Source organism: Cricetulus griseus, assembly GCF_003668045.3.
Source record: "Cricetulus griseus strain 17A/GY chromosome 1 unlocalized genomic scaffold, alternate assembly CriGri-PICRH-1.0 chr1_0, whole genome shotgun sequence".
Taxonomy (NCBI): Eukaryota; Metazoa; Chordata; class Mammalia; order Rodentia; family Cricetidae; genus Cricetulus; species Cricetulus griseus.
The window spans coordinates 206,879,042-206,951,130 of NW_023276806.1; the positions used below are offsets into that span (position 1 = coordinate 206,879,042).

Below are 72,089 nucleotides of genomic sequence, written 5' to 3' on the forward strand. Positions count from 1 at the left end.
GTAATAAAACAAATTATCTGTTCTGAAGTAACCATTTTGCACATGTTTAGTATCTATAATCAACTGCATTTCCACAAAATAGATTAGCCTTAATACTGAGGATGATACTGCCTCATCTGATGGTAGGTGTTCTCTGTATACTGTGAATGTATATTTCTCTTATTGGTTGATGAATAAAGCTGTTTTGGCCAATAGACAGGCAATGACCAGGTAGGAAATCCAAACAGGAACAGAGAAATGTAGTGTGCAGACACCATGTAGCTGGTAAGGAAGCAAGAGACCCAGGTATTACTGGCAAGCCAAGACCACATGGCTTTAACAGAAATTAACAGAAATGGATTAATAAATAAGAACATACAGCTGTTAAGAAACCTGAGCAATAGTTTACAATGGCACCCAAACATTTGACAAAAATCTCCACATAAAACCTTATAAAAGCTTGAAAAGGGATTCTGAACACAAAAGACCAGACTCAAGCATGACTTTTGGTAGCAACATTTTTCAGGTGGGCTCTGTAAGCTAGAGGCAAGACGAGGTGGGGTTCTTTTAAGAGAGGCTTAAGACTTAGTGATAGTGGCAAAAACCAAAAGGCTTTTTCCAGAGGCCCTACTACCAAACAATTAAAAAATGTTTATAATAAGCTGGGGAATGTGTTTTGGTGGTGGCCTGGACCTAGAAACTCCACAGATTTACAGCAATAAACATGGCTCCTGCCTGTACATTCTTCATGAAGCTACACTCTCAGAAAGCCAAGAAAGAGGGCAGAGCCAGCTGACACTATCACAATAGCCATGCTTCTTAGCAGATTAAAGAATCATATGGTAAAAAAAAAGATAGAGATATACCATAAAAGTAGATTCAGAGGGGCAAAAAAACCTCTAAGCAGTTGACAATGTGTTTACAAATACATGTAACCTTGGGAGATATAAGAAAAAGGAGGGAGAATTTCTTTAACAAGGGAGTGCTAGGCATGGCAGCACATGGCCTTTAATCCCAGCACCCCAAAGGTGGAGGCAGGCAGATCTGTATGATTTCAAGGTCAGCCTTGTCTACAGGGTGAGTTCTAGTACAGCCAAAGATACATAGAGAATCCCTGTCTCAAAAATCGAAAAAATAAAAATAAAAGAAATAAGCAATTTAAAATGCCACATAAAGATGGAAAATTCACAGAGTCTGGATTCAGTATGCTAACATGTCACCTGTAAATTGTTTGCTCAAAAAGGAGCAACAGCTGCTAAAAGACATTTGGTTATAAATACTGCTGGATTAATCCAACCTATATATTTTAAAAATGCCTTGACTTCAAAATTTAAGTCTAAACACATGTTACTTTGGAAAAGAAGTTCTACTTTTGTTTCCACAGAAGACAAAAAGCTGTGGAGTCCTTCTAGACATATATAAATACATATATAATATATATATATATATATATATATATATATATATCCCCATATGATTCAACATCTATAACAGCTGAGACATTGCAACCCCACATACTACTACAGCCAGAATTTGTGCATGGCTCTGGATTTTCTCAGGATCCCCTTGGGATTGACAGTGCACCCAAACAGCAAGAACCATTTTGGAGAGAATGAAGACCAAATTCCCAAAGATTGTTTATAAATGTTTGTGTGAATTTGAACAGGTTTGGTTATACAGGATTAATGATGACAGTCAGCTTCTTTCTAAGGAAAAAAAGGGTAATATAAAGAAATGAGTACTCTGAATTGATGTATATTTTGGCTTATTAATGCAAATTTAAGGTAAATTTTGTCATGTGTATATTTCTACTCCTTTTTAGGTATTGTATTTATACAGCTCATTTAAAAATGAAATATATAATTAAATACAAATTATAAATATTCACCTATAGTATTTAATACTTATAGTTATGTTTGTTAGGTTCTCTCTGTATGTACAGCGACATAGTTAAAATGGACAGGTAAAGCTTAAAGCCTTTCAAAGACCTACAGATTATGGCCTTTGAAATGGTCTTTTAGGGTTTTTCATGACAAAGAGACACAACTGCTTCTGGCAAAACTAATTACATCAGAGAGGAAGATGAGCATCAAAGAAACACATTATGGAGTTTGTCTTCAACATGGCAGGGCTAATCATTTCAACAAAAAACTTCTCTTAGCTGGATTGCTTGATAGCATGCTGTCCAAACTGGACAAGGAGGTTACAAAGAAAAGTGACTGCTGAACTTGCCAAGGGACATGATGGTCCTTCAAGGTTCTTGCTTCATCAAAATGTCTGCCAGACATTCTGTGCTTCTAGGCTTAAGAGGAATGCCCCACCTTTACAGAATGACTTCGGGTGACTGTCCAGGCAGCAAGATTTCTCTGTCAATACTAGAATTTATATATGATCCTTCTGGGTTGTTTGACAGAGTTGAAGATGGATAGTTGTTGTTTACTTTAGTTATGATTAAAGATAAGTTACATATGAAACTTTAGACTCAAAAAGATAGGATGGATTATAGAATATTTTCTTTAAATTTTGCCAAATGTTAATGGACTAAATATTGTAGCTATAATGCATGATTTTGTTATATATAATTTTACTATATTAAAGTTAAAATCATTTAATTCAACCGAAAAGAGGAGATGATGGGAGCATTTCCTGTATATTGTGAATATGTTTCTCTTTTTGGCTAATGAAAAAAACTGCTTTGCCCAATGGACAGGCAGGATTTAGCCAGGCAGGAAATCTAAACAGGGATAGAGAAAGGTAGTAGGCAATGTCAGAGAGAATCCATGTAGCTGCCAATGAAACAAGAGACCCAGACATCACTGGGAATCCAAACCATGTGGAGATACACAGAGTAATGGAAATAGAAATAGAAATAGAAATAGAAATAGAAATAGAAATAGAAATAGAAATAGAAATAGAAATAGAAGTAGAAGTAGAAGTAGAAATTAAAGAGAGGTAGCAAGCCAATAAGAAGCCCAAGCCATTGGCCAAACAGTTTGTATTTAATATAAGCCTCTGTGGGTTTATTTGCCATTAAACAGCTGCAGGCCTGGGTGGTACAGAAACTTCGGTCTACACTCATCCAATCACCTGGAGACTTTGAAAGTTGAAAATTGCAGTTTCCCAGCCAGAGAAGAGTTCAGTCAGAAGACTACAAGACTAAATCCCTTGATTTGTCAGTCTCTTGGCTTATTGTGAAGATCCAAAAAATAAATTAATAAAAAGAAGTGCAAATCCTCAACATAGTGTCAACCAATATCTTAAATATAACATACATAAACATATAAATACATTTCTTGAGTATTCAATGCATATATGTGCATAAGTATGTATGTTGGAAACAATTTAAAGCGTATGAAAGTTTAAATAATATATGTTACATTAAAGAGGTAGAATTTGATAGCATGAGAACTGCAAAGCACAGTTTATAAAATTATCAGAAAATAACATTGTGTTAAATAACACAAACAAAAGAAAAGGATATCTCCAGTGCATTCTGCTTCATATAAATTTCAAAGAATATGAAAAAATTAAGTAGATTACTGAATCAGGACAGTGCTTATATTTGAATTGAAATAACATGGCAAGAACCTTCCTAATTTGTAGAACTTGATCTGGGTGACTTTTGCATTGATGAATTAACTTTTAAATGCTCATCGAACTAAGGCCTTCCAAAGTGCTCATTGTCCATCTTTATCACTGTTGAGCATATTGGGATCATGTTAATCACATTGTCATAATAGTTTTGATGGGCAATAAATCTGTAGAACATAGAAAAAACATTGTTGTTGTCTGCAGAGCTGGGGACTTCTGAGAAAATCATGCTGAAAATTGGATATTGGACTAACTGCAACCCTCAGGTGAATAATTCACAACTACAGGATAGTGAGTGAACTCCAGAGAGTTATTAGTTGGATGTATTTACATTTCAAGGGACAGTGAGGTCAAAGTTCTCAGAGATAAATTTGCATTCTAATCTCAGGAGACTGGGAGTTTATCTGGTACTTGGGGAGATTCATTTGCATTGCAAAAGATTAGTGTGAAAATCCTGCATTGCCTTCACACTCTCTACAGTGAAAGTTTTCTTTCCTTTCAAGATGAAGATGTGACAGCTGCCACTTTTCCAGGAACCTAAGCAGATAAAAACCCACTTTTTCACTGCTCATCTGTGAAAGAGCCAAACACCCAAGAAATATTTCCATCTGGATTTCATGGCACGACATCGAACTAGGGAAAGGATATCTGACAGTGTTGTTACTGTGCAAATAACAAGTAGTCTCCTGCTTCCAAAATAAGTTATGTGTATATTTTCAACGACTGTTAAAAATGAAAACTAAAAACAAGACAACATGGGACCTCCTAATACATGCATTAAACATTTAAAATCCAGTGTGTGCACATGCACACGTGTGTGTGTGTGTGTGTGTGTGTGTGTGTGTGTATGTGTGTGTGTGTGTGTGTTCTTAAGTACTTCAAAAAGGCTCACTTCATTTCCAAGAATTGGCTTGAATTTTGGGTATGCCTTTAATAACAGGAAAGAAAAAAATAAAATGGTACAAAAAATAGGAAAATAAAGGAATAAACTTCATGTGAATAAATTGAAAAGCTGTATTTATTAAAAAATGCCAGTAACCAAAGGCACCGACTTTATCTGTGAATATAAAAAAGAGCATTATTTCAAAATGTAAGCACATTATTTCAAAATTTTGTTGCTGTTAAAAGAGCAGTGATTTCCCAAATAAAGGATAATTGATTTTATTTTTCTGATTAGATGAGAATTCTAAAACACAGTGAATAGAGGCCATACCTAATGATAGACATTAGTATTTAGTTTGTTTTTATTTACATTTGCTCTTCAAATTCTGAACCTATTAGGGTGGATTAAATAAATAAAATTAATCATGATCTTTTCTTAAATCTTTTACTTGTGGTACCACAATTTAAAATAATTTTTAAAAATATAACTGCTTTTGTTGTGTGGAATTCACTGTACTGTTAAAATTCAGTCTTTCTAAGGGGGGGGAGGTCCTGCTGTTATATAGGACAGAGTCTACAAATAGGCTGAGGTGATGGTAATTCCCTACTGAGGAAGCCTTTCAATAGTAAACTTTAACAGCATGATTGAAAAAGAGTGAACTAGTCCATTAAATTTGTTTTATTACTGGAAAATCTTTCGCTCAAAACAAAAGTAACTGCTACCATTCCCCACAGAGCTGTAGATTTATTAAAGTAATTCCTTCCTCCTTACTGAGCAAGATCATTAATTTCTCTTTGATTACATGGATCACCTGGGTCACTGACATCCTTCAAATAATGTATCTGGTCATCTTAATCCTGTTGTGAAATGCACAATCTGTTCCCTTGAACTACACTGGACAACAAATGACATTATTTCATTTGGGAACTTTGAAAAATTCCAATAATACTACTATACTTAATTAAAAAAACTGGGATAAATGTTATTTTTAACTAATTTGAGTATTAAAGTAATAATAACCATATAAGAAACCTAAAATATAGCACAAATTAGGCTGTTTTATTCTTTCAAATTTCATGAAATCCCATTTAAAATTATTCCTTATGTTATTACTATGTTTTGCAAATTTTTGCTCTTTTTTGAGACAGTGTTTCCCTGTCCATATACTAAATCATACCCATATAATGCTTGCATAATCATTACAAAAGCTGTAATACAAATGGATTACAAATATAAGTAGTATTATCTTCAATATTAAACAGTGAAAATATCAAGAAATAATAGTTCAGTATTTTAAGTAAAGAACTTTTAAAGACAATTTCATTATAACTGAATAATAAATAATCAAAGAGTTTCCTACCAAGTACATAGATATGAATTCTTCTTGGTATGCAACACAATTCATCTGCAATCAAGATTCAAAATGTTTTATTGTTGAACCAAATATTTACAGCATCAAAACACTTTGTAAACTTGCAACATTTTATGTAGCAGAATTTCTACCATGTGTTTCAAATGCCACCATAGACAGAGAGTAACTCAAAAAGGCCACATTTATATGACCAAATATGATCTTTCTTTTCCTTTCTTCTTTCCTTTTTCTCCTTTTTTCATTTTTATTTTCTTCCTTATTAATGAACTATGATAGACAACACTGAGCACCTAAAACATATTTTGGACTCATGATTCAGTATAATTTACTTCTGTCACAAGCAATGTCCAGTTAAATTAAATTTAGTATTAAGTTCTTCTAACCCATCATACTTATGTTTTTTGTTGTTCTTATGGGTTTTAGTTGTTTATAAAGTGTTAACTAAGTTGTATGTCTTAAAGTAATATTCAATGGAAAATGGCTATCTCAACACATAAATCCAACTTACAAGTATGGAAGTTTAGATTTAGGGAAGGCAGAAAATATTTAAAGGTACAGGAGATACTGTCCTTTAATTAGAAATGGTTTGTCTGACTACAGTAAACTCTAGTATGTCTATCAAACAATGTTTGTGTGAGGGAAAGAAACTTAAAAACCTAGTTAAATGGAATGAATATTAGGAAAATTTAATGTGTCCTCAACATGATATATAACTGGCTGGAAAAAAGTATCATTTTCTTAAAATGTGATGTCACTGTGAATTTCTCTTCTTATCTAAGATGTTTATATCAAAATCTGTTTCTACGTGCCTGATTACATGCCAAAAATAGTGTCAAACTACTAAGCTAAACAGCACAAAATTACTAAGGTGATAGATAAATAGTGGTAGTAACATGGTAATAATGAGAATGGCCGTATAATAGGAAAGGCATTTTCTTTCTTAATTTAAGTAGTTTTAATGACTAAGGTAGAAAAAGTTTTCTTTGGATTGTAAAATAAGGAAATGAAGCACAAGGTAGTAGTAATTGCTCAGTCATGATTTGTCTTCCAAAGGTTTATAGGTAGAAACTTGATTTCCATATACTAGCACTGTTAGGGAAACTGTGGAAACTTCAGATCATGGGGTCTCTCTGAAGAAAATGACTTATGTTCCTCCTGAGTCTTTTATAAGACTATCTTTGGACCACCAGCTCCCAAATAATGACACATAGAATTCTTAATATGTAGAAAAACTTGGCCTTAGCTTAGACTTGTTTCCAACTGACTGTTAAAACTTAAATCAATCCTTTTATATTAATCTATATTCTCATACATGACTCATTAACTCCCCTTGTCCCACTTCCTCCCTGTCTTGTTGGTGAATCTCCACCTCACACATTCTTCCTTGTAGATTCTCTCTCTACATGGAAGTGCCTCCTAAACACTCCTGCCCAGTTATTGTCCATTCAGTTCTTTATTAAACCAATCAGAAGGTGCCTTAGACAGATAGGAAGGACAGACATATATTCACCCAGTATGATCAAATATCACAACATATTTCTGGTTTCAGTACCCTCAACTTCCAAATTGCTGACTCAATAGAGCAGAGATTCTTGTGTTCTAAATGTCATAGATTGGAACTAGTCCCAGTGCCATGCTTTCTCTACAATGATGGACTTTATCTCTAAAACAATGAGCAAAAAAATAAATAAATGTATCATTCATTAAGCCGCCTTTTGTCAAATATTTTGTTACAAAGAACAATAAAATAACCAGTACAGAAAACTAGAAGAAGAAGTGGGGTCACTCTGGCATACTGTAATCACAGTTTTATTCTTATGTCCTGAAAATGGCAATGAACTGAATTTAAATGTAATGAGGTAATTGTTTGGTAGAGAACATTTCAAGAAAAAATGACATCCTGGCTGTGTCATGAATATTACTTAGTGCTTTCAGTCATATTTGCTATGAGAAAAATTAAGAAAATGGAGTAAAAATACAACGATAATGTATTTTTTGTGAAGAAACGAACATGAATGAATTAAATTTGTGGATAGGACAGAAAAGGTAGATAAGAACAAAGGAGCTGTAATTGTCGAAGAGATTAGCAGTATAATTAACAGGAAATTGTGCTTTGCACCTGACAACCAGAAGAGTGTCTTGGGGGCAAGACTTTTGCAGTACTCTTGGCTGTAAAACTAAAACTCATTTTGGAAAACAATATTTGAAAAGAAAAGACCTCCATAGTATATGCTTTCTGCATAATGTCTACCAAAGGTGATATTCTTCCCAGTTTAGATATGCTAATACTTGCCCACTGCACCCACATTTCATGAGAGTCATGATAAAAAGCTAAATCAGAACATACTGCCATCATCCATGTAGTTTTAATGTTTCAGGCATGCACAATGCCAAGCATCACAAGGTCATGATGCTAGAAGAAAAGTTCCAGAATGCCATAGATGACAGACAATGTGTTACAGGGTCCCATTAGTTTTATGAAGTATTTGAGTTGTCTATGTACATTGCATAGGAAAAGCCTGTGTGACAGCAGATAACTCATTACATGAGAGATCTTTGGAATGTGAGACATCTGCAGGAGGAAGCTGCAGATACCAAAGGTAGGCAAGGAAGACTATGCTTGTTACAGACAGTGTGGTTACAGTATGGACTTCCTGGGACCATTTGAAGCCCCAATGATGCCACTGTGTACCTCACATATTATACATGGAGCATCAAGATTTAGTGTGTTGCCTATGCAACAATAGTATTGCTTTGACCCAGTCTTCCTTTGCTTTCCTCTTGTTTATGTCATTGTAGGCCAGATCTGTACTACTTTCTTTTGTACTTAGCCAGGATGTATAATCAAAAGACTTTTTTGAGATGAGTTTTCTCATTTTTTTTTAATTTTAATACTAAGGGGGAGTTTGAAATTAGGCCAAAAATCATTTGATCATGAAACTATAGTGGCTATGTGCAGAATGCTGTAATTTGGATGTGTAATTTCCCTAGAAATTCATGTGTTTAAACACTTGGTCCCCTGATAGTAGCACTGTTTTGAAAGGCTATAGAATCTATAGGAGGTGAGGCTTCAAGGAAATATAAAAGAGTCACTGATGGATAGGACGCATGGTAGGTTAACTTTGCTTCTGGCTTGAGTTACCTCTACTACCTTACTGCCAACATGCTGTAGGGAGAATCACTTTCTTGCTTCCACAGACAGCAGGCAGTTGTACTTCTTGCCCCACCTTAAAGCACTGAATTCTGCTGTACCATAAATAAAGTGAATTCCTTGTTCCATAATTAGCTACTTGAAAAATATTTAGCCATAGCGACAAGAAAAAATTAGCTAATAACAGAGAAGAATATGTAAACCACACAGTTATTGGCACACCATGATTCCAACTTAGACAGTACAGTTTGAGAGCCTGTATTTCTTCATTTTTATAGCCTGTGGCCCAAAATATTATATATGCTTACTCATTTACTCTACCATTTGCAAACTTGATTTGGAATATACAATTCCATTTGGACATCTCATACTAAAATATTATATAAGCCATACAAACCAGAGTTTCTAGATTAATTACTTTATCTTGAATGGCCATTGAGTGTTACCCTGACTTTGATGCCAGTTATAAGAATGCAAGTACCTATGAGGAAGATAACCCAATATCAGTTTCATTGTTATAAAATAATCATAATGGATATGAAAATGCAGAAAAATAAACATGGAATAGGTACAACTACATCTAGGAAATGAATACTAAAACAAAGTTTTCTGAGATTGTTATTTTTGTTGCTAGTAGACATACAAATTTGCTATTTTTCCCTTAGACGTGGTGCCTGTGGCAAGGCAGGTGCACTTTGTAATGCAGTCCAAAGAATGACCATCTGACTGACCATCTGACCATTCTTCAGTCTCAGCTATTACGTATAAGTAACAATTATGGAAAGGTTTGAATGGAAAGAATGCTTTTTCTAATGGGTTCCACTTGGTAATTCACAATTCCATGTAGAGAACATTTTGCAAACACCTTTCACACATGAAAATGTCTAAGATGAGGGCTGAAACTCTTAAGATACTGATATTCTTTCTGACAAAAATAAAAGGTCTATACTTTTTTTGAGATGGAAGTTATTATGTCTGTTTTCATTGACATGTAGTCACATAGGTGAAATTTATTCTACTGTCATTTTTGGCACATAATGCTGAACAATAGTCATGACAGAAAGGCACCACACATAGATATAAAGCATCACATTCCAAAAAAATTTTGTAAGCATCTAGTAATTATTTTTATATTATATAAGATACTTAAAATGACTTTATTGCTGGGATGTAGGATGTCTTCCTAATACAAATATGCAGCAACACGTGGATGAAGTTCTGCTGGCCAATTAAAACTTTAGCTAAGAAAGATGATTTTTAAGATGGAATCTTGTATTTTAAAAATTATACTACCTACTACTGAAATAGTACACGCCACTTAGAGCTATGTGACTAGAGCATGGTCTTAATAGCTCTAGAGGTCACAGCAACAAGAGTTATTTGGTTGCTTGTAGTTAAGACAGTGAGTAGAGGTTTATTAGGTTGTTCTAAGTTATGTCCACTGTGTAGGAAAGATGCCTATACACTAATGAAGGAACAAATACAGGAATCAGAGGAACAAAGTGATAATATAGAGAGCTTGCAGATACTGATAAAAATAGGGAGGTCATTGAATTATGGGGTATAGGAAAAATAGAAATATTTGCAGTAGTAGAGTAAGAAATTAAGCATATTGAATTTAAGTATATTGTATTTAGCTGGATATTTATTTCACAGAAATCTATGGAGAAATATGATCTAGTGTTGAATTGGTAAGTAGTCTTCCATTTAAGTATTGTTCACAGGGATGCTTTGGGATTAATTACTATTCACAAACAATCATGTAATAAATGTTTTCTTAGTTATGGGCCAAGATATTGGAATTAGCAAAACAATAAAGATAATAATTGACTCAAAACAAATAGGATTTTTTTCTGTTTTAAATTTATTTGTTTAATTTAGAAACAATCTTATTTTATACATCAATACCAGTTCCCTCTACCTCCCATCCTTCCATGTTCCCCCAACAAGCCCCCCACCCACTCCTGAGGGAGGGTGAGGCTTTCGATGAGGGATCATCAAAGTCTATCACATCATTTGGGGGAGGACCTAGGTGCTCCTCCATGTATCTGGGCTGAGAGAGTATTCCTCCATTGGGAACAGGCTCCCAAAGTCCATTTGTACACTAGGGATAAATACTGGTTCCACTGTCAGAGGTCCCATAGACTGCCCAGGCCACCTCACTGGCACCCACATTGGGAGGGCATGGTCCAGTCCAATGCTGGTTCCACAGTCTTATGATTGGGGTCTGTGTGCTCTCACTTGGTCAGGTCAGCAAGAATTTTTTAACAGCAGAAGAAATATATTCATTTAAAAAATACATTGTTTATACCTTGTGCCTTACTTGTGGTACATAATTTAAATTATTTAAAAAGTCATCATTCAACATATTTAATGTTATCCATTAGGTAAAGTTAAACTGAAGATGTGTAAACAAGTAAACACTGATTTAGGAAATTAATTATGAAGGCCAATGTATGCATACATGCTCAGTCACAGGAACTTAGATCTGAAGATGGAGGCTAGCATTGTTACATAGCAAGTCTGAGTTCAGATGGGCCTACACTGTGATCACACATTTCAGAAGAAAAAGAAGAGAAGGGGGGTGGAGAAAAGGAGTTGAGAAACATCAGCAATCCGTTTAAGTAGGATAGCAGGGAAGATGGAAGAAAAAGACTGGTGATGGATGGAGAGGGAGGGAAGACTTAGAAAAAAGTTGAAGAAAATGCCACAATCATAAAATAATGAGAGTGAAATTGTTAACAAATTAAGGATAGTTAACTTAAGATAATCTTGTATTTAGTTACTTGTGCATGTTTTGTATATGTGGAGGACAGAAGATAGGCAATTGCCAGGTGTTTGCTATGTCTTTTCTCCATGTGGATTCTAGTGTTCGAATGCAGATGCCCATGCTTGAAAGCCAGCACTCTAACTGGCTGAGCATTCCCACCAGTCCTAGGACATAAGGAAGTCTGAATGACAGAGAAGGTAATTTACAAAGACGTTTGACAACAGTTAAAATGTTGGTGACAAATACAGGAAGAAAAACCTATCGAATATAAATGAGTGAAGACATATCCAACAAGAAGAATGAAAATGCTTCAAGTAAGAGGTCATGGGTGAAGATTCAACGCTGCAAGCATGTTATATCTAAAAATATGAGGAAAAAAATGGAGAGGGGAGAGATTGGTATATAGCTTACTCCTGGAATGCTTGTCTATCCTGTCTATGGCCTGGGCTTGGAGCCTCAGCATGGTTTAAAAAATAAAGGGAACAATAATTAAACAATGTTGTAAAATACAAGAAATAAATATCAATGATATTTTGGATGTTGTAGTAAAGTTTAAGTGTAAATATATGTATTTATGCAAACATATATTCTTATTATCTGACAATTGTATTTAAATGAAATAATCTTAAAGTCATAGAATACATAGAAAGCCATAAAAATTCAATATAATTTAAACATTTAAAAAGTTTTATGTACATATTCATGCTTAGGCTGCATGTTTTATGTGCATTATGTGTGTGCCTGGTGCCCAGGAAGGCTTCAGATCCCCTGGAATTGGAGTTGCAGACAGTTTTAAGAAGCTGTGTGGGTGCTGGGAGTCTAGCTCCTTTGCAATAACAACAAATTCTCTGAACAATAGAGCCATCTCTCCAGCACCTCAATAATATTTTAAAACTACAGTAACATTTCCTAAGGTAGAAAAATGATATTCCTCAATGGCATGACCTTGGTATTATTTTAGCTCAAGTAAATTGCATCCCTCATGCAAGCAACCCTAACTAAATGTGACTGATCACAAAACAAAAAGAAGAATTAAAAAGTCATTTAAAAAAAAAAGGGAGAGCATTTACTTTTCTTTCTTTGTTTTGACTTATGTGGTTTTAAAAGGGACTTGGGGAAGTAAATCGGCTCTTAATTCTTTCCTTTTTATATTTGCTGGAGGCTTACAAATAACTTTGTAGAGTATAAAACTGAGTTAAATTTTACTCTATAAAGTTATTAGCAGAAAGACAACTAAATAAACACATGAACAGAAACATCAGAAGGAACTGAGGGAGCCACAGATGCTTACAGTGTGTAAAAGCTGATCTGATAAACACTGAATATCATAGTGAAGGCAAAATCAAAGTTGACTCTGAAAGTTTCCTATAATATCATTTTTTAAATTTTTGTTTTTTGGGTCTTTTTTTTTGATAGGGTTTTACTGTGTAACATCTTTGGCTGCTTTGGAAGGAACTCTGTCTCTATAGACCTCCCAAGTACTGGGATTAAACATGTGTGTCACTACCACCTAACCCTGTAATTTCTTTTTATAATAAATAAAATGCAATAAAAAAGAAGGGAGAGCTGTCAGGAAGAAACAAATATTTATTAGATTTGTAGAGACAGAGGACATAATGAGGGGTAATGTAATAAATATTCACTATAAGTGTAAGGCATTATAGAAGTACAAAAAAAATAAATAAGTAGGATATATTGTAAGATATTAGAAAAATTAACAACATCCAGATAAAACACTTAATATTCTTGAATACATTAGCATATTTTATTAGTACTAGTTCCAGAAAAGATATTCAAATAACTGCTTGATTTCTCACAGGGTATGCACACAATATTACAAAAATTGTTTCTAAAAAAATAAAAAATAAAAACCACAAGATCCACATATTTCCTACAATTCAACTACAGAATAGAGATTACAAATCTATTATATTTCAGTGATTTTGGAATTTTATCTCTACATTTTATTTTTTCAATTGTTCTGAAGCAAATTTGATATTGAACAAAAATCTTGGACAGAATTGTATAAAAACTACAATTACAAAAAAAATTTGTTAAAATTTTCAACTCAAACTTTCAAAATTTAGTGTTAACATGGGCATCTGTGTTAAGATGGAATAAGAAGGAATAAGAAAACTGATGTTGATTTTTTATTAAAAGGAAAATAAGTGTATTTGTTATATACATTCATAGACACATGCATGTCTTTGTGTTATGAAATTTAAAATGTGTGTTTAACAATGAAGAAGATTCCAGAGTGCTGATCATTTAAATAATAATAATAATAATAATAATATCATGAAATTTGCAGCCAAATGGATGGAACAATAAAAAATGGGAAAACATTCAGGTCAAAGTGAAGAAGCCTAGACTCAGAAAGACAAACATGTTATGAACTCAGTTACAAGTGGGATAGGAATAGGATAGAAGAGGTGTGGAGGGAGAGAGTACTGGTAGAGACAGCTGGAATTGGGGGTGTTTTGAGGGTGAGGTAAAAATCTATGGTAAATTTCCAGGAATCTACAAGGATGAACCTAGAGAAAACTCCTAATAATCGAGAACGTAGAAACTGAACCATGCAAAACTTTCAGTAGAGGGATTGGGACACCAACCCATCCACAAAACCTTTGACCTACAATTTTTCCTGACTACAAGAAGTGCTCAAGTAAAGGTGGTTAAAAAAAAAAAAACTTGTGGGCGTGGCCAACCAATGACTCTTCCAAATTTAGACAAATGCTGGGCAAGGGAATCATGCCTTACACTCTCTAGAGGTCCAGGAAACAGAGGCTATATACCCCAAGGACATAGGAGAGAAACACACATATTTGGCAGGAAAAAAAAAAGAGCAGTGATAGGATTCTTAACTATGCTTTACCTAGCATAATTATAATCAGAGAGGCTTGGTCCAGCAAATGATTGCAGCAGATCCAGAAGCCCACAGCCATTATGCAGAGCTCAGGAATCCTGCCCAAAGGGATGGATGATTGATGGAACCAGAGGAGTCAAGGACACCACAAGAAAACATACCAGATAATCAACTAACTAGGGCTCAAAGGGGCTCACAGAGACTGAAGCAGCAATGAGGGAACTTTTATGGGGCTGATGTGGGTCCTCTACATATATGCAGTGGTTGTGCAACTTGGCATTCTTGTGGGACTCCTAACAGTGAGAGTGGGAGCTGTGTCTGCCTCTTTTGCTTGCTTTGGGGAAACTTTTTCTACAATTGGATTGCCTCATTAATCCTTAATGTAAGGTGCCACACCTAGTATTATTGCAATGTGCTATGGCATGTTTGGTTGATATTCCTGGGAGGCATGCACTTTTCTCAGGGAAAAGGAGGAGGAGTTGATATGGAGGAGAGAGGAGTTGCTGTGGAGAGGGATTTGGAGGAAAGAGGGGAGAGGAAACTACAGTGGGGATGTAATATATGAAAAATGAAACAGATGAGATAGTAATAAAAACATAGGAATGCATCTAACTTTACATATCTTTATACCTTTTGATATTGAAATTCACAATTATTATCAGTGAACAAATACATACTTAGAAATTTTATTTTTTTTAACAATAAAGGTAAAAATGTAACTGAATTGAGGGAAAGGAAGGGAGAAACAATATTTATTGTCATTGACATTAGTAGGATTGACTTATGTAAGCTACTTTGACCAGTCTTGCCTTATTGAAGTCAAAAGGAGATATTCATTCAAAGATTTTCTAAATTGCTTGAGTACTTGGTACTTTTCAAATGGAGGATACTGAGAGATAATAGAATTATTGTTCAATGAATGCACTTGGAGATAATGTGGAATTCTAAATAATCCGTGACATTAAAGAGAAAAAAAATTCTGAGTAGTTTATCAGGCATTGGTAATTACTGCCTTAAACATTTCATAATCTGGTGGACATCCAAGGCATGTGTTTCTAACAATGCTATTACAAATGCTTTCATAAAAATGACAGGTGAAATTATCACCATTGCAAGAAATGCTTTACAATAGAAAAAGACGAAATGCTGCTCTATATGGGTGAGCTTGAAATCACTTCATGCTGAAGTAGCTCCATTAGTCCTTTGAATGACCTACATTTTTAATTTGGCATGAGACCATTTCAAGCTATGTAGTGAAACTAATGAGGCTGCTACAACTGTGCAAAGCAATAATCAACACTTCTTTATAGTGGAGAGTTTATTAAGTCCATGCATGAGGTGAACTACGACTGCTTTACTTTAAGAAAAGAGACACACATTCTTACTGTTTTCCTGAATAAAAATAAATATTCAAAATATGTATGATGCCTGGAAAAAGTCCAGGATCATTAGTTACTTTCACCCAAATAAGTAGCTCTAAAAAAGTCACTCTTTGCAAAGACTACAGAGATAGTTTTAGTGTTTCTTAGAATGCTTCTGCAACTATTATGGAAAGTATAGCCTGGTGGGAAACTAATGATCTTAGAAGACAGAAGTGACTGCTCTGAATTTGGACTGGGCATAAATGCACAGTTCCTCAAACTAGGCTTTTAATTTCTAGCCAACAGAATCTTGAAAGGGGGCCATATTCCTTATGAAAACAATGTGATGAGCGAGTGGACAGCTAAATATATATGAGTCTAACAAACAAAAGCAATTGAACACGTAAAATGTATTTCAGGTTCATCCAAGTATAATAGAAGTCAGAGTAAGAAAGAAAAAGCAAAAGCAAAAGCAATAAGAAAACCCTGGTGAATCTCATTTAATCATACTCCTTCTTTTCTTCTCTAGAATACAAGTCACACACACACACACACAGAGACACACATACACACACACACACACACACACACACACACACACACACACACACAAAAGAAAACACATACACAGAGGGGACAGAGGAAAGAAGAGAGCGAGGATGAGGAGAGGGGAGAGAGAAATCTTAAAAACAGAAATTCCTCAATGAGTGTTAGCTTTTGATTCATTTTCAATTAAGACCAAATAAAGTTTTTTTTCTGCTACTTGATTTCAATTCTGATTCCTATACACAAATGTTATGAGACAGAGTCTAGATAAGGAAAGCATACTACTCAAAATTCAATATTTAGCCAGATAACTACATTTTAATGTCATCAACTCGGGAATTGCCTTTAGGAAAGTTAGTACTTGTAATAAATAAGAGTGATCATACCACTAGGCAATTTGACTTTGAAAGCTCTAAGAAAGATCAATTACCTAACAAGTTAAGTTTGAAAGATGGCATCTCAAAGTGATTTTATTGCTGGAAATTTACTGAAGCAGTCAGGAGGAAGCATACTAAGTCCTTCTAAAACTATGAGCCAGGGCAAAGGAGACAGAATGAACCAGAGGTGCCTGGGAAACTAGGCTTGCTTCTTTATTAAGATCTGCACATAGAGGTGGTAGTGCACACCTTTAGCCCCAGCATTCAGGAGGCAGAGAAAGGTGGATCTCTGTGATTTCAACACCAACCTGGTCTACAAGAGCTAGTTCCACAACAGCCTCGAAAGACACAGAGAAATACTGTCTTGAAAAACAACAAACAACAAAAAAATCTGCACATGAAATGGACGTATATTTCAATGTGAGGGACTTAGAGATACTGAACACAGAGATGTTAAAGGTAAAAAGTGTGTATAAAATGGAGAGACATAGCACAAAGATTGTAGAACAGTCTGAAACATTTGGATGTTCCATCATTCTTTCTTTTCTTTTCTTTTCTTTTTCTTTTCTTTTTTTTTTTTTGGTCTTTCGAGACAGGGTTTCTCTGTGTAGCTTTGGAGCCTATCCTGGCACTTTCTCTGGAGACCAGGCTGGCCTTGAACTCACAGAGATCCGACGGCCTCTGCCTCCCGAGTCCCGAGTGCTGGGATTAAAGGCATGTGACACCATCATTCTTAAGTGTAGACACAAATGCTATTCTTTATTATTACAATCATAACACACTATGTATACTTTGCTAGCTAGATGATGCTATCAGGAAAAGAAAATTGTGAATGAAACTATTGTCTGTCAAAAAATAAGTTCTGTACCTACATTATCAGTATAAAGTCTAGATAATCAAATTACAAGAAGTAAGGCATACAACATGTTGTGTGGGGGGGTAGTTTCTATTAAGTTTATTTTGTGTGAGGAGCTTAAAATTGAATTGTGGATATTTTATAGAAATCCAATAGGTCACTACATAGAAATATCAATGGCACACATTAATCAACTGAATATCTTGAATAACCAGATATATTTATGGCTTACTGTAAGTGATCCTTAGGTCTTTTTCTACTGTTAACTATCTAAACCTCTTAATGTTTTCTAACAGCCTAGAGACCTAGGATTGACCCAAACATGATTGGCAAAAAAAGTCAATGAAATGATTCCTAATGATATTCTGCTGTACTCATAGATCATTGCCTAACCCAATTTAAATCACAGAGGCTTCATCAAGCAACTGATGGGAGCATATGTCAAGTCAAATACAAGTGACCAAGACCCAGATAAAAGGAGCTAGTTAACTCAGCTTCTACATTCCACTGTGGGAGCAGTATTGTGAGGTTTGTAGTTGCAGAAAAAAGAACATCATAAACCAAGGCTATTATAGAATACATTGGTGGATAGAGAAGAGAAACAGGTCACAGGGAGGTAGATAGGCCTCAGGTATTATCTGATAGTGTTCGTATTCTTTTCATCCAAAGAGAATTAGGATTCTGTTAAGTTATCGAATTCTAAAGGTTTTTAGCTGTTCATCAAGATGCTACATCTGACACAGCCCTGGATAAAGAATGATTGTTTTGTGGGCTAAATAGCCAGCAAAATATAAATTTTACATTAATTCCATTGGGAAACTGTATCTCTCAATTACTCCACATTTGCTGAAGTTTTCATGACTCCAACAGAGTTTGTGCACAGCATCTTCCCAGGAATTGTCACTCACACCCCATTTCTGAAATCTGCATTCTTTTATTTCTCTATTCACTATAAACACACTTTTCTTAAACATGGTTATGATCTTTGTTTCAGAAGGATAGTAATTTATTGTAACAGTTTGTATGTCTAGTGTTTTTAAAATAACATTTATTATAAGAAATCTAATCATATCTAATATTTCTAGTAATGATATTTATTATAAGAAATCAAAGTACTAACTTTCTATGGGCTGGAGAGATAGCTAAGTGGTTAGAAGCTCATACCACTTTTGCCGAGGGCCAGATTCTGAATCCTAGCACTAGCATAGAGTAGCTCACAATAGCCTGTCACTCCAGTTCTGGGGGATTCTATATCTGTGGCCTGCACAGTAACCTGCACAGATATACTCTTTAAATGCATACACCAACATGATTTATTTTTAAAATATTATCTAATGCAGAATCTCAACAACATCCAAAATTTGTTATAAGCTGGGCAGTGGTGGCACATGCCTTTTGATCCCAGCACTAGGGAGGCAGAGACAAGTGGATCTCTGTGAGTTTGAAGCCAGCCGGATCCCTAGAGTAAGTTCCAGCACAGCCTCCAAAGCTAAAGAGAAACTGTGTATAGAATAAAAACAAAACAAAAAAGGTGTAATAAATAAGGAAAAAAACGATGGTTAGGTTTTCCCCCGAGGTGTTTATTAATTTGGTCAAAAGACATATTTTCCAAATTATTTGATTTTCACTTTCTGCATTTTATTTGCTCATAAAAGTTCTAATTCTTAAATATTGCTAAAACATTGTTTTATTATTCTTGTTACTCAGAATCGGGGAGAAATAGATCTAGACCCTAGCTCTTTCAATATGTGTGCCATCTGATATATATGGTTGTTAAGACATAAAATAGAATCTATCAAATTTAAATGCCCAGAGGGTATCAAACATTTCAATTCAATATCCACTAGAAAGTGATGACTGGTTCCTTTTGATGAAGACACTACCCAACTTTGTTGCAAAAAATGAAATATCCAATCTGGAATTGAAATGGGATCTTTCTCCCAGTTAACTAATATTTGTAATACTAGAAATTCCTATGTAGGCTTCTGGGAGAGAAAGGCATTATTACCTACATATGAACATTGTAAACTAAAATTCGAACAGACCAGCCAATATGTGCTACTGGTGCAGGAGTGCCACTACTGTTATTATAGCAAGCTTTGTCACTTTGACACAACCTAGAGTCATCTGAGAGAAGACTCTCAGTAAGGGGGTCTCTAACATGCTTTGATCTGTGAACATGTTTCTTAAGGGGTTTCTTACTTGTTAAATAATATGGAAAGACACAATTCATTGTGGGTCACACCATTGTCTAGACAATTGGTCCTGAATTTTGTGATAGTGATAGCTTCTACTTCCCCAAAATGATGGAATGTGAGCTGAAATTCTAAGGTAATATTTTTTCTTCTGAAAATTCCTTTCTGCAGGGTACTTGTCAAAGAAACATAAATAAGTCTAGAAGTGTTATGATAGTAATAACCCACTCATGTGGTGCATTTGAGGATCCTTCTCAAGATAGGTCCTCGAATGGAGTCAAACGCCCATGGCTGAGGATGTCATAGGCCTAGAAAATGGGTTCAATAGAGTACTATTCACCTAATTTGACAGTCCATCATACACCCTTTTAATCATCAATATATACACCCACAGATGAATGCTACCCTAAGCCTTAATCAGAGAAGCTTCTTAATTAATAATCATAGAAGGAAAAGAAAGGCTGTAAGAGCTAGAAATTAGGGAGAACGATTGACAAAATGCTAGTTCTGGGAATGAAACAGGCACTACAACCATGAACCTACAGTATCTGTAGATGCCTACCATGGGTCTGTAGTTGACTAACACTGTCCTTCTTCAAAGAGACTTAAATCTCTCTGTAGAAGTATTGGAGACTCAACTTGTCTACTTGAGGGGGAGCCAATATCTTCAGATGTGTAACTACTGATCAGTCTACCAGTCTCCATCAGATAGTTCCACACTCATTCATACAAACAGCAAGGGTTATACTTGGTACATCAGAAACAAAACAACAAGTTGTGAAGATGGGAAGAGATCTGTACGGAGCAGAGGGTGTTGACAGGGCTGTGGAGGAAGAACAAGAGGGTGGATGTAAGAAATTGTCAAACAACAAAATGAAAACACTAAGAAGATAGTACATAATATATCTCAGTATTTTTATGTTGACCACAAGGTAATAGAACATTAAATTTTCATATCAACATAAATGAAACATTATATTAAAAAATATGTGTCCAGCCTGGTCTACAGAGCTAGTTTCTGGACAGCTAGGGTTGTTACACAGAGAAACCATGTCTGGAAAAAATACATAACCAGTTTTAGTTTTTCCTATTGATACAAAAAATGCTAAGTTGTATATGGGATTTGTAATTTCATATTATTTTGGTTTGATGTAACTAATTTGAGATTTATAGGAAAAATGAGTTTAAGTGGCTGATGTTTGTGGCTTACTGATTGAAATGGGATCTAGAATAGATATGGTCTCTAGTTATAAATAGGTAAAGTTGGTTAAACAGAATGAACATCTTCAATATGAAGTTCATAAAATCATTTCATTTAAAATAATTTAATAATGAAATTACTTCTGTCAGTTAATTCTGAAATTTGACTAATTGAAAATTCTCATAATTGACATACCAATTATTCATTGTGAATTAGTAAGAAAAAGTCACAAATATTAAGTTTTATAGAAATGTTTGATCATAAAATATTTATTAATGTATTATTACTATTTATTTGCAATAGTTTCAAATTATAATTATATTCACACATTTTCCTTTCATTCAAGGCCCCTTTTGTGTTGAGTATTCTTTAAAGGGCGAAGGGGTCTCTCATAGGGACCAAATGGTGCCTGCTTCTAGAAAACTACATTTTCTTCACTTTTTCAATAACAACTTATTTTATGTGGAACATTTCTAGTCAAAGTTCAATGGGCACATGCTTTAACAGCTTAATAGTGAGACCAATTTTATTTTTGCTTTAAAATTTATGTCCTTGAGATTTGTATAAAGAGCACATTTTTTATAAGTTTCTCTTTAAAGATGTGTGCCATCTTTAATGTATCATGATGTCTCATTAATTGTTTAAAACACACTTTTGTCAAAAGGATATTGTCATTTTTAGAGGGTGGATTTCTGAAACTAGACAACTTATTAAGATTTCCTCTTTGTATTAATGCCTATAAACTAAAAACCAACTTCCATTTTATTCTGTAAGAAATTACCATCTTATAAAACAGTGCTTGGCATAGTGTGAATTCCTAGATATTCTTTAAGGGACCTTAGCACTTCATTCCTCATGAGGTTCTACAGGTTATGACCAGGGTTGCTGCAATGCTAAAATATCATTCTGCTAATCTGACTATTCTTTTGCCACATAAAAATTGTATATTTTGGTATAAATTTCAGTCAATATATACATCACTTTAGAATTTGTTTTCAAATCACAGACACAGCATTAGTCTGAGGTCAAAGGCTGTCATTATAGGTAGCTTGTTTTTTGTCCTATATATCTATGATTGGTAGCATTTCATTCATTAAGAACACTCAAACACACACACACACACACACACACACAGACACACACACACACACACACACACACAAATCTTATGCTTTGAACACTATTTAGAATATTAGGCTTTTTAAGGAATGATGACAGCAGGCTTTATATTTTCAATTTTTTGTTTCAATATTAGGCTTTTCTCAGAGTGCATAAATAATATCTAGGTCTTGTATAAGCAAGAAACAAGCCCACAGCCTCTCAGTCAAGCAGCACCGCAAATCAATTAAACTAAGTAATAAATCTCTGTATTTGTTGATCCAGGACAACATGAAGATAATTTATGATTGACAGCTCTTCTGATTTTCACCTCTAATTCTAGTACATAATCAGTTACACAAAGGTAAACCAATCATAGAAGATATTTAATTTTTCTTACCTTCAGAATCCTCATGACAATTTCCAAGCAGAGAATAACTGATGCCTTCCATACTTTTCCTTGCTATGTCTCCTGACTTTCAAGCCTTATCCCACCCCTGGCTGTCTTTGCAGTGCTGATGTGGCAATCACTGATACTGATCTTGCAAAATGGCTTTATGCTCTCTTGTATCTCCATCTTGTATTTTTATATTTCAAAACCTTATCTATATTTCAGTGTCTTATGATGAACTCAGAATTGCAGTCAGTATACTTTTGTTGTTGCTTAAATATAGGATTGTTAAGGAGACTTTGTTTATTAATTTACTCTTTACTATTTTTCATTCAGCTCATTCATTTTAAAGCAATGCTATATTACTTAATATGACTATCATCATTGTTGCAATGACTATTTTATTGTTCTTGGAATTTTAGCATTGTTATGAATATAGTTCTTATTAGTATTATAATTATTTTCTTCAGACAGTTATTAGTTCACAAAATTTTCCAAACAAATATATTTATGTTCACAATACAACTTTTGAAAATATTTTGCAAAATAATTGAGCATGACACATTTTGTATTAAGTACTGAACTGAATAAATTGCATAAGATTCACAAAAAAATCAGTGAATTAAAAAAAAAAGTGTTTCTGTTGTGTATCCAATCTATGCAACAGGTTTACACACTGAGATGAAAGGGAATGCCAGAAGCGGAGGTGTAAGATTTATTTGTACTTAACATCTTACTTACATAAAATAAAGTTAAATAGGATTTTTTCCTACATTGAAAAATATATTGGATTATAGATCAACAGAACAAAATTAAAGTGAACTAAAAAAATATTTTCCTTCTGCACAAAGTATGCTGTTCTTTGTACTATACTCCTTCCTTTAGTTAGCAGTGAACATTAGTGAGACTGCTCCTATATTATAGCTTAAGGTTAAACCACAATGGAAATCTTTTGCAATTCATATTAAATTTAAAATATTTAGAAATCATGTATGCTTATTTGATATAACAACATGGAAAAGAAACCAGAAAAGCTTGAAAGATGGGGTGTGTGAATTTCAAAAGGTATTTACAACAGTTCAAAGGAAATATTTGTTAAAATGCCTATAAGTAATAAACAATTTCTTGGCAGAATCCAAGTTTTCATTTGTATCACCTCCCAAATGCTGTGTTGGCATTTTATGTATTAAGGACACTGAAACCTTTGAGTTATGTGCAGAGAGTAACATTCATTTATGCCTTAGAAAGATCTGATATGTTTTCCACAAGGACAGAGCAGTAGATTCAGTCTCCTATGATTGTGAGGTAATTTATCTCATTGTCTACTGAGATAACTGTAAAGATATCAGAACATCAATGTTTGGTTTGTTAGTGTAGGAATTGAACTCAGTGTTTCATGCAGGTAACTGATCATGTTACCATTAAACTGCACCCCAATATCTAGGAATGCAGTAATTCTAACATGCCTCTTCATTGCCTACTCTGCTGTAAACACATGAAAATTATTACTTATTGTGACTCAACACCTGCACTGAATCCTGACAATAACATTGAACCTTACATTTATGTTTTATGTATTTTCTGCTTTTTACATGATTCATTCAAGATATAATTGATTCCTCACTTCCATTTTCTGACTCGTGAAATTATTTTGTGAAAAATTAGGTAAAATTTTCAAAGCCTACAAGCAAAGGTTTCAGAAACACATATTTAAACCTACAAAATCACTTATTCAGAGGTAGACATTCACAAATAAAACCCAAAACTCTTGGGCTAATCTCAAAAGATGAAAAAGTCAACCTACATCTAATTTTGTCAAGATTTTATGCAGTGTTAAGAGTTAAGTCAACCTTTCATTTCTTATCACTTTCCAAGTGCAAAGCAGCTTTATTTTGCGGTCTACATAGCTATTGACATCCAACAAGAAGCACTTCAGAGATAAATACTGTTTCTTTTGAATAAATACAAATAGTCAAATTACAAATTCGCAAAGTTGGCAAAGCTTAATATAAAAGATAAACTTACTCGCCAACCCTCCCAGGAAGTTCCCTGACACTACTCCCTACTTAACAGCTATAAGATTGCTATTTTAATAACTTTAAAACTTTCATTGTTAGCCAATCTCTTTTTTGAGAAATTATCATAACCTGTGTACTAAGACAGAAAACAATCTGCTAATAAGGAATGGTAATACAACTAAGAAATGACACAACAATATTGGGGTATGCTTATATATTTTAAGGACTCACACTGACAAAGTCAGAACATACACAGGTAGACAGTAGTACCAAGAATATAAATTCTAAAATGCAGGTCAGGGTACGAGATCCAGAATCAGAGACAATGGGGATGTACCTTACAAAGGGTATACACTTCACAGCCAAATATGCATGACAGCAGCAAAACCCAAGAGAGAGTTAGGAGAACAGTGAATTTTCATAGAACAACAGCAAAAGGTCCCATCACACAGAAACACTAAAAGTGCTAGACAGCTATTTGGCTCAGCCCCAGGATTTCTAATGGATTTCTGATGAATATAACAGCTATTCACGGTGTACCTTTCCTGTGTCTTGCAGGTGGGAGGAAATAATTGCTATCATCTGTTGTGGATGTGAGTTGCCTAGTTGAGGGAAAGCAGAAGGTCCTGGCTAGCAAATGAAGCCTATCTGAACTGAAAGAGGGATATATTGTGCAATTTCCAATCTTCATAAAAATTGTATAATTATCAAAGGAAAACACATCTCATAACTTCATTCTGATATATTTCATTCCTACATTTTAATTTAGACTAGGATTTTTTTTGGCTCATATAGTAAATTCTGCTTCACTATCAATGTCTCTTTTCAGCTAAAGTACTTCTATCCATGCTAATTTGTGAGAGTAGAAGTATGCACTAATTAAGAATAAAACTCTTCAGTCAACCAGGGTTGCCATGAGATTATTCTCTAATGTGATGATTCATTGAAATTTAAAACTTTTGGCAGTATCAATATATTTAAAATCATAATATACTATCAAAATGTATACTAATCAGTGTGTGCTTTATAAATGTATGAAATTGTCAAAGAATTGATTCAATGAAAGTTATTTAAAAAACACACAACGTACTATCTCTATTTCTGATATGGCAAGAGAAGAATAAGGTGAGATTGATTTTAAAGGCTGAGTCTAGGGATTCTTCAGCAATAAACATTGGAGGAAATACTATTATACATACAGATGAAAAATGAAACACAACATACCTTAAAATTGTACCACTAGAGCACTACAGTTTAGATTCAACAGAAATTAGTTGCAGACTTGGTGAAAAATTTCACTTTCAAAAATATTTTTCATAAATTCCAGTAGCAAATCTGTTCCTAAGTTACGCAGTGCATAATGTTGGTCTCACCACATTTATCTTTTAATGTTGAGTGATGGATACAAAATACAGCATCTTTTATTAATGGCTTATGACTCAGAGCTGCTTTGCAGATCATTCAGCCTTTTGCTATAACTTATGCCTGACTGTTCCTCTGAGTGGTTGTTTAGTTTTGTCTTCCTGAAGCTGTCATCTAAAGGACGCCTATTATAGAAAGAAAAATCATAATTAATTGCCTCAAACAATCCACTTTCTAATTGCTTTTTTGAGATTTTCTTTCTTTTCATATTGTGCATGACTGTTTGTCTGAATATGTATGTCTGTGCTCAGTGGCAATGCCAGGGGACAACAGAAGATAGCATCAGATCACCTGGGACTGGATTTACAGAGTTGCCGAGGATTGTGAGTGGCGACATGTATTGGGAATTGGATGAGAGTCTTCTGGAAGAACAGAGAGTGCTCTTAATGTCTAAGATATCTCTCCAACTCCCTTCAGTGTTTATTAAGCTATTTTGACACTTTTCTTCAATGCCATTCTTCCTCACAGAAACTTCATCATAACTCCCTACATTTTCTAGAATGAAAACATGATACTTTACAAAGATATGGTACCTATAATCTATGAAGTAAAAAGAGTTCTTTCAAGCCTACTTCTGGATTTCATTTTAGTGCCCATACATCACATCATCATATGCTTTTATTGGCAAATATATATATATATATATATATATATATATATATATATCCAGAGAGCTTACTTTGAACATGATTTTCTCACTTTTATCTTAAACAACAGGAATTTTTAAAACAAGTCAGATTTCGACAAAAATTAAAAGAATAAAGGTTTAGGATATTAGGAACAGACAGGAGGTTGAGTAAGGCAAGCATTTTCTCAGACTTTCTGGACTGGCATTCCTTGCTGACACACATAGAAGGGGATAAGTCAGTATTTTCAAAAGGAAGCAAGTTTCTTTCCATAGAACTGCTAATACCTATAGCTACTCTACCCAGTTACTAAGCCTTGTACTATAATCAATGAAGGAAAAAAACCACATTTTCTTTTTCATGAAAATACAATACACAAAAAAATAACCACACATCTCCTGTATATTTTACAGAAAAGAATATATTTTCTACAATATACAAGAAGAATCAAGACTTTGGGTGTAAATGATGAAAATTGAAATCCTGGGTTTACATAGCATATTTAGATAAGCTAATTTAAAATAGAGGCATTTTTGCCCTTTCCTTGAATTTACAGTGTAATCCAAAATATTATATTATAAAATGGAATGTACTATAGATATTTGCTTGTGACTGCCACACCACCCAGTCTAGACCCTCTGGTCATTGATTAGGATGTTGAAATTCAAAGACTGATTGAACTGCCCAGCTCCTCCAAGCACTAGGAATAAAATGAAAAAACTGAACTCTCTTCTTTCAATCCCCACCTATGCCTCAGTGGGCTATTTAAATACATGGTCAAAGTCTTTCAGGGAATACTATTGAATTTACATGACAATCAAGATGTTATGGCAGCCTGACAGGTTTAGCCTAGTCCAATATACATATTTTAGTGATAGAATATAGTTCAGTGTGGTCTCCATAAATGTATGATGAACACTGCTTAATGTGTAAAATATTGTAATGAAGCAACTAAGTCACAGCATTTTAAAGCAGTTGATTTTCAGATAATCACAGCAGCCTCTTGATTTTGCTATGCCCAGCATAAATGTTGACAAGGCAGAATTAAGAATATGTACAATTTTTGCAGTCATCCAGGATTGTAAGAAACATTTTCTAAAACACTGTACTCCTCTACTTTTCAAAATGTCTTTTAACTCCAATTTCTGACAAGATAACAGGTGACATTGTTGTCTAGATGAATGCTTAGGTAAACAAAATCTTGACAGGTAGTTGGTTGAAGTTTAAATGGGTTTGCCAGTTCATGCTAATTGGTTAGTGGAGAATGAAGCCAATATATTTTGTTCCTTGTGCTTTACCAGATCAGGTTTCACCACTTAAGCTCATGTATTCATCACAAATAGAGACAGGAAAGAAGAAGAAAGGGAAGGAGAGAAGAAGAGAGAAAGGTAAGCTTCAACAATGAACTCCCTAATAATATTGCATTCATATTAACATTTTTCAGCTCCAAAAATTATGATAATTACTGGATGTTTGGCAATACATTTCTCAATAGCATGATCATGACTAGATATTATTAAGTTGAATTAGATAAAAGACTATTTTCAAAGATGTAGAGAGAGATGCTATTGTCATGATTACCCAAGAGATAATCTCAAAAGAATGGTTGCACTTATAAAAACAAAAGAGCCAATTTAAGTTTTAGAATTGAAAATTTCAAACACTGGAGTATTCACTAAATGATCTTAACATAAGTATGAAATGCATTAACCAATAAACTTCAAGACTGTGCAAAACTATAAAAAATGAAAATAAATAAATAAAGAATATGGAAGTCTCAGATTTGAACAATTCTAATACCTAAAAATAACTGCAATAGAATGACCAGAAAAAAACGGCAAAAGTTGTGAAATTTTTTTCTGAGGTTATTGTGACTAGATGTAATTTTCTGTTCTCTCACTGAAGAAGTCCAGTAAGTTCCTGGTGAGTTGGATTAATCAGGGGGATCAACAACTAGAAACATCATGCCCAAATGGATGATAAGAAAAGAAATAATTAAATGTGTCCATATGTATCACCAAAAACATCTATGGAGCAAAGAATAGCTACTTGAAGAAGTAATGTCTTAAATTAAAAAAAAATTGATGGACAGGAATATATACCTACAAGGAACTCAATATGTTTCAAGAAAGTTAATTCATAGAAAAATTACAATCAAGTCAATCATAAGTTAAAAAATAAAGTATATGCAAGGAATTGGATAATATGAAACCTCCAAAAGAAGCAAGTACTGAAGTACTGTTTGGAATATATATATATATGGGACAATGGAAAAAAACAGACTGATGGTTAAAAAGGTATTGCATGTTTCTAATCCACATTAACTTCATTGTGAATGCATTACATGGTTTACCCAATTTCAGGAAATAGTAATTATGATTACTCGCTCCTTTCTCAACATTTTTCAAATATGTGTTGAATACTTGCAGATAAATAATTATGCTAACATTATATATATTAAAGCATAACAAAGTCTTGAAATTTTCCCTGGAAGAGGAATAGAAACATATATTTACTCCATGAAGTGCATTAATAGAGGAAAGGGGCCCTCTCTTTTCCCCTCGACTCCTGCTCCAGTGGCATGATGTGATCCACCAGCTAGGAGGGACGCCAACCCTAACCCTAACCCTAACCTAATAAGGCATCTGATAAGATAAGTCTTATAAAATATATAGATGTATGATAATTAAGACTGAGCTAACAGATGAGAATCCTAGTCATTGGCCAAGCAGCATTGTAACTAATACAAGTCTCTCTGTGTATTCATTTGGGCCTAACTGGGGCAGGCGGCTGTTGTAAAGCTCACATGTGGCAGTGGGGCTCAGGCGGCTTTTGGCAGAAAGATTTATAGTAACATTGGGGTGTCATGAAGATTTCAGGAAGACCCACAAGCAATCAAGGTGTAAGAAAAAGAGAATGCAGATTGTTTGGTCCTAAATGTGACAACCACATCATACTCTTTCCCAAGGCTCAGGAATCACGGTTGAAGAGGGGTGGGAAAATTCTAAGAGACATGGGTTATAGATTAATACATACAAAGAGAGTTTTTTTCTAGACAAAGAAGTTCAGCTGCACATATAAACTCACAACAGTTGAGAAAGTGTGCATAAGATCTTCCTCAGGGCTCTCTGCTCCTCCCTGTTCTAGAGATAGCAGCATCTTTTCCTGCAGTGTCAGCCTTGTTCCTGAGACTCAATGGTGAAGGTCAGCGTGAATGGATTTGGCAGTATTGGACACCTGGTCACCAGGGCTGCCTTCAATTCTGACAAAGTGGACATTGTTGCCATCAATGACCCCTTCATTGACCTCAACTACATGGTCTACATGTTCCAGTATGACTCTACTCATGGCAAGTTCAAAGGCACAGTCAAGGCTGAGAATGGGAAGCTTGTCATCAATGGGAAGGCTGTCAGCATCTTCCAGGAGCGAGATTCCGCCAACATCAAATGGGGTGATGCTGGTGCCGAGTATGCTGTGGAGTCTACTGGCGTCTTCACCACCATGGAGAAGGCTGGGGCCCACTTGAAGGGCAGGGCCAAGTGGGTCATCATATCGGCCCCTTCTGCGGATGCCCCCACGTTTGTGATGGGTGTGAACCACAACGAGTACAACAACTCCCTCAAAATTGTCAGCAATGTGTCCTGCACCACCAACTGCTTAGCCCCCCTGGCCAAGGTCATCCATGACAACTTTGGCATTGTGGAAGAACTCATGACTACGGTCCATGCCATCACTGCCACCAAGAAGACTGTGGATGGCCCCTCCAGGAAGCTGTGGTGTGATGGCCGTAATGCTGCCCAGAACATCATCCCTGCATCCACTGGTGCTGCGAAGGCTGTGGGCAAAGTCATCCCAGAGCTGAACAGGAAAACTGACTGGCATGGCCTTCCGTGTTCCTACCCCCAATGTGACGGTCGTGCATCTGACATGTTGCCTGGAGAAACCTGCCAAGTATGAAGACATCAAGAAGGTGGTGAAGCAGGCATCCGAGAGCCCACTGAAGGGCATCCTGGGCTACACCGAGGACCAGGTTGTCTCCTGCGACTTCAACAGTGACTTCCACTCCTCTACCTTTGATGCTGTCATTTCTCTCAATGATAATTTTGTAAAGCTCATTTCCTGGTATGACAATGAATTCGGCACAGCAACAGGGTAGTGGAACTCATGACCTACATGGCCTCCAAGGAAAAAGAAACACACCCTGGACCATCCACCCCAGCAAGGACTCAAGCAAGAGAGAGGCGCTGGCTGCTGAGCAGTCCCTGTCCAACAAACCCCATACTGATAATCTCCCTCACAGTTTCCATCCCAGACCCCCAGAATAAGGAGGGGCTTAGGGAGCCTACTCTCTTGAATACCATCAATGAAGTTCAATGCACCCATCAAAAATAATAAAAAAAAATATACTTCAGGTCAAGGAACATTCCAGCAGGGACAGAAGTGCTCACCAAGTATCACTTCTAGCTAAGCGGGTGCTGGCACTTGACAGCTTCTGGGGGAGAGAGTGTGTGTGTTTTTTTTTGTTGTTGTTGTTGTTGTTGTTGTTTTTGCTTGTTTTTTGTTTCTTAAGATGGAGTTCCTGTGTTGTGTCATTGTTCCCCAGAATTGCAACATTGTGTCCAAATTGAAACAATAGCTATAAAGGGGAAGGGGAATCTTAAGAAAGCCTCAGTAAGTAAACCAAGGGTCACATTCAAGGGAAAACAGGAAGTTGGAAGAGTCATGAGGGGCCTCTTCCTAAAGTTAATAAAAGGAGTAAACAATTGCTGAGAGTGAAGAGTCTGTTCAGAGAAACTTCATAGTCTCATTGATTCAGAAAGGTACTCTGCAAGCTACCAAAAAGAAACTTGGGACAGCAACTCTGCCACAAAACCTTCCACCTACAATATGTCCGTCATGCAAGATGGGCTGGGACAATGGTGGCTCAGAATCTGTGGGAGTGCCAACCAATGAGTGGCTTAACTTGAGGCCGACATGAAGGGAGGGAGCCTATGCCTTACACTGCCTGGGTGCCCAGGAACAGGAGACTATATAGCCCTGAGACCTATGACAGAACCAAACATGACTGCCGCCCCCAAAATCAATGAAATGATTCCTAATGATATTCTGCTATACTCATAGATGGGAACCAAGGCCAATTGTCACCAGAGATACTTCCTCACACAGCAAATGGTGACAGGTTCAGAGACTCTAAAGTGGTCTTAATTGGGTCCCTTGCCATGGAGCTCCAGGAATCCTATGGAAGAGTTGAAGAAAAGAAAGTAGGAGTCAGGATGGAGGAAACAAAAGAAAAAGGGCTACACATTCAATGCAACAGAGCTCATATGGGCTCAGAGAGACTGAAGGTACAATCACAGTGTTTTCATGGATGTGCACCGGATTTTCTGAGTATGTTACAGCTGTTCACTTGGTGTTTTTGTGGGGTTCATAACGGTGGGAGCATGTTTCTCTGACTTTTTTTGTCTGCTCTTGGGACACTTTTCCTCCTATTAGGTTGCTTTCTCTGGCCTCTATATGAGGGCTTTTGCCTTGTCACATTGTATCATTTTTAGTCATGTTTGACTGTTGTCTCTTGCATGCCTCTTCCTTTCTGAAGGGAAAAGGAGGGGTCATAGACTTGAGTGGGTGGAGCTAAGAGGTGTAGATGAGAAGAAACTCTGGTTGGGATGTATGGTATGAGAGAAGAATCTATTTTCAATTTTTTAAAAAGAGAAAGGAAAAAGATATTGGGGTCTGCAGGTTCATAAAGAGCTCCATGCTTACACACTTGGGATTAGTCACTGATGTTGGGTGAGCTTTTTGGTTACATATCCAAATTTGAATAATCCCTTCTCATTCTTCTTCTTGCAAGCAACCCCTCACCTACACTGATGTTACTAACATGAGTTTAAAAAATACATTGGTTTAAAAAATGGATAATGGTATAATCATAAATATGGTCTGCTGAGAATTCCTTTTCTGAAGTAAGCAAGTGTGTGTGTGCATGGCTTGTCATCTTACCTATAAAAGTCTTTAACACAGCATTTTGAATAAGAGTGTACCCTCCAGTGAAGGCCACACATTCAAGCGTATATGATATCACAAACTGTATTAGTCTATTTTTGGTTTTCTGTGTGTTTCTGTTTTTAAGAAGGACACCAATTTAGTTAAGTAGCTAGGAGGGGTTGGGAATTTTATGAAATTCTCAAAGAAGTAATAAAAAGTGAGAAAAATAAAAAGAATAAGGGACTTACTAATGTATAAGTATAAATTTATAAAAGGCTTACAAATGACTCAGCAGTAAGAGTAAGAACTCTGAAGACTGAAAGGGGCTGAAGATAACTTGGTATATAAAATGCTTTCCATGCCATCATGAGGACCTGAGTTAGATCCAAGAACCTGTGTAACAAGTCTGGACAAGGTGGCATGGTATTATAATACGAGTAGTATAGCAGAGTGGGTAGAGACAGGCAAATCTCTGCTTGTTGGCCAGGAGCCAAGTATATTAGAACCAAATTAATGAAAGAACTGTGTGTTCTGAAAAGACAGGATGGAATGAGACTCAGTGCTGTTCTCAGCATTACACATACATCTGTGTGTGTGTGTGTGTGTGTGTTGTGTGTGTGTGTGTGTGTGTGTGTGTGTGTGTGTGTGTGTGTAGCACAATCATAGGCACACTTGTGAAAATACATAGAGAAATGACAGGTATTTTGTAGCATGTTCATCAGTACCATTCATCAGGAAAATGAAAGTTAAAAATCATTATGAAACATCGCTGCAAACTTCTTTTATAAAAAGTTGAATAAAGGAAATGATAAAATGTGTTGACACAAATTCAAAGAAAATTGAAACATTGCACACTATTGGAGCTGCCATTTTTCCTTCTCCCAGCAGTCATTAGTTGTCGTGTTATTCTTTGATTAGGGATGGAATCTAGCATTTTTTTTTCTGTTTTCACTTTGTATGTCCATTGATGCTGCCATTGTTCTGGTCTTGCTTATGCAGCTATGATTACATGATACTTTTTCACAGAAGACTGTGGTATTCTGGCTATGACCATTTTTCTGCCTTCTCTTCTTTTGATGTACCTTGAAACATAAATGCAGAAAGGGTGATATAGGTGTGTCTGTTGGTGCTGAGTGAATCACAATCTATTAATTTCTGCATCCTGTCTAATAATGGTTTTCTGTGAGGGTCTCCATTTAATGGACAGAGGAGCTGCTTTGATGAGTGGTAGGGATTACAATTATCTGTGGGTATAAGGATAGGTTTTAGTGTGTAATCAGGATTAGACTGATCTATCAAAGAGATGGTAGTAGAACTTTTTCCAAGTTCCATCAGTCCACCAGCCCCTGAATTTGCCTAAATTTCTAATACCAGCAGTGGTTTTCCTACTGTTGAGTGGACTTTAATTTCAGTTGGACAGCAGTTGGTTGTCACCAACATGTGACTGCCACATTTTTAATCTTTATGCATATTTTGTGATGCTGATCACAGTAATGGTCCATATGTTTTGCAGCTCAGTAAGACTATTAATTGATTCTTTCCATTAGAAGCATGCATAATATTTTCTGGAACCATAAAAACTGGACTGTAGGACAGAAACATTCACATTGGATACAGCTCATAGAATCCAAGACCTGTGTCTTAAGTGTACTTTGTCTTTAGCAATAGTGGACCACCTTAACCATGAGAGCCAGCAGAGAGCTACATTGATAATCTTTAGTAAATACATGGGAGTCACTTGTACTTCCATGACCAATAATTCAAAATTAAGTTTTCTGGTATTCAGTACTAGGTTTTTTTGTTAGTCCGTGGTACTTATGGAAGCATTTTTATTTGGTTTAGATACATATTAGCCACTTGCATATATATTATTTCTAAGTTTAGATAAATATAAAAATATTTTCCAAAACTTTAATAAACCTATATCTTTAATAAAAGATTCTGTTATTTGTCCTTTACCTTTCTACATTTTATACTAACTTTCCTTCCCACTACCCAGATAGAGCCCACTCCCAAATATTCCGTATCCCAGTGAATATCACCTGTTTTCCCTCCATGAGTTCCCCCTAATAATCCTTTTATAATTTCCTTGTTTATGTGGTTATACATATAATAAGTATATCCATTTTTTATTATTTGGAACTATGACCTGAAGAAGAGGGAGAATATGCAGCACTTGTATTTATGGTTCTGGATTGCCTTATTCAGTGTAGATCTACACCATAGATCTACAGTGTAGGCCTGTTACTTTTGAGTAACCTTACTCAATTCTATATCCATCAATTTGACTGTACATTTCATGATTTCATTTATAATTCAACAGATTAATGCATTGCATAATGAATATATGATACATATACACAATAGAATATTTTTAAGCTATAATGAAAATTCCATGCATTTATTTAAGCTATAAGAATTGAGGAGGATAATGCTAGCACCACAGACATTACTTTTTCAGGACCACAGACACTACTATCCAAAGTATCACCATAGGCTCCTGTGCAGTTAGTATTCACAATAAACTAGCATAAAATAATTTTCATTGTGTGAAATTTTTCTAAGTAAAACTATTCATCAAGAACAAGAGAGGTATTTTATAAATACACATCTCTCCAATAGCTATATACTGTCTTCCAATGAAGATCTCAATCAGTAGAAATACAGAAGTGTTGATATGTCATGATTACAAATGTGTTTTAGTACTCTAAGAGAGTAAGCATCTATCACAATGGTGATTCATATAACACAATACAAATAACTTTTATCCTTGTTACGATTAGATATCAGGAGTTTAATCCCTTGGTCTACATTTGCTTTAAGACAAAAAGTTAGACTCTACAATATTTAGAGTACTGTAAGAAAAGTCATAAAAAGGAAATGGATAAATAAATGTATAACAGGTTCTTATATTAGTAATTATGACATGCTAATGAAAATCAATATAACACATTAAAATCAATATAATTTTATGCATAATAAAATTTTAGTAAGATTTTGAAAGGAAAAATGGGAAATGATCAATGGCATTGGTTTAGGACGATTATTTCTTTGAGATAACATTAAAACAGGAAATAAAGAATAAGAAGACAATTAGAAAACAGCTTGGTATTGGCACAAAATTAGACATGTAGACCAATGGAATCAAATTGAAAACTCTGACATTAACCTGAACACCTAGGAACTTCTGATTTTTGACAAAGAAGCTAAAATTATACAATGACAAAAAAAGCATCTTTAATAAATGGTGCTGTCATACCTGGATGCTGACATGTAGAAGACTTCAAATATATCCATATCTATTGCCATGCTCAAAACTTAAGTCCAAATGGATCAAGAACTTCAACATAAATCCAGCCACACTGAATCTCTTAGAAGAGAAAATGGCAGGAACTCTTGAACAAATTGGTAAAGGAGACTGCTTCCTGAACATAACACCAGTAGCACAGGCACTGAGAACTACAATTGATAAATGGGACCTCCAGAAACTAAGAAGCTCCTGTAAGGAAAAGTTCATAATCAACAAGAAAAAATGGCAGGCCTACAGAATGGAAAAAGATATTCATCAACCCCACATCTGACAGATGTTTGATTTCCAAAATATGCAAAGAATTTTAGAAGATAGTCACCAAATTACCAAATAATACAATTAAATGTGGGATACAGACCTAAATAGAGAATTATCAATAGAAGAATCTGAAATGGATGAAAGACACTTAAGAAAGTGCTCAACATCCTTAGCCATCAGAAAAATGCAAATCAAAACAACTCTGAGATACCATCTTATTCCTGTCAGAATGGCTAAAATCATAAACCCCATTATTGTTTATGCTGGAGAGGATGTGGAGAAAGGGGAACACTCCACTACTCGTGGGAGTGTTAATTTATACAGCCACTTTGGAAATCAGTACAGCATTTCCTCAGGAAACTGGGAATCGGTCTACCACAAGATCCAGCGATTCCCCTCATAGTAATATACCAAATGAAGCACATTCATACAACAAGGACATCTATTCAACTATGTTCATAGCAGGATTATTTGTAATATCCAGGACCTGGAAGCAACCTAGATGCCCCACAACTGAATAATGGATGGAGAAAGTGTGGTACATTTACACAGTGGAAGTACTACTTGGTAGAAGAAAACAATGGAATCTTGAAATTCATAGACAAATGAATGGAACTAGAGTAAACCATCCTGAGTGAGGTACACCAGTCACAAAAAGACAAACATGGTATGTATTCACTCATATATGGATATTAGACATAGAGAAAAGGATTACCAGCCTAAAATCCACCCCATCAGAGACGCTAGGAAACAAGGAACAACCTAAGAGAGACATACATGGTCCCCTGGAGAAGTGAAAGGGACAAGATCTCTTAAGCAAATTGGGAGTATGGTGGGAGGGAAGATTGAGTTAGGAGAAAGAGAAGGGGAAAAGAGGAGGGGCGAGGAGGCCATGAGGGATCCATAAGATTCAGACTGGGGGAGAATAGAGGAGAATAAGAAAAGAGATACCATAATGGAGGGAGACATTATAGGTTTAAAGAGAAATATTTCACTAGGGAAATATCCAGATATATAAAATGATGACACCAAATAAGAATATAAGCAGTAGAGGAGAGGTTACCTTAAATGCCCTTCCAGTATATTGAGATTGATGACTACCTTATATGACATCCTAGAGCCTTCATCCAGTAGCTGATGGAAGCAGAAGCAGAAACCCACAGCTAGACACTGATCTAAACTCCTAAAATCCAATTGCAGAGAGGGAGGAGTGATGAGAAAAGGGGTCAAGACCAGCCTTGAGAAACCACAGAAGCAGCTGTCCTGAACAAGGGGTAGATCATGAATACCAGAATGATAGCTGGCAAACCAGCCTAGGACCAACCCAAACCCCCTGAAATTGGATGTCAGTTAGGAGGCCTGGACAATCTATGGGGGCTCTGGTAGTTTATCACTATTTACTCCAATTGTACAAATGGACTTTGGGAGCCCATTCTACATAAAGGGATACTCTATTAGCCTAGACACATGGGGGAGGGCCTAGGCCCTGCTGAAAATGATGTGCCAGGCTTTGAAGATTCCCCATGAAATGTCTAACTCTCCCTGGGGAGCAGAATGGGGATGGGATAGGGGACAGTGGAGGGGGAGGAATAAGGGAGATAGAGGGAACTAGGATTGATATGTAAAAAAAGATTGTTTCTAATTTAAATTTTAAAATTGCAAAAAATGGGAAGAAATTAAAGAGAAAATCTAAATAGTTGGTGATATATTTACAAACATAATATCTGACAAGGTGCTAATACCCATATTATGACTGAGATAAATGGCATGAAACAAACAATCTTATTTTTAAAGCAGGTAAAGGACTTAAACACAATTTTCTCCAAAGAAAGTTTACAGAAGGCTAACAAGCATATGCATACTAATTAGTATCACTCTTCATAATGGAAAGAAAGATTAAAGCCACATGATCAGCTTCATAATCATCAGGATTTATGTTATCAAAGGACAATGTATAAAAGAGTAGGAGAATATGGATGGAGGAAGCAGAACTATTGGTGAACCTGGGAATCAGTAATCATTATCTAGGTTCACTAAATGTGAAACGTATAACTACTTTATTATGTAGCCATGCCAAATTTTGGTATGTAGCAAAAGGAACTGAAACCTTATTGTTAAGAAATAGCTTCACTTTCATTTCCCTTGTATAGTAATGGTGATCAAATATGCAATCAATTTAAATATTTAATTGGCTAATATGTTAAAAGAAATGGATATTAATACACAGTAAACAGTAAAACACTATAGACTTTTAAAAAGAAGATCTCAACATTATCAATAACATGAATGACTCCAAAGATCACTATAGTTAGTGAAAAAAGCCAGGCCAAAAAAAAAATAATAAGCACACACTGCAGGATGTCACTTACATTTGTAATAAAAAAAATATCAAGCAGGAAAATGAGCTGTACAAATGTGATTGGTGCCGAAATGCTCTAGAAAGAAGGAATGGGATGAAAAAGGGCAGCACCTGGTAAAAAAAAAATGAGATGTTATGTTTTAGGATTATATGTAATAATATGTTATATAGCCAGTAAGAAGAGTTAAATACTGCTGGGTGGTGATGGCACACACCTTTAATACCAGCACTTGGGAGACAGAAGCAGGCAGATCCCTGTGAGTTCGAGTAAAACCTGTTTCACAGCAAGTTCCAGGACAGGCTCCAAAACCACAGGGAAACTCTGTCCTGAAAAAAGAGGAAACAAACAAAAGAGTTAACTATTATGTTACCAACATAATAGATTTTAAATACTTTCATCACAGGCAGAAAGTTGCAAAATCATTGGGAGTGGGAGTGAGCTTGATTTAATCATTCACAAAGCATGAATACATCAACATACTGCATGGAACCTCATAAATGTGTAGAGATTTATTTATTTATTTATTTCCTTGCAGCTGCAAGGAAAAATGTCAGCTTTATTGTTTAGTTCATATAATGCAAAGATCATTAATTAATTAATTCCAACAATATTGTGCCATTTAATAGAAACTTCCCAAGTAATCTGCTAATAATATTTTTATATTTATGGTAATTAAAATTTATATATAACATGAAACTTGTTACAAATTTCTAGTTTAGAAACAAGTCAAATTCAAACCAATCTGTGCCTTAAGAACATTTGTAATTCTAATATTTAACAACAATGGTAAAATTAATAGTGTTTTGCAAATTAATAATAAACTAACAATATATGTATCTTTAAGCCCCACACACTCCTTGCATGTATCAAGTCATTTCATAACATTAATATATTTAGTGTGCTGAAGTCAGAGGGCAGCTTTCAGGCGTAGGTTCTTTCCTGTGGCCAGGTGGATCTCAGGAATCTGACTTAGGTATCAGGCTTTGCAGCAAGCACTTTTATCCACTGAGCCAGCTCATAAGCCCCAAACTCACTATATCTTGATAGTTAATTTGAAAGCACTATATTCCAAGAAGTTTTTCTTCTTTCTGGAAATTTTCTCCTGAAAATGTGTCACAAAACCCTTCATCATTAATGAGCCATATCTATTTATTTTGGGTTTTCATTGGTTTTGTGTTGGCAGAATCAGACTAGTCCACGGTTCATAAATATAAATCTGAAAATTTGGGAAATTTGTCACTAGAAGCATTGGGGAAGTTTTTGGCATGGTGCAGATTTTGAAGGATCTGACTAAAAAACATAAATCCATTTATTTATTTCATAAATTGAAAAATCCAGTGGCTCATGTACAGACAAGCTAGGAGAATAGATATGACATGTCTAGGCAAAGAAATGAACCCCAGTCTCCCATGATTAATTTCCAGTGTTCTCCTTGATGTTTTTGAATGATTTTTTTTGCTTTAAAGTTGTTTTGCTTTTCCAACAGAGTTCATAACCTCTGTTGAGTCTATTCTTCCAGAGTTGTCAATTATAGATCAGCTCCACATCACTAAATCTGATTTCTGTACTTGCATGTTCTACAAAATGCTAAGCAGTCAATCACACCCTCACTCACTGTGGGAGTCAGCAGAAGATGCCCTTATGACACAAATGGGGGACTTCAGGTTCAGCTGCACTAAAGTTACCTGAGTCACTCCCAATATAATCTTGGAGCACACTGAATGGAGCTAGTATGCCTACTCTCATGAAAAACTCTGGAAGACATGCAATACCAAGGTGTTGCTCTTGGGAAGGATTACAGATTAGGGGCATGGATTTTCAAACATAATGCATTAAATGGTGAGTGAAGAAGTTGCTTCCCTCGGGAGCTATGAATATGATCCTTGGATAGAAACCTTTATGGGCATTTACTAGATTAGCAATTTCAAACTTTTCTTTACTAACTTTTAGTACCCATGCATACTTCTATAGGAAACAAATTTTTTTCAGGTAGATTCGATAATGATATAACTTCATTATGACAAATAATTACATACTGAAATGGACTGAATATATGGGGCCCTATTATATGAAAGACTATTTCCAATATGACAGCATTTGGAAGCGGGGCTTTTTGTATGTAGTTGGTTAACTAACAGGATGGAGCCTACACATATGATATCAATGCCTTGATAAAAACATAGAAAAAATGAATACCTTTGTCTGCCTTTTGAGAAAACCATAACTTTTCAGTCTCTAATGTGGCAACTGATTGTCTCTTGAATCCAGCCATACTAACACCTTGATACTGATACTTCAGACTCCTAAATTGTAGAAAACAATTTCATGTAGTTTTAAGCCAACTGGTATGTAGTTCCTTGTTCAAAAGCCAAGCTCATTAGTACTTTTTCACATTTAATTTAGTTTCCACATCAATCAAGAAGCAAATGTTACTAGGTTTCTTTCATAGAAGACAAAATCAAGGGACTGAATAGTGACGTGCATAAAGTGACACAAGGAAAATAATTTGGGCCTTCAAATAGATAACTACAAAATTTTTACTGTAAATTAATGCATATTACTTCATATGAATTCATCATGTATTTATATGCTATAAATTTCTAATAAGCAATCTCAGCACTACCAACCTTCAGAGGAAAATATACACACAAATGACACAGTGAATATTTTAAGTAAGCATTTATAAAGCTGGGTTGTTATAAATCAGGGATGACTAATTAGAATGAAGACAATTGAAAATTAGTATGATGACTTTGGATTTGGTGGTAGATGCATTAACTATTTCTGTATATACAATAAGTAGCTTTATACTTTCAAGGTGAAAAAAGTATTGCATTTGACAATTTTCAACATGTGTTTTTGAAAGAGCTTTTACTGGGCCAAGTAAATGATCCATTATCTTTGTGATCACTCTTGTTTCATGTTCATATTATTTTATTTACAAGTTTTTCACAAATCGCATACAAACAGATGGTCGATTTTGAAAGTTTTGCCTCATGTAGTAAATGTATCTCTGTCCAGATGGACACCAGGCTTCAGTGCCAATATTGTACCTTTGCCATATGGAGAAGAGATTTATGGCAGGAAACACTATGTTCAGTTTTATACCTCAACAAAGAGAATGTTTGATTAATTGCTATTCATAATTAAATTTTGTAATCAGAAAAACAGTGAAGAACAGATTATTTAAATAAAATCATAAACATCCTCATTAAGATACCCATGAATGTATAATTAGAAGATCTTTCTCAACGCATTACAAATTTCAATTTGACAATTACACTTTTAGAGAAACTTGTTGAAGTTTAGTTTACTTAGAATTAGTCATGCACTGGGGATATGGTCTGTAGGTTTCTGCAGAATATCAGAGTGATGTTAAAATCACCTCCCAAATATGTAAATAACTTCCTATAAGTAATTCTAAGTTAGTGAGTGGTATTGGTTAGGAAAAATAGAGTAATTACTGAGGATTTGATATATATTTAAATATATATATATGTATATATGTGTGTATACATAATCAAACACACATATGAATATATAGTAAGTGTGAGAAACATATTCATTCCATTTGCCATTGAGAACTCAAGTATTAATCCAACAATACATTATAAGAAAAGTCTTTTGTACTGAAACATTAAAATGTTATATTTTAAATACTTAATTGCCTTGGTTTTATTTCTTAAAATGTATAGAATTTATGTGTCTATTTTCAGAGTAAACACTTATCTACAATTTTCTATTATTGAAAAACATTTTATTTACTTATGTAAAACTGGACCCAGATTAACTAGGAGCATGTTTAGACATTTTTGCTTACAAAAATTCATATAGAATTGGTATAATTTTTCTTTAATAATTTTGGCAGTCTTCTATTGTTAAGTCATGTAACTTTTCTCTAAAGGGAGCTTTCAAATGACATATGCAATATATTCAATAAAGTACTATAACGTGAAGTTACAGGTTAAAATATCTTTATTCAAGTAATACCGGCCAAGCACAAGCCAGAGTGTGCCCAGAGGCAGCAAGCTAGGGAGGCCAGAGAGAAGGGGCTCCACATGTCTGCCACCCCTTAAGAATTGCCCTACATCATCCTGAGCCTCCATAGCCAGGCACACCTGTAGGGCTCCTAGGAGGCAGAGCTACAGTATCTCCCTACAAAGTACTTTTCAGTTATTCTAATTCTTTGACATTAACTATATTTATTCTGCTACCCTGCTCAGGGACACCTGAGGGCGAGGGACTGCTGACAGGATTCAAATTCAGTGGTACAAAAAATTAAAATCACCCCTTGTATCTTATCAGACCGTCATGCTGTAAAATTAGAATTCAACACCAACACGAATTGCAGGAAACATGCAAACTAATGAAAATGGAATAAAGACCATTGCACTATTTCTGGCTCAAGGATAAAGCAATAAAAGAAATTGAAGACTTCCAAGAATTCAACGAGAATGAGACCACACAACCCAAACTTATGGGATACTTTGAAAGCAGTGGTAAGAGGAAAGTTCCTAGTGCTAAGTGCCCACATGAAGAAACTGCAGAAAAATCACACTAGAGAATCGACAACATAACTGAAAGCTCTAGAACAAAAGGAAGCCAACTCACACTGGATAAGTAGATGCCAGGAAATAATAAAACTGAGGGCTAAAATCAATTAAGTAGAAACTAGGAAAACAATACAAAGAATCAATGTAATAAAGAAAATCAACAAGATAGAAAAACCTTTATCCAAACTTACCAAATGGCAGAGAGAGAACATGCAAATTAATAAAATCAAAAATGAAAAGGGGTACATAAAAACAGATACTGAGGAAATCAAGAGAATCATCAGGTCATACTTTGGAAACCTTTGTTCCTCAAAATTTGAAAGTCTAAAGGAAATGGACAATTTTCTGAATAGATTTTACTTACCAAAATTAAATCAAGAACAGATAAGCAATTTAAATAGACCTATAACCCCTAACAAAATAGAAGCAGTCATTAAAAGTCTCCCAACCAAAAATATCCCATGGCCAGATGGCTTCAGTGCAGAATTCTACCAGAAATTAAAAGAACAGCTAACACAAATCCTCTTGAAAGTATTCCACATAATAGAAGCAGAAGGGTCATTGCCAAACTCTTTTTATGAGGCTGCAATTACCTTGTTATGTAAACCACACAATAATACAACTAAGAAAGAGAACTACAGAGCAATATCCCCCAAGCACCTTAATGCAATAATATTCAATAAAATACTGGCAAATCAAATCCAAGAACACATCAGAGAAATCATCCACCATGATCAAGTAGGCTTCATCCCAAGGATGCAAGGATGGTTCAACATATGAAAATCCATCAATGTAAACTGCCATATAAACGAATGGAGAAAGAAAAACTATGTGATCATCTCACGAGATGCTGAAAAGGCCATTGACAAAATCCAACACCCCTTCATGATAAAGATCTTTGAGAACAGGGATAACAGGAACATAATTAAACAAAATTAATGCAATATACAGCAAGCCAACAGCCAACATGAAACAAAATGGAGAGAAACTTATTGCGAATCATCTAAAATCAGGAATAAGACAAGGCTGTCCGCAATCTCCATACCTCTTCAAAATAGTCCTTGAAGTTCTAGCTAGAGCAATAAGACAACAAAAGGAGATCAAGGGGATACAAATTGCAAAGGAAAAAGTCAAACTTTCACTATTTGCAGATGATATGATAGTTTACATAAGTGACCTGAAAAACTCTTGTAGGGAACTCCTACAACTGATAAAACCTTCAGCAAAGTGGCAGGATACAAGATTAACTCAAAAAAATCAGTAGACCTACTATATAAAGATGATAAATGAGCTGAGAAAGAAATCAGAGAAACATCACCCTTTATAATAGCCACAAACAACATGAAATACCTTGGGGTAATGCTAACCAAACAAGTGGAATACCTGTTACAAGAACTTTGAGTCTTAAGAAAAGAAATTACAGAAGATAACAGAAAATAGAAGGATCTGGAATGTTCTTGGATAGATAGGATCAACAGAGTAAAGATGGCAATCTTGCCAAAAGCAATCTCCAGATTCAATGCAATCCCCATCAAAATCCCAGCACAATTCTTCACAGTCCTTAAAAGAACAATTTCCAATTTTATATGGAGAAACAAAAGACCCAGGATAACCAAAGCCAGCCTGTACAATAAAGAAACTTGCAGATGCATCACCATCCCTGACTTCAAGCTGTATTATAAAGCTATAGTTCTGAAAACAGCTTGGTATTGGTACAAAATTGGTAGACTTTAATGATCCCCCATGCAAGGCCTCACCCTCCCAGGGGAGCAGAAAGAGGTTGGAATAGGGGCTAGGTGGGAAGCAGGGGAGGAGGGGATTGAGAGGGAACTGGGATTCAAATGTAAAAAAAAGCTTCTTTCTAGTTTAAATAAATATGATTTAAATAAAAAAGGAAAAAAATGAAATCTGACCATTTTTTGAAAGTCATAAAATGTTCTCAGATGAAAAATTTATAATAATTCCTGACACTTATTAACCAAATATAAAATTTTCACTGACGTTATTTATATTTTCTTGTTTTCCTTTAAAAATATCTATTATGGTTTTGTATTGTGTGGCCATGAAGCAATAAATAAAACATGAATTATGTCGTAAAATTAGTAATGACCCCCCCCAAAAAAATATTGTTTGCAAATCTAGGGGATGAGAGCTACCAGCCTAGGATGTAGAGGACCACATCATTCAAGAAGGAAAAACCACCTGTGTGTTCCTTTCATATTTATTTTCTATTCTAATTTTTTGAGTTTTTATTAAAGGTTTAGATTTAGATTTTTGACAATACGAAATGAACATTCATTAACTATTTCAATTTAAAATACTAATTGTGAGTTCATTACATGTCAAAACTCATTTTTACTCACATGTTTGATGTGCATAAATATCAGAGGAATTATTTGTTCCTTACATATTAATCTTTAAATTACTACTGAGTTAATTTTCTAATAAAATTGTTTGTTTAGAAATAAACTTTGAGCCCGGCGTTGGTGGTACACGCCTTTAATCCCAGCATTCGCAAGGCAGAAGCAGCTGGATCTCTGCGAGTTCGAGGCCAGCCTGCTCTCCAGAGCGAGTGCAAGGATAGGCTCCAAAGATACACAGAGAAACCCTGTCTTGAAAAACCAAAATAAATAAATAAATAAATAAAAAGAAATAAACTTTGTGTGATATGGATAGCCATTTTGATTCTCTCTTCATAATATCTTAGATCCCATTAGTAACTCTGAGCTAATGATATTGATTAGAAAAGTTAGAATAATTACTGAGAATTTCATATATAAGCATACATACTTATAAACATACGTATATTGTGTGTATTTGTGAGAAACATTTTGCTTTTATTGAAAATAGTTTTTTCTCATATAATGTATCTTGATAAGAGTTTCCCCTTTTTCTATTCCTCCTAGTTCCTCCCTCCCTGCCTTCCTATCTGGATCCACCCCTGTGGTGGGATATTTGTACACTGTATGAAGATGTATTGCTGTGACTGCTCTAATAAAAAAGCTAAATGGCCAATAGCTGGGCAGTAGGTGGTGGTAGGATTTCTGGGCAGACAAAGAACTCTGAAAAGTAGAAAGGCTGAGTCACCAGCCAAATTCAGAGGAAGCAAGATTGGCAATAAAGTGATGATGTAGTAAATCACATACCAGAATGTAGGTTACAAAATAAATGCTAATTTAAATTATGAGCTAGTTAAAGCAAGTCTAATGTAAGGCCAGCTTTCACATCACAATTAATAATCAGTTTCTGTGTTAACATTTGTGAGCTGGCAGCTGATGAGAAAGCTTGCTACAAAAAGCATCCAACATATATAATGTACACAGAGCCTACTGCTTATGGTGTATGCAGGCACTGGTCTTTTAAGAGGCTTTGCCATGAAACAGAGCACTTGTGGGAAACTAGACCGAAATGTCTGCCACAGTGCAGACACAGCAGCTTCCCAGAACTAAGATGGCTAGGCAGACCCAAAGGTGGTGAAGTCTGCCACCAGTGTCATAAACTAGCAATGCAACAGAGGGTGTTGCTGGTTAAGACTTGGCTCACATGGTCAGAGAAGGCTATAGATGTGCAGAAGGTGAGGCCCAGGCCCAGACAGAAAAAAACCTCTAAATAGATATAGTACCTATGATTAGATTCTGAAGAAAGAAAAAATGATTAAGACAGTCATAGAAAAAAATAAATAGTTAAAAAATAATAAAGTCTTCAAAGAAAGAGTAAATAAAGGTGGGCAGTGGTGGCACATGCCTTTAATCCCAGCACTCGGGAGGCAGAGGCAGGTGGATCTCTGTAGGCCAGCCTGGTCTACAAAGCTACACAGAGAAACCCTGTCTTGAAAAATCCAACAGAAAAAAGTGAATAACAAAAAATATAAGCCACATGAGGTTTGGAAATATTATAACACAGGGAATTTGTACCTTAATGTTGAATTTTTTAATGCTAATGATCAGATAACAGAATCTTCTAAGAGACACTGCATTGTAAAATGGACTGTTGAAGTAAATCACCTTATATACCTTAGGGATGCCTTGGCTTCAAAATGGAAGAAGGCACTATGTTGCATTGGGAGAGAGGTTATGTCTTTGTTTCTACAGGAAACAAAAAGCTATGGGTTTCTTCAAAATTAATAATCAGATTTGATTGGGGGAGACCACCTGAGGATCTTGGGTGCAGACATGAGGGAAAATGCCAAGAAAGACTACAAGACAAGTGATATACAAGCTGATACCTCTACTATGGAAACTGCTCTTAAACTGGATGAGACGTGGTAAATCTTGTTGACTACAGTGTACTCATGCTTATTATTACATGCCATTTTTCCTATGGATGGATAGAGGTTTATATTAAAGTTTGGTTATACAGTCCAAGCAGATATAACATGTCAGATTCTTTTTGCCTGCTCAAAGATAAAACAACAACAACAACAACAAAAAAACATCTTTAGCTGACTTGTGAACACCACACATTCCATACTTATGTAAATGCAGACATGTATGCTACCTTTAAAAGTTTGTGTATTTTCAGAACAAAAAGTTCAGGAACCAATGAAGAGAAGTAGCCCAGGTAATACAGCCTCTCAGAATGCATCTGCTGCAGTTTCCTCAAAATTTTACATCTAGAACAACTTCAGAGCTGCTAACTGAAAAGGTTCATGCTCACAGATTTTAAATAAGCTCTACACCTTTCCATCACACAGAGCATAAGCTAGCTCTCCAAGGACTTGACCATTATCCCAATTTTACCAGGATCCCTTAGAGAAGATTTTGTTCCAAGACATCAGAAAGCAGTCTAGAGAACATGAAGCCCACATTCCCAAGAGGTGGAGTGGGTAGTTTTGGGTCATTCAGTTGATTGTGGATGTTTATAATCATTTGGGGTATTGTTGGTTGCAAGTTATTATTGGTCATTGTCAATGAGAAAACTAAGAAAAGGAAATTAGAGTTTCATACTGAAAAGAAAATGAGGGAAATAAGAATGATAGGATAAAATGGTAGACTATTGACCCTTCTTTAAAAATAAAAGTCTATTATTAGTCTTAAATATTTACAATGGTATGAAGTTTTGTATATTGATACTAATGTAACGTTATTTATGTTATACTGTATGTGTTTTCTACTCTTGTTTAAGATATTGTACCTATGAGGTGATTTAAAAATGTATTGTAAGTTTCTAGTCCTTAAATTTTATTATTACAAACTTATGAGAAATAATCTGTAAACTGTATGCCATTATGATTAATTTAATAAACAAGCTAACTGGCCCATAGTTGAGTAGGATAGAATTAGTTAGAAAATCCAAACTGAGAATGATGTGAAAAGGAAGGCAGGGTCAGAAGAGTAACCAGTCTGACACAGAGGTAGCAGGAGATGAACATGTCCTGACAATAAACATAAACCAAAAAAGCAAGTACTATTTCTTAAACATTTTATATTTGTATGGATTTTTGTTTCTTGATACAAATTTAATTTTGTTACACTGTATGTATATTTCTACTCTTATTTGAGGTATTAAATTTATGCAACTCACTCTAAAATGTAATATATTATTTAAAAATACAGATAAACAGTCATCTAAAAATAGTGAAACTTGTAGTCATGTTATGTAAGTTTCCATAGCCATACATAGTTACACTTAGACAGATTGTTTTCATACAATTCAAAGACCTTCAGAATATGGCATTCAATATGCTTATTAACCTAAGTCTTTTCCTCACAGTGAGTCAATCTGCTCCCAGCAGCACCAATCTGTTTCAGAGAAGATGATGGGCATCAAAGAGACTCTGTATGGAGTTTATTTTTATAGCAAAAGCTAGCCATGTGGGCAAAGTAACTTCCTTGCCTCAATTGCTTACAATATGCTCTCCAAACTGCACAAGCAAGATGCAAGTAAAGTGATGCCAAACTTTGCCAAGAAAAGGTAGAACAGTCCTTCAGAATTTCCTGCTTCACAGGAAAGTCGGTCAGATACTCAGTCAACAAAAAGTTAAATTCATAAAATTAGCATATGATTGAATAGAACAAGATAAATTCATCCAGAGATAACCCAAATCTAGAAAGAGAAATATGGTATGTATTCATTTATATGAAGTCATTAACTGTTGAGCAATGATAAGTAATCAAACTAAAATCTGTAGAACCACAAATGTTAGGTTTAGAGTATGGAACAAGTGGGTGTCAGACAGATTTCCCTAGAAGAGGGATATAGACTAGATTGTTATGGATAGATGTCAGAGAGCGTGGAATGGAAGGATCAAGTTGGGAGGCACAAGGAAAATGGAAGAGAGAAACTTAAGGAGAGTAGTATGAGTACCTAATGCAATAGAAGCTTCATAAATATATATGCATACATTAAGTTGATCTAAATGAAATGCTAAATAATGGGGGAAATAGAGTGCCAACTGGCACCGTTTTGTCAGCAAACGAAGCTTCTAATATTGGGATTGTCTGACATATAACTGAGTTCTTGGTTCTCTCTTCCATGAGAACTCCCTAACAACACAGATTAATGCAAGAGAATAGGTTGCTCTACAAATTGAAAGTAAGGCCCTACTGCTGAAGTGAGCATCAATATAACACATTGAATATGGAAAATTTGTTCTGGTGTTATATAGGGTCTTCTGCCCTATGTCCTAGTGTCTTTCATACAGGAAGGTACTCTGCAAGATAGTAAAGGAGAAACATAAATACAAACCCACCTGAAACCCCTTCATATTCAAATATGCCCTACCTGCCAAATATGCTAGGGCCATTGTGACACAAAAATTATGGGAATAAACAATGTATAATGTGATTTAAGGCCCATTTCACAAGATATCCAATACTCAGCACTGCTTGGGATGACCAAGAACCTAAAAAAAGATACCACATGATCCTAGGGTAAAACCAAATACTACTGTTTTAGAAATAAAAGCTCCTAACAATATTCAGCTAAACTCATAGATTAATGTCATGCTCAGAATTCACTAGAGAATCTTCCTCTGTCAGTAGAAGGATGAAACACAGATTGTCTATATTTTAAAGTGTGTGTTTGTGTGTGTGTGTGTGTGTGTGTGTGTGTGTGTGTGTGTGTGTGTGTGTGTGTACAGATAAACACAGGTGCTAGAAAGGCTATACAAAATTGTAGTCAATGGCATAGGAGCTACAAACAATTGTGAGCCAATACACTATGGTGCTGAGATGTCACCTAATGTCCACATGAAGAGTGAAATATGCCCCTTAAGACTAAGGTCTCTACAGCCCCAATATGTGTATTTGGATTATAGGGCTGGAACACTAAGTGTAACTAGAATGCACAGATTTTTGCAAAAATTCATAAGGTTTTTCTTGAGCTTTGCAAAGTTTAGTTAAAATCCTTCTTTCTCGATACTTCTTTTTTTTAAGGTGAAGTTGCAACCTTAAAATCATTGACTGGATGAAACATTAAAATACTTCTAATGTCCACAAGAAAATGACACAGATGCAACCTGAACATCTCTGCAAAGATAAATATAGGAGGCAGATAAATCATTCATAATCTAGAAATTCCATCTTAAGATCCTTTATAAATTTGATAACAGTATAATTTAAAATTCCCTATATTCTATAGTCTATAAAAGTAAAATTCAAAGTGCACATAGCACCACAAATGCTGAAAATCTCAGGAATTTATAAAATATTATTGTTCCCTTTTCAGGTTTACTGAACATATATCAATAATAAACATCATAGTAGAAGTTAGTTATTGAGTTTGGGAGGTGGAGTTTCTAAAATTTAGGTTCCAGTTGGACTTTCTTTGTACTTTCAGCTCCCAAATAATAACATAGAGACTTGTTATTAATTACAAAATCTTAGCCTTGGATTAGGTTTGTTTCCAACTAATGTTTAAAACATAAATTAACCTGTTTATATTAAGCTACATTCTGCCATGTGACTTGTGACTCATTACCTGTCCTCCACATTGTGTGTCTGACTTCCCTCTGTAATTTGCTAGTGAATATTCTTCCAGAGTTCCTAACTCTGCACAGAAGTCCCACCTACCCTTTTCTGTCTAGATATTGGCTGTTCAGCTCCTTGATAAACCAATAAAGAGGTGCTTTGGCAGAGGCATATCTTCATAGTGTACAAAACAATTATCCCACAACATTATGTCCTATTATGGAAGAATGCAATCTTTCCATCAAACATAAATACTACATCAGTAGTGTGTCTGTGTGTATTTCACCCTAGATTTTTCTCTATCCAACCCCCAAAGATCTGTAAAATGCAATGTATGTTTGACTCACCAAGGAGAAGTAACAAAGCAACATGTGTTTTGTTAAAGGTAATAATTTCAAGGGCAAAAATAGAATCTACAAGAAAAGCATAACTGTGAATATGTTTAAAACAATGAGTGTTAAATAATCTAAATTATCATTAGGATCAACTAAAGGATCTTGATACACAGAATGCTTTATATAATTGTTTTAACTGTACCTGGGATATAACTATAGTGATACCTTGCAACTATTCAGAACTTAGGCAACTTAACTATATTTACTTGGTAATTAAATGAAAAATAAAGGATTGTTTTCTCCCTTGGTACTATTTTATAATACCTTCCTAGATTTAATATCTAGCATTTTCGTTAAATGTTTTCAATTTGTCCATATTTGAAGGCATGCTTTTGCTCAAAAAATATTCCCAATACAGTATATGCCAAAATCCACCCAACAGTATTTTTCATGTCTTTCTGGCTTCCAGACATTCAGTCCAATAATTATCAAAATGCTTTTTTATTTTTTATTTAAATTAAAAACAAGCTTGCTTTATATGTCAATCCCAGTTCTCTCTCCTTCCCCTCCTCCCCTCCTCTCCACCCACTAACTCCTATCCCATTCTCTTTCCCTTCCCCAGGGAGAATGAGACCTTCCATGGGAGATCTTCAAATCTGCCATATCATTTGGAGCAGGGTCTAGGTCCTCCCCTATGTGTCTAGACTGAGAGAGTATCCCTCTATGTGGAGTGGGCTCCCAAAGTCCATTCGTGTACTAGGGATAAATACTGATCCACTACCAGAGGCCCCATAGATTAACCAGACCTCCAAACTGACACCTTTGTTCAGGGTGGTCTTGAAAAGTCTTTTGCAGGTTTCCCTGAGGTCCATGAGCTCCCCCTTGTTCAGGTCAGCTGTTTCTGTGGGTTTCTCAAATGTACTTTATATTGCATTAGCTTAAACAAAGCGTGAAAGAAATTATTTTTCTTCTGCTCAGATATAAGATACTTTTGACTCTAAATAAAATTATTTAGAAATCATTTGGAATATTTTTGTTTTTCACTCACAAGCATATATATAATATATGATTTTATAAATTAATATAAAATTAATTTGTATGATGAATATAGTTATAGTGTGTGTATTCATATGTGTGTGTTTGTATGTGTGTATGAATATTTGCCTTGCTAGAAATCAATGAACAGTGGAGTCTTTCTTGTCTGGTCTTTGCTAAGCTGCATTAAAAAATTTCATTTGAAAGCTAAGTACAACACAATTATAGAGTCTCAGTGTAAATATTTAAATTGAAATGTTCAGGCTGTAGTGCCATTCATCAACCTGCTTATTATTTATTTTGTAGAATAAATTGACCCAGAAGTCCAGATAAATGCATACCGTCATTCCTTGTGCTAAAAATAATTGCAATAAAACACATTTCTTCAAGAGTTACTAGTCTCTTCAGTATAAATTGCTATATTTACAGATAGAAGAAATAAAGGAAAGGGGATTGAATACAAACCAAAGATGAATCCTTTGGTCCTCAATTTGGCACAGACAAAGGATGTTTGCAGTTTAGGGGATAGTCTATCCATTTATTACTGCAAAACAAAATTGGTTCTTTACGAAAAATGAATTTTGCTCAGAGGCTTGACAATCCTATTTAATACAATGAAAAACTGTTTATTAAATCCATCCGGGTCTTCTCAAAGAAATCTAGACAAATAGTGTGAAGTACTAAATAGCTTTTTGTAGTACACAGAGAAAAGAAAAAGGACACTTGCTGGTCATTGTCAAGGTGGCACCTATTTCTTAGAACTATCTGTAAAAGAAGCACAATGACCATGAGCAGTAAATATGCAAGGCAAACCTGAAATGCAGGAGAAAACATTAGGAGTGAGTGTGTCATGAGATACAGACACAAGGTTTAAATGAGCAGAAAATTTGGTCCTATCAAATGTTATTTTGGGGTATTAGTATAAAATGTTTATGAAAACAAATATCAACTCTAAATCTTGCACTCCATGAAGAAAGAGTGCATGCAATGTATAACCTAGGTAACATTTACATTTTAAGAGATAAACTTAGTTTTTTAAAGTGTACCATAACAAAACTCTGCTTCTCTCTAGACTCTTCTGTGTTCTGAGAATTTCAGAAACTTGGATAAATGCTCCATAAATCAGATTTTTAGTCATTTTGAAGGTAACCAAAGGTACAGATACCTGTAGAAATTCCAGGAATGATAAGATCGAAACAAAAACTGGTATCTTCTCAAAAAAAATAAGGTCATGTTGTGAATTATTAGGTCATATTGAGAGCTACATAATATATTTTAGAATTTCTTGGTCTTAGATCTGCTTACTTAAGTATTTCAATCTAGTAGTAAGCACAAGCAGTAATTTTCTCAATAGAACTTCAATATGTAAGAATATCTTTTCTTTCTTTTTAATGGAAAATAGATTCTTCTCACATACAATGCATCCCCTCACAATTTTTCCTCCCTCCATTGCTCCCAGTTCTTCCCTACCTCTCCTCTTTCCCAGATTAACCCTCCATCCATTTCCCTTCAAAAAAGAGAAGCCCTCAAAAGGACAACAACCAAATGTGACAAAACAAGATCCAGTATGAATCAGGTAAAAACCTTTATATTGAGGTTGGACAAAGCAACCCAACACGAGGAAAAGAGTTCCAAGAGCAGGCAAGACAGAGGCACCCCAATAGAGAAAAAGAGTCTCAAGAGCAGACAAAAGAGTCAGAGACTTCCTACTTCTACAGTTAGGAGTCCCACAAAAATACCAGAAAAACAGAGGATCTGGAGCAGACCCATGTAAACTCTAATCTTGCTGCTGCAGTCTCTATGAGGGCATACAAGCACTGCTTATAGCTTTAGAGCCATATTCTCCTGGTGTCTTCTATGGACTCAGACTCCTCCTATAATCTTTCCTTCCCATCTACTGCTGGGCTCCCTAAGCACTGAGGGGAGGGACCCAGTGGAAATCTCCAATTTAGAGCCTCTCTTCATATAACTTCTGGCTATGGATACTGGCACAAGCTCTTTTGTGCTGCCATATACTGATCTATGAGTATAACAGAGTATCATTAGGCATGGTTTCATTTATCTTTTTTGTCCAATAGTGTTTGGGTCTACCCTATGTCTCTGGGCTACCCAATCTCCAGTTCCTCTCCATCCAGACAGTGTAAGGCGTTGGCTCTTTCTCATGTTGTGTTTATGCACCACCATTACTACAGCACATCTTACAGGTAGGAAAGATTGGAGATTCAGGGTTGTGGGGCTGGGTTCCTGTCCAAATTTCTCTTTATGTAGTCTTCAAAGAACCTTCTTGTGCCAGACACTATAATGTAATGATGATGGTTCCATAAATGCTCCAGATTGTCCTCCCTAAGTTCAATGAGCTGCATGGATTTTATAATTGGCAAGGAATACCCTCTGTTAGTTTGTAGGGAGTTACCTTCTGTCCTATCATCAGCTTGGGTTGTTTAGGGATATCATGGGACCTCTTGGTCCACTACTCAACTGAGTGTAACCAAATCCCACCACTGAAAGCCTTGTCTGGCTACAAAAGATGATTAGTTCAGCTGCTGTAGTCACAATTAGTAGAAGTCCTCACTAGAGTCACCTTCATATTCTAGAAAGTTTCTATTGCACAAGGTTTCCCTTGTGCTCCCTCAATGTTCCCCAATTCCATTTGTCTCTTCCCACATTCTCTTATTATAGCCCTTTCCTGTTTACCCAATCCCTCCTGTTACCATCATAACATACCCCCAATTTAACTGCAAAATGCATTCTATTTACCCTTCCCAGGAAGATACACGTACCCTCCTACAGCACTCCTCTTTACATAACTTCTCTGGGTCTGTGGATTGTAACATGGTTATTCTTTACTTTATGGCTCATATCCACTTATGGGTGAGTACATACCATGTTTGTCTTTCTGGGTCTGGGATACCTCACCCAGGATGATCTTTTCTAGTTCCAACCACTTGCCTGCAAATTTCATGATGCTATCTCAGCAGAATCATCTTTGCCTTAGAGATATCTGGATAACTGACTTTTGTTTGAAGCTCCATACTGTGTCCCTGAAGAGAAAATAGGAACATGCACAACAAGCAAGGGGGTCCAGACCAGGCTGGTGAAACCCACAGAAACAGATGATGTGAACAAAGGGGAGCTCTTGGTCCCCAGAATGATAGCTGGGAAACCAGCATGGACTGATCCCAACCCCCTGAATGTGGATGTTAGTGAGGAGACCTCAGAAATTTATGGGGCTCCTTGTAGTGGATCAGTACTTATCCCTATCATATGAATGGACTCTGGGAGTCCATCCCACATGGAGGGATACTCTCTGAGCCAAGACATATGGGGGTGGGCCTAGGCCCTATACAGACTCTGAAGACACCCTAGGGAAGACCTCACACTCTCTGGGGAGCACAAAGGGTATGGGATAGGTAGGGTGTTAGTTGGGGGGTGCAGGGGAGGAGGGGAGGTAGAGGGAACTGGGATTGACATGTACAATAATCTTTCTAATTCAAATAAAAAATTTTATAAAGAAAACAATAAGAGACCCTGGTAATAATAAGTAAAATAGGAACCTGGTAACAATAAGTGAAAGACAAAGACCCATATACTGGAATGGGGCCCTCTGCCCTGGGCATGGAAGAGAAAACATAGGCTCATCAGATACCTGATGGGCTCTATTTGGCAAGCCAATTTATGGTAGGGTATGGAAAAGAGAGAAAGATAGAATGGTTCATGTTTTATGGAAAAAGGCAGATCCAAAAGAGGTGAAGGCAGTGAGGAGCAGGCTGAAGTGGGCTGCCTACTTCCCACATGGGCACATGGTGCTGCTCAGGCCTGGGTTGTAGCCAAGGGCCATGTATGAATTTGTGGCCCTCCTGCAGCTGTGGTCTTTTTTGATGGCATTGGTTTTTGTTACTACTGCAGGATGAGGTAACAGGGCTGCACAGAGTTGGATCCTTACCTCACTCGCTACAACACTAGGGAGCACCGACTGGTACTAGTACTCATACTAGGGAACATTGACTGGTCCTGTTCCTCACCAGTGGCACTGGAGAGAGCCAGCAGGTCATGCATCTCACCTGGGCAGCCTGACAGAACTGACACTGTAGGTGGGGTTGTAGGCAGGCTGGTGCTGAGGGCATGAAAGTTGAAAGACTAGTCCTGCCCTCCCATTGCCTGCCATGTGGTGGTGACAGTAAAGATTCCCTCCCTTCTCACTCTGCCACCTGTGGTAGGTAGGAGAGCTAATCTATCCCCTTGCCAACTGCAAGAGAGAGAGAGCAGGCCCTGCACCTTGCCTAGGCATCACAGTGGGGCTGACATTGTTGAAAGGGGTGTAGGTGAGCTGGCCCAGATAAAAGGAATGTGAGAGGTCTGGTCTTGCTCCTCATCTTCCACACCATGGTGTGACCAAGGTGATTTCCTACCTTTTCCTACCATTTACCACCTGTGGATGGAGGCAGAGCAGGCCCTTAGGTCAGGAAAATCAGTGAGGTGGCCCAGCATCTTGCCAACTGCAGCACTTGGGAATCAGGCCCTACACCTCACCTAGACCTGATCCTGTTGGTGATAGTGCAGGTGAGCTCCCCTTAAATGTCATAAGTGAGGAAAATCTAGCCCCACTTCTGATCTGTTATCCAGTGTGGTCTTCAGTGAGATGCCTTCCTTACACCTTGCCCCTTGTTGACTAGAGAACTCAAGAGAGCAGGCCTTAAACCTCAACTGGGCACCTTAGTAGGGGCTGACACTGCTGGTTGGGGACACTGGTGAGCCAGCTCAGAGGTCATGAGAGTGGAAGAGCTGGCCCTGTATCCCTTGACTGCCATTTAATGTTGAGGGAGAGGAAAATATGTCCTCCCCTCTGGCCCCTTAGATGAGAGAGCTGACCCTGTGCCTCACCAGATGAAAACTAGGCATAGTGGTCCCATACCTTGCCTGGAAAACACAATGGAGCTGACCCCATTGATGGAGGCAGGGGTGCTGTGGCAAAGGAACATGAGTGTGAAGGAATGAGCCCTGCCCTTCATAGAGTATATGGTGGTGAGGGAAGGAAGAGAAGCCCCCTATGCCCATCAAGGCAGGTGGTAGGTAGGAGAACCATCCCTGATGTCACTAGAGTGAGAGAGGTGGCCCTGTCTCTTATCATCAGCATCACTAGGCAGAGTGACATCTACACCTCCACTAGGCAACACAGTAGAGCGGGCCTGGAGGACATGAGAGTAGGAGAATCAGACATGCCCCTTGCTGCTTACTTCATAGGGTAAGCTAGCTGGAGCAGTACTGGAGAGCACACCCTGGTGCTGAGGATGAAGGAGATCTGGTGGATATACCTACTCAGTAAAAACCCTGATCTAGAATCAGAGCTAAGTGATGGCCCATCCTATCAACCACTCCATTTATGATATGCTGGAGCATGTGAAGGGGCTAGTCCTGTAGACCTGATGACACAGGATTCCTATGACACAGGACAACAAGTAGATAATCAAGAGGAGTACCAGTGATGGCCCACTGTTCATGATGTAGCAGAAACCAGAACCTCAAACCAGACCAAAGACTCAGTGCAATAAACACTGGTAAGTAGCAATATATGGACTAACGAACTATGTGGCTCTTGGCATCACATTAAAGCTCCCACAATAAAAGGTTTCCTTTCTTTTAAATTTTCCCTTAAAAATAAAGGGTTACAAGGATAGAGGATGGATGGAAAGGAAAAAGAGATGAGTGGGGTTGAGAAATCCACAAAGAATTAGTAAAAACTTAATTTAAAAAATATTCCAACCAATAAAAAGCCCAGGGTAAGCTGTTTTCAGAGCAGAATTTTATCAGACTTTCAATGAAGAGTTAAGATGAATTCTACTCAAATTATATCACAAATTAGAAAAAGAAGGGCCATTGCCCAGTTCATTTTATGAGGCCATAGTTACCCTGATACACAAACCACATCAAGATTCAACAAAGAAAGAGAATAACAGACCAATTTTCCTCAGGAAAATAGACACAAAACTATGCAATGAAATATTTGCAAAGCAAAATGAAAATGCAAAATGCCTTTGGAATTTCGGTAAGTATAATGAAACCTTTATAGGATATTTTCAATAACATTGCCATGTACACAAGATGTTGTTTTCACCCTTGTAAAACTGACTGAGAGCTCATCATTGCCTTTATTGTGTTGAAATATGTTTCTTCATTCCTATTTTCATCAGTGCTTTTACTATGAGGTGATGTCTAAATTTGTCAAATACCTCTTTTTAATTTATTGATAAGATCATTTTATTTCTGGCCTAAGTCTATTTAGGTGTTACATTTATCAGTTTGTATATACTGTATTATCCTTGAAATTGAGGTATAAAATTAATTAAAGACATATATGATTTTTAAAATTATGTTATTGAATTTTGTTTGCCTACATTTTATTGATATTTGTTACACACACACACATATATATTCACACACACACACACACACACACACACACACACACACACATATATATATATATATATATATATATATATATATATATATATATATATATACTTTTGATAAAGACTGGGGTTAAAGGATCCATTCTAGTGTTGATTAAAATAAAAGTAGTGCAGACACCATAGAAAATAGTTCAGTTTCTTCCAAGGTCTAAAGCAGAACTACTATATGTTTGAACAACAGTTTCCTAAGTATATTCCTAAAGAAATCCAAGTCAGCCTACAACAGACGGAACTACAGGTACATGTTTGAAGGACACTAGTCACAAAGCCAAGGATGTGGTTAGCCTAAATGTTTACCAACCAAAAGTGGATAAATAGAACATGTGTAATCCAAAATGGAATAACCACACATTAAAAAGAATGAACACGCCATTTTCTGAAAATTGATGGCAACGTGTAACATCATGTTAGGCAACATAAGCCAGACTCGGGAAGCAATCATCAGATTTTTTTCCCTCAGATTTAGGATCTAAACAAAAATAAAAAAGCAAACAAAAGATATAAACACAAAAGGCAAGAATGAATCAGAGTGGGATAATATATGAGAAGAGACAAAAAGCAAAGGATATGAGACAGGAGAAATAATGAAGCTGTGAATTAAAAAATATCTGATACATTCATGTGCTTGTCCTAATAAAATGAATTAAGTGAAATAAATATATTCTTAAATTAATATATACTTATAAATCCAAAAATTAACAATAACAAGAAAATATTATAGAACCAAACAAATTGCTGCAAAATATAGGGAGATAGAAACCTGGAGTCTATGTTAATTAGATGTATGAATAACAAGTAATAGCACTAAATGTACTTGGGAAAATTATTAGGGCACAGTGTAGAATATAAACACAGGCAAGACAATTCTGAATTCAAATCTCAAAAAAAAATGCAACATTTAGGAATATTATGTCCTTACATTAATCTGTTCAAAGCATTTGCCTAAATGTTGGGTAGAGTGATGGAGCTGGTGAATCCTGAGTCATGCACACGGGACCTATGCACAGCAGAGTCACTGTATGTCACACAGGACTGACTAGAGCCCGACAATCGGCTCTGCATCAGTGGTGAGTCTTTCTGTAAAATTAAGGGTTACGTTTTGCTTTTTTTTAAAAAAAATTATACGTAATTTTTCAGGCTTAAAAAATTAACTTTTTGCGAGGATGTTAGATGGGAAAAGGAGAGTTGAAAAGAAATCAAATAAGAAATAGGTTATTAGAACACAGAAAAGCCCAAACAAGCAAAGTGGTCAGGAGATGAAATCTCAGCAAAATGACTGAAAACTAGAGGAATGAAGAGTTAGTGGCAGCGAAGGAGGGAAATGCTGGCAGCAAGCCAAGGCAATATTTTTTTTTTAATTCCCTGATGATAGACATCAATGTGTTCCTAGTAGAAACACACAGTGTTCTTTGCCAGCTCTGCAGGCCTGTAGTTTTCAGAGCTTCAAAGAAAATTGTCTCTAAACATTCAATTTAAAAGACACATAAGAAAGCATGTAGTTCAACTTCAAAGATAAACCAAAAGGGCATCTCACCATTTTTGAAAATACAAAGCCTACAGCATTGGAGGGCAATAGGTAAATCCACTTAGGTCGCTGTACTCCTCTTGCTCAAAGGGTATTTGTTCTGCCTGAGTTTGAATTTCTGATTTTGTGCTTGGGAAAATAGTGTGTAGCTAGTGAAAAGGCATTATGATAAAAAAAATTAGAAAATGTGGAATGCTGCTTTAAATCCTTTGAATGCTTACAAGAAACCACACAAATTCACTTTATAGAAATGTTTTTATCTGTTTGGAGAAGAAATTGAAAACTGCACTGTCCTTCTAAAATAGCAGCTTCATTGAATTGTTACACAACAGAGCTACTTTCAAAGATAACATTGTGCAATGTAGAGCTGCTGGCAGCCATTAACCTTGTATATCACATATATGGAATTGCAGGCCAGTATAGATTAAGGGCATTTGCGAATACAGCTACTGAGCAGCAATTACAGGCAAGCTCTGTTAGCTACTAGGTAAAATAAGGATTGTAAAAACTGTCCCTGGCTTTATGGCATTTAAAAGAAAATTGCTTCACCACAGAATGACATTGTCATTGTTGTTTATTCAGAACTACTGTGAAAATTAAGAAGAATGTTTCATCAAAACACTTAGAAAATATTCTGGTACATACATAACAGAATACCTTCCTTCTTAATAGATTAAAAAGTAATCATGTTAAACACATGTTAGGTTCTACTCAATTATACATGTTTACCAAATTGCTTTCTTTAAAGATTGATCTATTTTCAAATTGTGTGCAGTGGTTGTTTTTACCTGCATGCATAGTGGTGTGCCACATGAATGCAATGCCCATGAAGGACAGAAGAAAGCACTCAATCTACTGGAACTGCAGTTATAGAGAGCTGCAAGCCATCTGGGTTCTGGGAAAAGCCATGAGTACTTTTAACAACTGAGCTATCTTTTCAGCTTACTGAAAACTTATTTTTGTGTGTCATTATTTTGTACCTGGCTTATTTCAGTTTGCAATAACATTCCAAAGTTCACCTAGGTCATATCATAAATCAGAACCTGTTTCCTTTTGTGGGTAAATAATATTCCAGTACATATCCATTTGTAGACCCATGACCATTTGGACTTTTGCCATTTTTTCACCGTTGGGAAGAAGCCACTATAAACATGAGTGCAGAAATGTCCTTTTAGACAATTTAATCCTTTTACATATATAATTAGAAATGGAATTGCTGCATTGTAAGTTATTTGACTCCAAAATGTCCACAACAGGCTCATACTTCTTTTGTTTTCCAAAATGGACTGACTTTTGTATTGTTCAATATTAGTTTAAGATGTGTTATATTCATTTATGTTGTACGATATTTGTTTAATGATGCAAAGATATGATGCATTCTTTTATGTTGTAGTTGTTTAACTCTGTAAAGCTGTTTCTTTGCCTGCCTAAAAAACCTGATTTGATAATAAAAAGATGAACAGCCAATAGCTGGGCAGGAGAGAGAAATAGGCAGGGCTGCCATGCAGAGAGAATAAGTAGGAGAAGAAATCAAGGCTCACGAAAGAGGTGAAGAACAAGAAAAGGAGGAGAGGACACCAGGGGCAGCCACCAATAGCCAGACACAGAGTGAGAAGGAAAGATATATAGAATAAAAAAGTTAAGAATCCCAGAGACAAAACAAAAAGAAACAGGATAATTTAAATAAAAAAAAATCTGGCTGGAAACAAGCAAAGCTAAGGCCTGCATTCATAATTAAGAAGTCTCTTTGGGTATTTATTTGGGGACTAGGAGGTGGGCCTCCAAAGAATAAAACAACAAAACAATTACACTTACACTTACACTTTGGAGACTGCAAACATTCTAGAAGGTAAGGCAACACTCTCAGAAGTAGTTAATTAGGGGCATTCTGTGGTTAGATTTGGACACCTAGTTTCTGCCACTCTATATTTCCTGGCTTAGGAAAGAAGACCCTTCACACTCTGCCAGCATGCTCCTGTAACTTAGTCATCTTTCATACGGAAAATGCATAGAATGTCTTCCCTTTTTCTTGATTCACACGCGTTTATGATTACCTCGTTCCCACTGAAACTGTCACTGAGGTCTGCTCCAAGTGAACCAGCTTCAATAGTGAGGGGTGATTTAAAAGCTGATAAGTAGTCATGCTGGTGAGACTTTATGGGTGTAGTTTCTGACATCCCTAGGGACATAATCCCACAGAAATCCCAAGTTGTTAGGTCCTTCACAATCTTTCCACCCACTCATCCACAATCATGCTTGATCCTGACATTAATGAAAAGAGAGCCAATGATGACTTTGAAAAGGAGCCTATGGGAGTGTTTGGAAGGTGGAAACAAAAGGGGGAAATGAGATAATTATATGATAATCTAAAAGATGAATATTAAAATAAGAGTTGATGGCAAGTAGAGTGATGGTGCAATGAATATATTAATGCACATCCAGTATTTAGAGGCATCAGTGTATACAGAAAGGCCTTTCAAGATACTCAGGTCTCTTTGTCCCGTCTTCTCATTTGTACACAGCAGTTTTTCTGCCTTTCACCAATATTTGAGGTCTCACCCAAAGCCAAATATACACCTCTAACTTTGAGCTATAATCAACATTTATGTTGTAGATTGTGTCAATCATTTAAGTAAATATCAGAATAATCTTCAAAGTTTTTTTCTTTTGTTCATCAGTTTACTCTGCATCCTCATTCTTTTTAAGCAGCTTGCTAAATTAATTTATTTGTCATTGTCAGTTTGAAAATTCTTTTTGACATCGTATTAAACGCACATTCTCTTCTAACAAGGAACAGTTTTATATTACTTTTCGTGTACTTCATTGTTATATTTCTTCTTCCTGGAATATATTTCTATGGATTTGCTTAGTATTTTTGGTATTTGCTTCCATTTAATGTATGTCACAGTTTCACAGATTTTATAAACAGCTGTTGTAAATGTTCTACAAAACTCATTAACTGATATATATTTTAAATAAATCCTTATGAGGCACAGACATGGCCTGTCATTTTCTATGGTTAGCATTTTTTACCTGAGCACTGAGAGGCTTGCCACCTGTCAAAGCACTCCACTGACTGTCAAGTAAATCAGTCACTCAGGAGAAGAAATGTTCTCACTGTTTTCCCACAGCCACTGCTGTTGACATAATTTTATGATGAGTTCATTGTATTAAAATATGGCAGGTATTTTAGTCTAAAGTAGAGATAGTTCTTCAGTGACAATAAACATTATATCAAATTTTCTTATATCTGTGTATTCATACACAGACTGCACATGGCTATGAAGACATTATCTGAGGCCACACTGAGATGTTCACCAACAATAGTCAACTATCATCTGTAACAGTAATTCTTTCTGCCAAGCCGCCTGATCCCTGCTGCAATGTGGGCACTTTCTGCTAGGCTGCCCAAGTTCTCTCCGTTGCTACGTTAGGGTCCCAAGTAACATAGGAGACTTACATTAGGTACAAATGCTGCTTGGCCAATCGACTAGGATTTCTTATATGCTAGCTCAGTCTTAGTTATCATAAATCCAAATGTTTTATAAGATATATCTTATTGAGGATGCCTTCTGCTGGTACCCTCCCTTGCTGGCTGATCACATGATGATTCCAGAGTAGAGACCAGGAGGAAGAGAGAAGGGGATGACTTCCTTCTTGCCCTTGCTTATATATGAGTCTCCCTACTATGTCATTTCCTGCCTGGATCACCATTCTTTACTACATTTCCCAGAATCCTCCTTGACTCCTATTCCTACCTAACTTGCTGCCTCATTGGACAAACAGTACTTTATTTATCATCCAATAAGACAAACACAAACACAGAAGCACTTTCCCCTTCAATCATCTTCCCACCTTTGTTTCTTTATTCTTTCTTTCTATCATCTACCTGTTTACCTATCTATCAACTATCAATTTATCTGTCTTCATCACCATCTGTCTTCTATGTAGAAAATTATGTGTCATTATTATGTCAATATAAAGACAAGTAGATCAATACTATGTTAAAATAATTTCTTGAGAATAATGTATAAAATTTGCATAATTTGAAAGTGAGATTATTTTTGAATTCTAAAGGTTAATGAGTGGAGACACGCCATTCATACTGTGTTTAATGGAAATTCATGGCCTGTCATTGTTTCCTTCTAGTCCCAAATTCTTTCAGGTCTTTAAGCAAGGATTGCTGCATTTCTAATTATAAGACAGAAATTCCAGGTTTTCAAAATAAACAATATATTAATTTATTGCTTCATGAAAACTACCCTTTTTGAGGTGAAAGTATTTATTCAAAATAAAAAATAAAAATTAAAAAAATTAAAACTAAAAATTTTATCACCAGATAGGTTGTATGAATAGATTATCTATTTAATGTTTATGCATATAGTTTTATTTAAAATAGTTATTAGCTAAAGATATTATGTGATTAGTATATTAGCATTAGGAATAATGCATGTTTATTTAGGGCATAACAATTTTATAAAAATACATTACTTAAATATTTAATCTACAAGAATATGAACTAAGAGATATTGAGGTATATTATTTGATGAATATAAATATTAAGACCATTTTCCATCAAAGATATCATTTATTTCAAACTTTTAATTATACTGCATAAGAAAATAACATTTTTTCCTAACTTGTTTTGTGCTGTCTATGACTATTTTCATCCAACTTATAGCAAACCATTTATTGATACCATTATCTTTTTTTTATTTGAGTTATAAACACGATTGAATTACATGACAATCCCAGTTCCCTTCTCCCTCCACTCCTCCCCTCTAACCCCTGCAACTAAAACCCTACCTATCACATATTCTTTCTTCTAATCTATACCTGACTCAACCTTTCTGCTCCCTCATGACCTCTGCATCCTTCCTCTTCTTCCCTTCTCATTCTTGTAGCTCCCTCTGCCCTCTTCCCATGCTCTCAATTTGCTCAGGGGATTGTGTCCCTGTCCCCTTCTCCAGGAGACAAAGTTTGTCTCTTTTAGGGATCTCCCTATTTACTAGTTTCTCTGGCAGTGTGTATTGTAGGCTGGTAATCCCTTACTCTATGTTTAAAATCCACATATGAGTGAGTACATATCATGTTTGTCTTTTTGTGATACCATTATCTTAATAGCATATAAAATAATTCCACCAACCACTAAGTGTCAATGGAAATAACACAGAAGGAGAAGCTTAACATGAGCTAAGCCTAGTTAAGATGGCAAAGTAGTTTACCCAGCATTTTAATGAATAACTTGATTTATGTGAAACCATACATATTTGCAAATGAATGTGTATATGTAAGCACATACATATATGAAACAAAGTATACATGTTTTAAATATAGTGGAAACTAATTTATATTTGAAATACAATATAAAATATTTTGCTTTTCTAAATATGAACAAGGATATATGTCATATAAAATATATTAATATACAACCAATATGAGGATAAGCATTTAAAATATTATTTATTCATAAATGTATACTAGAAAAATACATACATATATACATATATATGAAAGATAACTGAAATAACTTACATTTGGAATATACTTTATTTTAAAAATACTATTCATCTCAGGATTCATTTTGTGTGTATAATGTTAATAAAAATGTAAATTTTGCATATATTTGTATCAGAAATAAAAATTGCTGCACATACACTTATCTGTGATTACTGTGTAAATTGTAGCCACATCTACATATTTTTAAAAAGTGGTGAATCCTATACTCTTTAGTACTGTTCATAAAAATAGTAAGTTTAGTGTAAGTTATTTTGGCTTTTGAAAAAATATTAAAATGTCTTTAGATAACACTGGAAATATGCAAATTCATGAAAATGAATCTTATGTCATGACTTGGTTTTCCTGGATAAAATGTAAATTAAAAATATATTTGTTTTCATCTGAGCAGTTTCCCTTCCTTCCTCCCCCCCCCATTCCCTCCCTGATACCTTATTTATGTATGCTCATCCTACATTTCTGTTCAGAAAAGTACAAGCTTCCCATGTACATCAACCAAACATGGCATATAAGTTGCAGTAAGACTTATCACCTCCCCTTTTATTAAGGCTGGACAAGGCAACCTAGTAGGAGAAAAGGATCCCAAAAGCTTGCAAAAGAATCAGAGACAGCCTCTGCTCTCACTGTTAAGAGTCAACTGTCACTTATATGTAGAGGCTTAGGTCTGTTCCATGCAGGCTCCCTGGTTATGGAGGAGGGCCTGGGACCTATCCCAAAGGATATGACAGACTCTGAAGACCCCCCCCCCAATGGAAGGCCTCACTCTCCATGGGGAGGAGAAATGGTATTGTATAGGTAGGGTGTTAGTGGGTGGTGGGCAGCAGAGGAGGGGAAGGAGAGGGAACTGGGATTGACATGTAAAACAATCTTGTTTCTAACTTAAATAAAAAATAAAGGAAAAAATTATTCTTACTTGATTATCCCTTGGTTGTAAGCTATCCTTTGTCACTTAGGAGTAATCCATGTACATTATCCTGTTATGATAAATCTTTCCACCAAAAGCTACCAAGCCCCACCATCACATGTGTGCTTTACGCCAGCCGCCCGCCCAAGTTAGGGCCCAAATTAATGCACAGAGAGACTTGTATTAGGTTCAAAGTTGCTTGGCCAATGACTAGGATTCCTCATCAGTTAGCTCAGTCTTAATTATCATAAATCTATATATTTTTATAAGACTTATCTTATTGGACGCCTTATTGGCATCCCTCCTTGCTGGTGGATCAGATTGTGCCGCTGGAGCAGGAGCGGAGGAAAAAAGAGGGCCGTCCTGTTTCTCCTTAGCTTAAATATGAGTCTCCTTGCTATGTCACTTCCTGCCTGAATCACCACTTCTCTACTACATTTCCCAGAATCCTCTCTGACTCCTAGTCCCATCTAACTTGCTGTCTCATTGGCCAAACAGTATTTTATTTAACAATCAACAAGATAAACATACACAGTACATTCCCCATCATTATCCCTTCTCTTAACAGTTGTAGAACTTTATAGAAGAAACTCTGAGGTCTTTTCTGTTTCACTCGTTTGACTACTTTTCCTCTGAAATACAGCCAATACAGCCATACAGAGCTGTACAGTCTTGCCATGGGAGCTAACATTGGTCATCTGTTTTCTTGTACATCCATTTATTTCTAAAGAAATGTGGCATCAGTTTACATGCCTACTCTATGCCCCCTCCCACTGAATATAACTTTTGAAAAGTATTTCACTTAACATAATGGTAGGTGAATCGGTGGGAATGTGGGAAGAGAAGAGTAATGACTATCGGATGGATTAATCTATAACTGAGAAAGAAGTATTCTCCCTGGTGGCTATTCATTAAAATACCAGTAAATGCTATGTAGGCTGAGGGGAGAGAATTGTAATCAACAGTTTTACTCAGTTGGGTATACTGAGTGAAACTGTACTTGCTGTCCAGACAAAATGATCCCATTGGTAGAAGGAGAAACAGAAAGTTTTGTGTAAATAACTATCCAATATAGAATTGATTTTGATGCCTGTTCCATGAGAGAAAATTAAAATCTATTACTTGATCTTGGTGAAAACCTCTTTGGGATGTGTTGGAGAGATTCCCAGTATTGGGTGAGAATTAAATGATTGGCACCTGGTGCACAAAAAACTCACTGTAATATCAGTTAGAATGCCTGTGACCTAATGGATTCACACTGGTAAGCCTTAGACCACCTGACACAGAGGCCTACTTTGCTACTATTTTCTGAGCTTTCTAACTACTCCACAAGACATATCATATTTTATCCAATGTTGCATCAAAACATGTTTTTTTTCTCCCCTTTCAAATTGCCATTTGTTGATAGACTTCAGAATCTGAACAAGATGTGCCCAGTACCCTGCCTCTTTCTCTCATGTGAAGAGCAGTGGAATGGAGTCCTATTTATTTCACAATATTCACAAAGATTTTAATGCTTTGTATTGCCAGTTTCTATTCTACAGACAGCATCCCATACTTGGTGGAGAGAAGCTTCCTTGCTTGCAGCTGTTTTGTCCTCTACTGCTGTGAGGAGCAGAGGTACACATTAGAGGGTACTTCCTAATTTCTTTACTATGCCCCCCCCCCCCGCTCTGAAGGCTCCCTCCACCTCATGCTGTCCTTTCCCTGAAGTAAACAATGCATTATTTCTGCTCTGCACATGCTCAAAATATCTTCAGGTGTCTTCCAAGGCCTAACACCTCAATGAGTTGTCTCTGCTTTAAGGTCTCTTTAAAATTTGAATCTGCTGCAAATTGAAGATAATTGTTATTCTCAAGTCAGAGACTAGGGAAGGAGGCTGAAAAGATTTGCAGACATCCTGGAGGTTAAGCCATTAATAACTGTTAGTAACCCTGGAGCATTTTTGTGTTCATGATTCAGGCATTTGGATCACCCATACCTGTTCTTCCTTCCCCTTGTCTGAAATTGCTAGCTGTAGTTATATTTCCTTCTGCAGAAGAATGTCCCCGGCCCTGTGTCTGCTTCGGCACATAGCTCAGTAAAACACATATGACATGATATTGGTAATATTCTGTACTGTTTCTGAAGTACCAATTCTTAAGTTCTATCCTTGAACTGGAGAAATCATCTCTTAAGTTTAAAGAAACACAAAATTTAAGTTTAAATTCCTTGAGTGACTTTAATTAGAGGAAATCACCAACCCAGGGTGAGATGCCCCTTTCCACTTTCTTTTAAGGAAAGCATATATGTCATTAATATTCCTATTGATAGATGTCTAAAAGATCAAACAGCAAGGTAAAAAGTTCTTTATGTCTCTTTATTCATCCATGCTTCCTCATTCCTCCATCAGACATTTATCAATCACCTACTGAGGACACACCTTTCACTCTACCTTGAAAGTCTATCTTGAAATTTCAGTAAATGAATGAAAAGTACATGCTACATCCAATGTATTGCATGGGGAATTTCACAGATATCTTCATTTTAACAATCAAATTAGACCTATTTATTTGTGTTTGTGTGCATGTGTATATGTATTTATGTGTGTAACTCTGTGTGGGCATGGAAGTGGTATGGCCCTCATGCAGCAGTCAAAGGGACACATTGTGGAAGTTGTTACTCTGTTTCCACCAGGTATGCCCTGTGGGTCAAACTCAGGTTGTCAGGTTTAGGGGATAAGTTCATTTATCTGTTGAGTCTCTTTGCCACCACATCTTCATACATAAAAATTTACTTAAGCAATCAATACATAGTGCTTAGTGATCAAGAACAAAAATGAGTTCAAACAAGCTATACATGTGAAGCAGTATAAAATCATCGTATTGCTTATGGTTTTCATTGGACTTCTTTCTTGTATTCTTTCCTTCTGCATCTTCACTTGAACTTAATTGCCTACATAATCCAAACACCTAAATTTATTTCATAAACAAACTGTCAAACATTACCAAACCAGCACAAATGAATGGGAATGAAAGCTTTATTGGCTTTGTTATCTCTGATAATGGAAAAGGTTGCTGAGTAAATGGTGGGCTGCATGACAAATCAAATCAAAACACTATCTTTCCTAGTGTACACAGTGTATGCATTAGGCATTTCATGCTGTGGTTAGGAGCTTTATGGACATTACAAGGAAAAGTTTTATTGATGCACAGGATTATGGGTGACAGGACGGACAGGCAAGCAGCACTGTTCTAGGAGCTCAGTCCCATTATCAGAAAACAGGGAGACTATCCTGACAGCATCAATAATTGTGTAGTTACCACATGGAAACTACCATAAATATAGCTATACCTCATTAATCAGAAAGAACATCTGGACTTCTTATTCATGCAGTGAATAATGATTTAGCAGCTGTGAATCTGAGAATCAGTCTTACGTGAGATTTGGAAAATAGGGATAATACTTATATCATCTTGACAGAAAGTCCAAGTTGCATGATTTATTTTATTCCTTCTAGGAATAAATACAAATTATCTCTCCTGAAGAAAACAAATAATGATTTTTCTGCCTTGAGCAATGTCTGTGGTTGTTAATACTCTGGTAGCACACATTTGGTTAATCAATAAAACTACAGTAAAGTAAATTGCTTCTTTGTAGTGTATTGGAAAGATTTTAATTTGTTTAGAAATTTATGTGAATTGATTTTTTAATACAATGCTTTCCTATGACTGAAGTTTTCTGTGATCTCTCTTGTCCTGTATCTATGTTCCATGGTTCTTTACACATAACAGAAATAATTTCTTGAGTTCAAATCCTGGTCCTGTCACTCATAGCTGTACTATTCCTCTCGGTTCCTTGGGGAACATTTATTTCTTAGCTTCACAGTTAGATCTTCCCATTACAGAATTTCTTTCACTTTGTGAGTTAAAACTGTTCTTTTTTCAGCACTATATAACACAACTGTATTCATCTGACCGTTCTATTTTTTTCATTCTCTCATTTCGAATCTTGAGTAATCTATGTGTTTTGCATCATCTTTCACAGCTCCCTACCATTCTCATTTAGTGCAATCTGACATCTGCTTGTCACTGAATGTGTTCTTTATATTCTTAGTCAGCCAAACTTATAAAGTGAATACATTCTTCTAGTTATCCCTTGAATTTAACTCATTGTGCTCTTGTCTTTTGATTTATCATGATATCTTATTGGCCCGTTTTATCACACACATCTCCGAAAAGAGGACATTGGAATAAAGTGCTATTCAGAGGTTCTTCACTATTGAAAGAGAGGACAATACAGAAAGGAACAGGTGGGACAGATTTATGGGCTCTGGGGACTGTCAGTGCCATGTCAATCAGAAACAGTATTTTAAGAGAGTTATTACTTATTGGGATGCAGCCCGTTGAAATATAAAGTTCTGGCTTTTGAAAACTACTTCTCTCAGCTCCCAAGATTGAGATGTCTTAGAAGGGTCATAAAATTGGTTTAAGATACTTTTTCTTTCTTTCTTTTAACCAGAACAAACCCTGTAAATAATGGTGCCCGTAACCTCTGCCTCACCCACTCCCTACAAGAATCTGCCAGTGCAGATGGGTTAGGTGAGGAGCTTATTTCTGAGCTAACTGCAAGGTCCTAGGAATGTTTTTCTGAATCAGCCTTTTCCTCATTTAGACATAGATGCACACATCCTGCTTCAAAAACTCCATCTACTGCCAGACTAAACCTTGAGCTCTTTATTTGGACTTAAAAATACTACTTCATATTTACTTAATGCAAAAATAAAGCTATCAGAAACTATGTGTTCAAAAACATTTGAATTCTCACCATTACCACTTTCTTAATTTTGAATGCACCAGTATTGTCTCTACCAAGAATTTTTTAATTTCAGTGATTCTTTCCACTACACCACTGCGTCCAAAGCACACGCTCACATCCCCCACATGTAGCCAAGTCTTTTAAGTCTCTAATTATATCCATTTGTTTATATCCTAAAACAGTTCATTTATTCATTGATTTTAGTGGGGCTGCTCCTGTACTGAGTAGTGTACCTAGATAAAATCGCATTTTTTTAACCTGAAAATTGTAGCCAAATACATCAAAAAGTTACTTCATATATTTCTACAGATAGCTTTGCAGTTGATTTTTTTTGACAACAGTGTACATGCTTTCACAGTGTCTCTCAAGCCTAATGAACTCTATATTAACTTTCTAGAGATTATGGGGCTTTTCTAAATAAATATAT

The 72,089-nt window shown here is 35.8% G+C and overlaps 2 long non-coding RNA genes and 1 pseudogene across 2 annotated transcripts; 1 reads left to right on the forward strand and 2 right to left on the reverse strand.

The window, feature by feature from the left end:
• The first annotated feature begins 29,898 nt into the window (after positions 1-29,898).
• LOC118239528 lies at positions 29,899-31,095 on the forward strand (annotated as a pseudogene).
• Positions 31,096-33,444: 2,349 nt separating this feature from the next.
• On the reverse strand, positions 33,445-36,006 carry LOC118239591. Its single transcript, XR_004772154.1, has 2 exons — positions 35,948-36,006; positions 33,445-33,770 (listed from the first exon to the last, which is right to left on the reverse strand). It is a non-coding gene; the product is annotated as an uncharacterized LOC118239591 (long non-coding RNA).
• Positions 36,007-36,140: 134 nt separating this feature from the next.
• LOC107979210 lies at positions 36,141-38,888 on the reverse strand. Its single transcript, XR_003479922.2, has 3 exons — positions 38,831-38,888; positions 38,626-38,726; positions 36,141-36,187 (listed from the first exon to the last, which is right to left on the reverse strand). It is a non-coding gene; the product is annotated as an uncharacterized LOC107979210 (long non-coding RNA).
• Positions 38,889-72,089: the final 33,201 nt, after the last annotated feature.